This window comes from Peromyscus californicus, unplaced genomic scaffold, assembly GCF_007827085.1.
Source record: "Peromyscus californicus insignis strain IS unplaced genomic scaffold, ASM782708v3 Scaffold_11__1_contigs__length_118956290, whole genome shotgun sequence".
NCBI lineage: Eukaryota > Metazoa > Chordata > Mammalia > Rodentia > Cricetidae > Peromyscus > Peromyscus californicus.
The window spans coordinates 15,400,709-15,472,797 of record NW_026294402.1 but is presented as its reverse complement, the minus strand read 5'-3'; the positions used below and the strand labels follow the sequence as shown (position 1 = coordinate 15,472,797).

The 72,089-nt window shown below is 40.2% G+C and overlaps 2 protein-coding genes across 5 annotated transcripts; one reads left to right on the top strand and one right to left on the bottom strand.

The window, feature by feature from the left end:
• The first annotated feature begins 22,983 nt into the window (after nucleotides 1–22,983).
• On the top strand, nucleotides 22,984–26,742 carry LOC128103090 (olfactory receptor 7D4-like). The gene has a single exon (XM_052727175.1). It carries the CDS (start codon nucleotides 23,773–23,775, stop codon nucleotides 24,772–24,774), a length of 1,002 nt encoding a protein of 333 aa, XP_052583135.1. The 5' UTR covers nucleotides 22,984–23,772; the 3' UTR covers nucleotides 24,775–26,742.
• Nucleotides 26,743–36,234: 9,492 nt separating this feature from the next.
• On the bottom strand, nucleotides 36,235–62,256 carry Znf317 (zinc finger protein 317). Of its 4 annotated transcripts, none has more exons than XM_052753194.1 (10): nucleotides 62,070–62,256; nucleotides 60,329–60,409; nucleotides 53,656–53,837; nucleotides 48,780–48,840; nucleotides 44,530–44,748; nucleotides 43,594–43,733; nucleotides 42,974–43,100; nucleotides 41,989–42,084; nucleotides 40,608–40,690; nucleotides 36,235–39,220 (listed from the first exon to the last, which is right to left on the bottom strand). In XM_052753194.1, exons 5-10 carry the CDS (start codon nucleotides 44,558–44,560, stop codon nucleotides 37,913–37,915), a joined length of 1,785 nt encoding a protein of 594 aa, XP_052609154.1. In that variant the 5' UTR covers nucleotides 44,561–44,748; nucleotides 48,780–48,840; nucleotides 53,656–53,837; nucleotides 60,329–60,409; nucleotides 62,070–62,256; the 3' UTR covers nucleotides 36,235–37,912. The 4 variants fall into 4 exon arrangements, with proteins under 4 accessions (XP_052609154.1, XP_052609156.1, XP_052609166.1 ...); XM_052753196.1 differs by having other exon boundaries at nucleotides 43,594–43,719; XM_052753206.1 differs by lacking the exons at nucleotides 43,594–43,733; nucleotides 44,530–44,748.
• Nucleotides 62,257–72,089: the final 9,833 nt, after the last annotated feature.

Sequence of the window (72,089 nt, the reverse complement as noted above, 5' to 3'; positions counted from 1 at the left end):
GAGTATAAAAGGCATGATTTTCCCTTTTCTCTTTTCTTTCTTTATCTCATTCATCCTGGCTGTTGCCCAGATCTACAGTTCATATTCCCTGTTGATTTTTCTCAGGCTTTAAAGGGGGGCTCCCTTATGCATCTGTTTTTAAGTTTATTGAGAAAGGATACTAAGACTCTAAATAAGAGAACCTTGTGTTTCCCAGGGTATGGTGGTGCAGAGGCAACAGGCATCCAATAGAAACTTGAGTTTGGATTTTGATAGGGTCTCATAGATACCAAACCATCCCCAAACTGCCTATGTAACCAAGAATGACCTTGAATTTCTGATCTTCCTCCTTATACCTAAAAAATACTGGAATTACAGACATTTACTACTACTATATTCATGTTATGCACTGTTGTGAATCAAGCCTATGGCTTCATGCACACTAAGTAAATACTCTGACAATTCAGGTATAATATTTATTATTTCCTGAGATTAAAAATTAATTCAAAACATTTTTGAGATAATACACAGTAGCCATGAGTACTCACTCCAACTCAGACACACAACTACATTGTAAATAATCAATACTCAATGTTGTGCTGTGTTGCTGAGCCACAATAATTTATAAGTGAAGTTTATTAAATGCATTATTACATTAAAACATTTCCAACACTTAATGAGTTTATCATGTAGATACATACTGTATGTCAAGGGGCATCTGAACAGAGAACCTAGGACAAGCTAAATCTCCCTGATCTGTTCTTCAGCCTCATCAGTGCTGGTATTACAGGGCTCTTCTACCATTCATGACTATCTAATAATCATCTATGAACAGAAGTTCTGATAAGAATTGATAACTAATTCCTTATCATTACAATGCAACAAACATCTTCATATTCTTCCCAAAGTCACCTCAATTCAATCTGATTCAATTATATATGAATTTATTTTTTTATTTAGTGTTTGAAAATGTCATACAGTCACATATTGTATCTTGAACATATCCACCCTTCGTCCCCTCTTCCAAATTCTCTCAGGATCCCTGATCATATCTATCTCCTGACTTCATGTAGGTATATGGACTAACATCTATGGTCACTCAGGGTTTGAAGAATGTGTGTCCAGGTGTTTTTGGATTTCAGAGTCTCCATTGAAAAGTCAGTTATTATTCTAATGGGTCTGTATTACTTGCTGTTTTGTTCTTGTAGCGATTAATACTCTTTCTTTGTTTTGTATGCTTAATATTTTGATTATTGTGTATTTACTTTTCTGGTCCTATTTGGTGTTCTATATACTTCTTGATAGGCACCTCTTTCTTTAGGTTAGGGAAATTTTCCTCTATTACTGTGTTGAAAATATTTTCTGTGCCATTGCCCTGTGTTTCTTCTCTCCTTTCTCTGTTCCTATTATCCCCAGATTTGGTCTTTTCATAGTGTCCAAAATTTCCTGTATATTTTATGCCTGGAATTTTTTAGATTTAACATTTTCTTTGACTGAGTTATTAATTTTTTTCTACCTTGTCTTCAATGCCTGGGATTCTTTCTTCCATGTCTTGTTTTCTGTTGATTTGTCTTCCTTCTGAGGTTTAGAGCCCTCTGAAATTTTTTTGCTATACGAGTCTCCAGATAAAGCAGACCATATAACAGCTAGTTTCCATCAGAAAAAGAAAACAGGTTTCTATTAGTTTTAATTATCAACTTGAAACAACTAGAATCACCTGGAAGTCTCAGTAAGTGGCTAACTAGAACCTAAATCTTGATTCTAGATCATATTGGCCCATGGTGAATTGTCTTTATTGATGTGAGGAGATGCAAACTGAAAATGGGGGGCACCATTTCTTTGTTTGGGACCCTGAATATATATATGAAAAGGTGAACTGACTGCTAAGCAGGCATACATATATATCTTTCAACTCTTGACTATTAGTGCTATGTGATTAGCTGCTTCAAACTCCTGACATTGTAAATCCTTGTAGTAATGAACTATTTATTACCTGGAATTAGGATAAAACAAGGGATTTCTTCCTAAGTTTTCTTTTGTTAGTATATTTTATCACAGTAACAAAACTGAAGCTATGCCAAAGTGACAGAAAGGCTGACTTTAAAAAATAATCTTCTTTTAATTCTAATCTTGACTGCTATCAGTTTTGCCATACTTTTTGACTGGACCTTACCAAGGCTAGGAGGTACCCAACTGGATGGGCTTGATGCAATGGCATGCATGTAGAAGTTAGGATTGTTGGAAACATTTGAAGGCCCCCTGTGGTGGTATTTTACTTGTACTGAAATGTGATTTTAATTGTATGTTAATAAATAAAGTTGTCTGGGGGTCAGAGCTATTAGAGTCATAGCAAGTGCATGGCGGCGGTGGCGCACGCCTTTAAGGACCTGGAGGGCGGTACATTCAGGCAGTGACGAGGCAGTCACATGTTTGGGTTTACAACCAATGAGAAGGCAGAACAGGAAGACTTTAAAGACAGACACACAGGAAGTAGGTCCTTTTCGGAGAGCTCTCTTGGCTGGAGAGGATCCCTGAATCAGGAAGGGTGAGGCTCTTAGCTCTGACCTCTTGGCTTTCTTCTCTGAATTGGCTCTGTGTTTCTTATTTTATAAGACCGTTGGTTACATCTACAGCCCCCACTACAAATGATAACTCTAAAAGAAAATTTGGTTGAAAGCTAATAAGATTCTATAGCTGTTGTTCTTGTTTCTAGCATAATTCATCATAGTAACATGGCTTAACCAAAGTGGCCCAAACAGAAAACATAATATGCAAGTATTATAGAAACTCTAATTTTGCTGTTTTTTCCTGTTCTGCCTTACTGCTCCTGACTGTGTAAACAATGAAGTCCATTTTCTATAGTCAGACTATTTACTGCTGCACATCCAGCTGCAGTTGGTCTGTAGCTACATTCAACACACATTCCCAGAGGCTCCTTATCTTTGTTCAGGAAGAATCAGCTCAATTTACTGCACAGTACATTTCCTCTACATTACTTAGTATAAAAAACAGTTTTTGTTATTATTATTTTTTATTAATTAAAAATTTTCATGTATTTTATATCCTGGTTGCAGTTTCCCCTCCCCTTTTCCCATTCCCTTACTGCACCTTCCCTCTACTCCCCCAACCCATCCCTCCTCTACCCCTGTTAAGAAAGGGGCAGGCCTCCTATGGGTGCCAACAAAGCATGGCATGTCAAGTAGAGGTAGGACTAAGCTCCTCTCCTTGTATTGAGGCTGGGCAAGACAAACCAGCTTTAGGAACAGGTTCCCAAATGCCCACCAAAGTGTTAGGGACAGGCTCTGCTCCCACTGCCAGGAGTCCCACAGGTAGATCAAGTCACACAACCACCACATATATACAGAGGTCCTAGGCCAGTCACATGCAGGCTCTCTAGTCATCAGTTCATAGTCTGTGAGCTCCCATGAGCAGGCCAGTTGCTTCTGTGGATCCCCTTGTGATGACCCTTACCCCCTGGCTCATAGAATCCTTCCCTCTCTGCAACAGTATTCCCAGGTTTGGCTCAGTGCTTGGCTGTGGATCTCTGTATCTATTTCCCTCTGTTACTGAATGAAGAGTCTCTAATGACATTTGGTACAGTTACCAATCTGATTACAGGAGATGGCCACTTTAGACTACCTATCCACTATTGCTAGGAGTCTTATCTGGGTACATCCTTGTAGATTTGTGGGAGTTTCCATTGTATCAGGTTTCTACCTAACCCCAAAATGCTCCCCCATCAAGTAATCTCTTCCATTACTCTCACTCTTCATCCACCCTTCAACCCAATTCCTCATGTTCTCATCCCCATGCACCCCCAGTCTACCCAGGAGGTACCTTCTATTTCCCTTTCTAAGGAAAATCCATGTGCCCCACTTTGGAAATCCATGCGTCCACCTTGTTACCTATTATCTCTGGGGCTATGGATTGTAGCATTGTTATCTTTTACTTTACACTTAATATCCATTTATGAGTGAGTACATGCCATGTTTGTCTTTCTGAGTCTGGGTTAATTCATTCAGGATGATTTTTTTTTCTAGCTCCATACATTTGCCTTCAAGTTTCCTGATGTCATTGTTTTTAGCAGCCGAGTAATACTCCATAGTGTAAATATACCACATTTTCTTAACCCATTCTTTGGTTGAGGGACATCTAGGTTGTTTCTAGTTTCTAGCTATTACAAATAACACTGTTATGAATATATTTGAGCAAGTGTCCTTGTGGTATGATTGAACTTCCTTTGGGTATATGCCCAAGTAGTGTAACTAAGTCTTGAGGTAGATCAATTCCCAATTTTCTGAGAATCCACCATATTGATTTCTAAAGTGACTGTATAAGTTTGCACTCCCATCAGTAGTGGAGGAGTGTTCCCCTTGCCACCATAAAAGCTGTTGCTTCTATTTTTTATTTTAGCCATTCTGACTGGTGTAAGATGGAATCTGAGTCATTTTGATTTGCATTTCACTGATGGCTAAGGATGTTAAAAAATTCTTTAAGTGTATTTCGGCTATTTGAGATTCTTCTGTTGAGAATTTTCTGTTTAGGTATATATCACATTTTAAATTTTTATTATTTGGGTTATTTTGATGTCTAGTTTCTTGAGTTCTTTATATACTTTGGAGATCAGCCCTCTGTTCTCATGGTACTGGCATAAAAAGACATGTGGATCAATGGAATCAAACTGAAGAGCCTGGTGTAAATCCACACACCTATGAATACCTGATTTTTGACAAAGAAGTCCAAATTATACAATAGAAAAAGAAAGCATCTTCAAAAATGGTGCTGGCATAACTGGATGTCATCATATAGAAGAATGCCAAAACATTCATGTCTATTACCCTGCACAAAAGTCAAGTCCAAGTGGATCAAAGACCTGATCACCATAAATCCAGTCACACTGAACCTGACAGAAGAGAAAGTGGGAAACAGCCTTGAATGCATTGGTACAGGAGACAACTTCCTAAATATAACACCAATAGCACAGACACTGAGACTGACAATTAATAAATGGGACCTCTTGAAACTGAAATGCCCTGCCTGCAGGGCTTCAACAGGTTCTTGACCACCCTAAGGATGGAATGATAGAGACAGGAGATACAAGGAAATACACCAAGTCTAGATTCTGATCAAGGTGCAACTTTATTTTTCTCCAAGAGGGTTTATATAGTTCCTGCAGGGTGGGGGGAGCAAGAAGCTATCATCTGCATAAGGTAGGACAAGCTATCAGGATGTTTGTATAGGATGTTTACAGGGTGAAAGGGTCAAGGGCTCTGCCTCAATGTCCTGTTGCTAGGCAACCTGACTGTAAGATGATCTAGTTGCCTGTCCTTAGAGATTCTGTCCTTGTCCCTGACATCTCCCCCTTCTTAGTAATAAATCTAAGGGCCAACATAAACCAGGTTCGAATGGTCTAAAAGGAGGGCTCTGAAAGAGGCTTTGCATGGAGGATTACAGAGGCCCTATCCCTCTAAAGGTTGTGATAAAAGGGTCCGAGAGGGAATGTCTCTCCAGACTCAAGCACCACAGGCGTCCCCATAGCACAGGAATCAATGGACCATGCAGTTTTTTGAGGGAGCCGAAATGGGTAAGCGCAAGGCTGCTACTGCACAACCGCTATGCAACAGGGTATATAATCCAGGCTCTTGGGATTTTGGGGTACCATGGTCCCCAGCCTGTGCAGTCCCAGCTGCACTCCAATCATGCCTTGATTGAGCCTTTTTCCCACACACAGGTGCAGCCTCCCCCGAGTGAAGGGGTCTGTGTGGGGCATCTCTCCTCAGCGGAAATTTCAACCCTGGAGTCCTGCATATCAAAGCAGTGGTAATGAACCTGGATCTGCCTGGCTGGCAGGTCTGTTATTTGGCTTCAGATGAACTGAGTGAGCCAGGAAAGTGCCCATGGCCCAAAGGCTAGGACCAGGAGCAGACCTACAACAGGTCCTAGGAGGGAGGGAAGAAGGGTTGTTAGCCAAGGGGAGCTGGCAAACCAATTCTAGAACCACCCAAGCTCTTTTTCTCCTTTTCTTTTTTTCTTTTTCTAGTCCTTTTCTAACCTACCATACTGACTACCCCGGTGTAAAGAAGCAACATTCCTCTTTGAGCCCAGTACAAAGGCCACCCTGTTGTAGAAAGAGGAGATCCAGGCCTCTCCTGTTCTGTAAAACTACCTCAGCTAGGGAGGAAAGGGATGACTCGAGGGCAGAAATTCCCTGTTCAAATTGAGCAATATCCTCATCTATGGACAGTCAAAGCTCAGATTAATGTTGGTTGGACAGGACCAGAGAGGCAATTCCTGTGCCTGTTCCCGTTGCTCCAACCCCCAAAAGGACTGCTAAGGTGATGGCAGTAACAGGCTCCTGTCAAGGCAGTTGTCTCAGTGCGACTTCTCTTCCTAGAGATCTAGGAATTGATCTGAGGAATAATAGGTTAGTCTAGGTGGAAGGGACCTAAGTGCCCTGAGTGGCATCTCTGGTGCTACCCTGTTTGCTGTGCTACCTACCAGCCACAGGCTGTGTCAAGCTGGCCCAACATGGCTATGACCGCCTGTGACACCAAGGCCAGCAGGTCCGACAAAGCCTTTCTGACATCTTGGATGAAAATTCAACACTGCCCTTGGAAACATGACCCCTGCTGTCAGACTGAATTTGTGACAAGCAGTGTCACTGCTCAGCCCAGAACATGATTGACTATGGGACTTGTATACTGTGTGAAAGGTCTCAAACACAGTTTGCTGTAAAGTTCCCACTGTCCCCCCACAGGAACTCTGAGCAGAGTGATAACAGAGCTAAAAGGCTGGTGGGGGTTGCTGTGGGTGAGGACAACAGCCTGGAGGGCTTGCTGGAGGGACAGCATTTGAAACAGAAGAAGTTTCCTCAGGAGAGGGGCTATCTCTCCTGGGCAGATCAGGAATATTTACAGCTCCAACCAGGCGTTCTGGTAACCATCTGGGAGCAGAGTGTATCTGGTCAAGAATACAGGCCAAACCTCGTCCCCAAATAAGGACCAGGTTGGGGCCCTTCCAACGCCCCGTGAGGGGATCTCGCCACATGGCTAGTGGCCGGGTGGCATCTGGAGAAGGGTGCCAGTGCCTGTCAGAGGCAGAGTGCCCTGCAGCATCTAAGGTGAGGAAGTTGAGAACAAACAGAGCATGGCTCAATTGATCTCTGGGGGAGGTAAAATGAAGGTTAGAAGATTTGAGGAGAGCCAACCAGGTCTTTAGGGTCTGGTGGGCTCGTTCTATTATGCCCTGTCCCTGGGGATTGTAAGGTATCCCTGTGGTATGAATAATTTGTAGACTATCACAAAATTTTTTGAAGCCTATGCTGGTATAAGCAGGGCCATTGTCTGTCTTATCTTAGCTGGTTTTCCCAAGGCAGAAAAGGCAAGAATCAGGTGAGAAAGAACATCCTTTGTGGCTTCCCCAGCATGAGGAGAGGCAAAGATAAAGCCACTAAAGGTATCTATAGAAACATGGATAAATTTTTGTCTGCTGAATTCAGGGCAATGAGTAATATCTGTCTGCCAGATTTGGTTGGGAAGGAGGCCTCGAGGGTTGACTCCCAAGTGTGGGGCAGGGTGAGAAACAACACAAGAGGGACATTGTTTGACAATTTCTCGGGCCTGTTGTTTAGAGATCTTAAAAAGAAGACGGAGGGTCTGAGAATTTAAATGGTGGATCTTATGGGCAGTTTGGGCCTGTAGGACTGAGCCGACCATGACAGGGAAAGTTAGCCTGGTGGCGGCATCTGCCTGTGCATTGCCATCGGTTAACGGTCCAGGAAGATCACTATGGGCTCTAATATGGCCTATAAAAAATGGGTGTTGGCCAGTCAGGACAAGCTGTTGAATCTGGGAGAAAAGTGGGGTGGCGTTGGAGGTAGGCCTTATGGCTGGAGAGGTTTCTAACAAGGGGATGGAAAAGGCAATATAGGCACTATCTGTATAGATATTAATAGGTTGATCAGAATAGGTCTGAAAAACTTTTAAAATTGCTGAAAATTCAACCAACTGCGCTGACCGGAAAGGCGTTAGGAAGGAGGTAGGGCCACAAAGGCTGCAACACCATTAGCGGAACCATCGGTAAAGACTGTAAGTGCACGAGAAATGGGACCAGTTTTTGTAATTTTTGGAAAGATGAAGGGATGTAGCCGGGCAAAATGGAGCAAGGGGTCATCTGGGAGGTGATTATCCAAGGTCCCTGTAAACCCTGCCAAGGCAACACCCCACTTATCTAAGGTTTGGAACAAAAACTGGGTTTGATCCTTGGAATAGGGTGTGAGTATGATATCAGGGTCCTTACCAAATATTGGCAAGAGGTCTGTCGTCCTTTCATAATGAGTGAGGCCACCTGTTCGGGGTAGACGGAAATGACTCTTGAAAGGGCATGTGGACCCAGAGGAGTATCTTGCCTTTAAGTTTTGTTTCTTGAGCATGTTGCCAAAAGACTCCTGTGGGTGTGTGTGGTGTGGGCAGAACTATAAAATATAGAGGTATGGCATAGGAAATCTGAAAACAAGACTGTTGGTTAATGGCAATGGCTATCTGAATCAAAGCCTTGTTGGCTGCAGGGGAAAGCACACAGGGTGATGTGGGGTCAGGGTCGCCCCGGAGGATCTCGTAGAGGGGAAGGAGAGAATCCATAGGAAGTTTAAGATGAGGCCTAAGCCATTGGATATGGCCGAGCAATTGTTGGAAATCATTTAGGGTATGGAGATGGTCAGTGCGTAACTGGAAGTGAGGAACGAGGACCTGGTTTGAATGGAGTTCCAACCCCAGGTAATTGAAAGGGTCCTGGGTTTGGACCTTATCTGGAGCAATCTGTAGTCCCAATCCATTAAGGGCTCTACTGAGTTCTGAAAAACATTGCTCAAGGGAGATGGGGTCAGGTGCAGCGAGGAGAAGGTCATCCATGTAATGTAAGATATATATCTGGGGCCAATTAAGTCTGACAGGGTCCACAGCCTGAGCCACGAATTTCTGGCAGAGAGTAGGACTGTTGGCCATGCCCTGGGGTAATACCTTCCATTGGTAGCGAAGCATGGGTCCCTGAAAATTGGGGCGGGGAAGGCTGAATGCAAAGTAGGCTCTGTCCTCGGGGTGCAAGAGAATAGTAAAGAAACAATCTTTAAGGTCAATGACCATCTTGTAAAATTTAGCAGGAATTTTACACAGGCGAAGGCAATCCAGGCTGAAGTGCCCCCATAGGCCTCATTACTTTATTTACTGCCCTTAAGTCTTGAAGGAGCCTCCATTTTCCTGACTTCTTTTTGATAACAAATATAGGTGTATTCCAAGGGGAGTTGGAAGGCTCAATGTGGCCAGCCATAAGCTGCTCCTGTACAAGCAGAGTGGCGGCCTGTAGCTTTTCTTGAGTAAGGGGCCACTGATCCACCCAGACAGGGGTCTGGGTCATCCAGGTAATTTTGTCTGCATGGGGTACAGGAGGGTCAGTGGCCGCTACTAAAAACCCGAATATCCCAGTCCATGTCTATCCTCCTTGGGAACGGGCTGAATTGGTTGGACTCTCCCCTGAGCTGCCTTGCCCAAGCCTGTGCCAGGGATATAATTCATCCATAGCATTTGTTGTGTGATTGTAGAGTTTGGGCTATATAAGATTACTTGCATTTGTGAAAGTATGTCCCTTCCCCAAAGATTAACAGGCAGGCCTGGAACCACAAAAGGAGTGACAGTCCCCTGGTTTCCTTCCTCGTCCTTCCAGGAAAGTGTTCTCAAACTAATTAAAGGATTATTAGACTGACCAATTCCTTTTAAATCAGTGAGGGATGGAACCAGTGGCCAAGCGGATGGCCAGTGAGACTGTGAAATGACTGTGGTGTCTGTCCCTGTATCCAAGATACCCTGAAACTTCTTTCCCTCTATAGTAAGGGTGAGAATAGGGCGATCCTGAGTAACAGGCTGGACCCAGTAGGCGTCCCAGGAGCCCAATTCAGCTGACCCCCGAGGGGTGTTTGTAATTGAGGGATTATCACAGACAGAGGAGGGTAGAGGAACTAGGTGTGCCAGGCGCGTACCTTGAGGAATCATGACCATGCCATTTACAGCAGTGGCCAGAATCTTAATTTCACCTGTGAAATCACTATCTATTATGCCAGGGTAGACCTGGACCCCTCGGAGGGCCGCAGAAGCAGGGCCAAGGACAAGCGCGCAAACATTAGGAGATAAGGGCCCTGTCACCCCTGTAGGGATGACCTGAGCCCCTTCAAGGGAGTTTAATACTGTTTCGGCGGCGGCACACAAGTCCAATCCGGCACTGCCTGGAGTTGCTCTCCAGAGGGAGGAGAATAGAACTGGGGCGGGAGAATTTGTTGAGGCTGGGGAGGCAGGAGGTGAGCGGACCTCAAGGTCCCAGGGTGCGCTCTTGGAGGCATTGGGGCCAGGGGTTGGCCCCTTTGGAAGTTTCCCAGCACCCTCGGAGGAAGGGGCTGACCGAGATAATTGTCTTTTGACCTGCATTCTGTCGCCCAATGACGGCCCTTGTTGCAGTGGGGGCAGAGAGTGGAAGGCAGGGGCCTCATAGAGGTGGCCTCCTGAGCCGGCTGGGCTAAGGGCGTGAGGCTGTGACCTTTCTGGGGACATTCCCTAGCGAAATGTCCGGGTTGTTTACAGAAATAGCAGGTGCGGGCTCCAGGCTGTTGTGAAGCCCTGAGGGCAGCACCTATAGCTGATCCCATGGCATGGGCGGCACCAACACCTGAACAGAGTCTCACATATTCAGACAGGTCCGCTCTGTTTTTATGAGGGCGGAGGACTTCCTGGCAGGCAGGGTTTGCATTTTCAAAGGCCAAGTGTTTAACAAAGGTGCTTTCATGTTCATTCCGCCCAAAAAGTCTCTCAGCTGCATCATTTAAGCGAGAGACAAATTCACTAACAGGTTCATCAGGGCCCTGACGAATCTTTGCTAATGAGGTGGTAGCCGAACCCTTTGGGGGCAGGCGTTTCCAGGCCCGGACCCCCGCGTTTTGAATCTGGGCCAGGAGGCCAGGAGGGAATTTTTGCCTGTGCTGCATTTATATCATAAGGGGGGTTGCCGAGGAGTTTCTTTAGTGTCCAAGTTTTTGAGGACGGCTGTTCAATTATTTTTTTTTGAGCAACTTCTCGACAATTTTCTGTAAATTCTGTTTTCCAGAGGACAAAGTCACCCCCAGAAAGTGCAGCATGCGCGGGCAAGAAAATACCAGTCATTAGGGGTCAACCAATGTTAGCTCTGGTTTTCCACCAAGGCTAATGTAAAAGGAGCCGTAGGACCATACTGAGCACAGGCGGATTTCAGCTTTTCAACTAGGCGGAAATTTAATTTGTGATAAGTCTGTTCTGGTGGGGGGTCCTCTGGTGACGGCTCCTCCTCCTCCCCCTGTCCCCCCTCCTCATTTTGATCTTCCAAACCCCCTGAGGGGCCGCTCTGGGCGGCCGCCTCACCTCGGATGAGTCCCCAGAGGTCTGGCTCCTGGTAACAGGAAATGCCAGGACAGGCTGAGGCTTACTCTTGATTTACTAGATTTTTGAGATGGTTTTAGCGGACTGGGAGCCACCACTTCAAGGGCAAGATCTTTAAGTTCTTTGTCAAGAGCTTTCAATTCCCTTAAAAGCTCAACATGTTCCCTGCGAGCCTGGAGGGCCTGTTGCAGTGAACCGAGATCTGGGACAGGGGGAGCCAACTCATCAAGAATAGGCCCGCAAAAGTGGGAAGACGGAGAAACATAAGGAGGGGACATTGCGGAAGGGGGAACTGCCGGAGATTTTTGAGGTGGTATAAAAGGGCCCAAGGACTCCTGTGTTAAGGGGAGATTTTTGCAGGGGGGGGGCAGTCTGGATTATGGTAACAGGCCGCCCCTTTCTCTAGGGAAGCCTCCTTGGTGGGGTCTAGAGGGAAGTTAGAGTTCAAATTATTAACAGAGGAATGAGGATGGGCAAAAGCGGACTCCTGGGGATTGTTAGGTTTAAAAGTCGTGAGCATCCCCTCTTCCATAGAGCGCAGGTCGTGAACTGAGGGACAGACTGAAGGCGGACCAGAAAGCGCTGCGGGGGGGGGGGGGGGTGTCTTTGGGCAGGTAGAGGGGGAGCGAAAGGCTTCTTTGAAGATTTTTTCTCCTATACTAATAAGCTCTTGTATGTCAGGGGAATGTTTATAGACCCTAAAAATATCAATAATCAACAAAGGCTTTAAGGTCTTTTTTCTTTACCCTAGTTCCTTGTATCTGGCTCATTTAGGCCAGAAATAAATAAATCTCGTGACGAAGTTGCCTGTCCCATGGTTCGTCACTTTCTTACCTGCGTCGTCTCTGCCCTCCTCTGGGATCACGTCCTGAACCGGGAAAATTCAGGGGGATCCAACAACTTCACCAAGGCCTTGGTCTTCCTCTGGGAGACGACGTTCCGAATCCTCAAGAGGTGGTTTCATCCATGTTGGAAGCCAGTTTGCCCCGCCTTCAGGGCTACAACGGGTTCTCGACCACCCTAAGGACGGAATGATAGGGACAGGAGATACAAAGGAAATACACCAAGTCTTGATTCTGATCAAGGTGCAACTTTATTTTTCTCCAAGAGGGTTTATATAGTTCCTGCAGGGTGGGGGGAGCAAGAAGCTGTCATCTGCATAAGGTGGGGCAAGCTAACAGGATGTTTGTATAGGATGTTTACAGGGTGAAAGGGTCAAGGGCTCTGCCTCAATGTCCTGTTGCTAGGCAACCTGACTGTAAGATGATCTAGTTGCCTGTCCTTAGAGATTCTGTCCTTGTTCCTGACACTGAAAAGCTTCAGGAAGGCAAATGACACTGTCCATAAGACAAAATGGCAGGCTATAGAATGGGAAAAGATCTTCACCAACCCCATGTCTAAAAACAGTTTTAAATGCAATTGTTTATTATTTAATGGCAGAGATATGTTCTGACAAATGTTCCTTCATACGATTTCATCTTATGTGATGAGTGTAACATCATATATTTACAACATATGTAAATATAATAAAGTATACCCTGAAAAGTTAAGATAGATATAGTACTGGGAATTGCCATAGATGTGATTTTATTATTAACCTAAACATCATTTTTTAACACATGATTCAATGTGCTTTTTGTAAATCTATGTTTTTACTAGTCAATAAAGTAATTTACTTGGGAAACATGGCCCTTGGTAGTCATTGTGTCCAGACCATGTGACCTTCCTGGGTAAAGAAAACAGAAATTAATTCATTATTAACTGCTATGAAGAAACTGGGGAATATACCAAAATACATTTTCTGGATAAATGGCAGAATATTATTATTATGGGGACAGATGATTAAATGGCAGATATTAATATTAGTTTATCCAAACTTCTTAAATGCCATTATTCAGTGAAACTACAAACTAAATACTAAAAGCAAATTGCCTGTGTTTAATTTAAAATGCTGTATTATTTTTATTAGTGCTTTGAAAATATGAGCTAGTATTGATTTCTTTCAATAGATTGAGAAAAATTCTGGAGCTTAAAAAGTGAATTATATAGTCAATTAGCTAATACATTCCCTTATATCCTTAAATATCTTTTTGGAAACATACTTTTAGACTTAGTAATTTTGTGATGTTGTGATGTGTGAACTTAAGTATAATTATAATCCAGCATTTTGTTTTTTTGTTTTTTTTTTTTGAGACAGGGTTTCTCTGTGTAGTTTTGGTACCTGTCCTGGATCTCACTCTGTAGACCAGGCTGGCCTCAAACTCAGAGATTCATCTGGCTCTGCCTCCCGAGTGCTGGGATTAAAGGCGTGCGCCACCACTGCCTGGCCTGCATTTTTATAAATAATTTTTTCTTTAAGTATCTGGTATTCCAGGAATGTGGAATTTAGATGTTGAAGCCAAAGTTAGTAGACATAGAAATTATTGTAACAAACAAATTTACTGTTTTTAATATATAAAAATAATGACTATGATAATGTAACTAAATATTAAAATTTTGGAAGGAGTTGCTTAAAATTTTCATTTTAAAATATTTTTGAGAATATAAATATATCATTCTCTCTTCCTGTACTCTCTCCAAATTCTCCTCTTTATCTCTTCTTGCTCTCTTTGAAATTCATGTCCTCTTCAAGTTTAATTGTTGTTATATGCATATATGTCTGTGTACATACATGTCTATTCCTAAATATAACATGATCAGCCTGAATAGTGTTACTTTATGTATGTTTTCAGGGATGACCACTTACTGGATAACCATTTGATGTGCTCTTTTCTAGGGAACACTATTTCTCTGTATCTCAGTATTAATTGCCTGTAGGTATTTATGGAGGGCTGAGGCCTCCTAGGCTTCCCTCCACTCACATTAGAATGTCTATTGTTATACTTGTTCAACTCATATTTGTGAGATTATATGTATATAGCTTCTGGCATTACTAGGAGACATACTCTCACAGCAAGTTCCTGATCCTCTGGTTCTTAAAATCTTTTGGCCCCTTTAATTTTCCCTGAGCCTTACCTATGAGGGTGCTTTGCAAATGTATTCATTGAGACTGGGCTTCAAAATTCTGTTTTGTTTGGTTCTGTTTTTCTGTAATGGTGTCTATCTTCTGCAAAGAGAAGTTTCCTTGAAGAGAGTGGAAACTACACCTATCTGTGGGTACAGGACATATGTTTAGATGGTTAGGGATTATGGTGGTTTAGTAAAGTGTTCATTGTAGGACCTCAAAGTTCTAGGACTTCACTAGTGTTGAGACATTGGCAATAGAAACAGGCTGAAAGTTTTTGGTCTCTTGAACAACGCTGACAACTGATGCCTGATTTTGGGGACTTTCTCAGGTGGTTTTTGGTTCTTTAAGGGAACATTTTCAGCCCAGGTGAGAAATTTTCATTTAAATTATATAAGTATGTTTATACACAGAATTATGTGTATTATTATTTTTTTTCAAGACAAAGTTTCTCTGTGTAGCTTTGGAGCCTGTCCTAGATCTCAGTTTGTAGACCAGTCTGGACTCAAACTCACAGAAATCTGCCTGGCTCTGCCTCCCGAGTGCTAGGATTAAAGGTGTGCACCACCACCGCCCAGTGTGTATTATTTTTTAATTAATTAGGTAATAGTGTGTTTTTATGAATTTTTCTGATATCCTTTCTGCTATTTTACCCTCCGCTCTTCATCTTCTGCATTTACCTTGATTATCTCTCCCTAAAGAGATGTCCCACATTTCCCTTTTTCCTGATCAGATCACTTGTTCCCTGTTATTCCATTCTCTATTACTACCCAACACACCTACACTGGTAATAGTCCCAGTTATTTTACTAGTTTCTGCAGTTTCTCCAGGATATGTACTCAAATCTGAGTATCTGGAGCTACGAGCCTCAGATGAAAGAGAATAAGCAGAGATTGTCTTTCTGGGTCTGGGTTACTTCATTCAACATGATCTTTTCTTGTTCTATCCATTTCCCTGCAAAGTTTATGATTTTATTTTTCTTTATAGATGAAAATAGTATTACATAGTGTATATGCACCAAACTTTCATTATCCATGAATCAACTGAAAGATATTTAGATTAATTCTCTTCCCTAGCTATTGTGAATAAGGTAGCAATGAGCATAGCTTAGCAAGTATATGTGAACTAAGATGTTAGGTCCTTTGGGAATATGCCCAGAAGTGGTAGAACGAGGCCATACGGCAGATTATTTTTTAGCTTTTTGAGAATTTTTCACACTGATTGCAACGTTTGTGGGACCAGTTTTTAATCTGACCAATGGTAGGTGATGGTCCTCACCCACACTCCCTCCAGCATTTGTTGTTGGTTGTTTTGTTTATCTTTGCCAATCTGACTGGAGTCAGGTGAAACTTCAATATTTGCATTTCCACAATTACATATTTTTTGAGATATTCTTAGCCATTTTTTCTCTTTTGTTGAGAACTCTCTGTTCAGGATTTTTTCACTGTCCTATTGCTGTGAAGAAACACCATGATCACAGCAACTCTTACAAAGGAAAGCAATTAAATGGGGCTTATTTATAGTTTCAGAGGTTTAGTCCATTGTCATCATGGTGGGAAGCAAGGCAACATGCAGGCAGACATGATGCTAGAGAAGTAGCTTCAGAGTTCCACATTCAGATCCATAGGCAGCAGGAAGAGAAAGTGACACTGTGCTTGCTTTGAGCATTTGAAACCTTAAAGTGCACCTCTAGTGACACACTTCCTTCATTGAGGCCACATCTCCTAATCTTTCTCAAGTAGCATCACTCCCTAATGACCAAGCATTCAAATATATGAGCCTATATCAATCCACCACAAGGTTCCAGGACCATTTTTCAAATGGGTCATTTGTTTTTTAACTCTTTATATTTTTGTTTATTATAAATTTTGGATATTAACCATCCATCAGATATATAGCTGGCAAAAATTCCCATTTTGTAGCTTTCTCTTCACCTCATTGATATATTTTTAGCTGTTCAGAGCTTTTTATTTTTATGAAGTCCCACTTCTAAATTGTTGGCCTTATTCATTGGCAAATGGAATTCTATTCAGAAAGTCAGTTCCTACATCTATATCATCTTGGGCATTGGCTGTTTTTTTCTTCTAGCAGTTTTGTGTTTCAGGTCTGAGACTTTGATCAATATGAAGTTATTTTTTTTGGGGGGGGGTCCATGTGATTAGATACAGGTCTATTTTCATTCTTCTGTGTGTGGACTTCCAGTTTTCCCATCACCATTTGTTGAAGGTGCTTTATTTTCTCCAGCTTACGATTTTGGCATCTTTGCCAACTATTCTGGCATAAGATACATGCATTCATGTTTGTTTCTTTGATTTTGTGCCAATATCATACTTTATTACTATGGCTCGGTAATATATCCTAGGATATGGAATAGCTACAAAACAGAGAACCAAATAGATTACGTATAGAGTAAGGAACTAGTTATAAGGGATAGATTTCCCTAGGAAGGGGAAATTGAATAGATAGTTATGGGGTTGAGGCCTGGAATAGGAGGATCAAATCAGGAGGGAGAAGAAAGTAATGAAGAAGGTAATGTGACAAGGGAAATCTAAAATTAAGGGCCATTTGAGGGATAGTTTGGTAACCTACCTAATGCAGTAGGAGCTTCCTAAAATGTACACATATGTAAGGGCAATATAAGTAAAATCACCAAATAATGGAGGAGAAAGAGCCCCAACTGTCCATCTCATCTCTAAATGAAGTTTCCAGTACTGGAAATGGGTTATAACTAATTAAGTTGTTTCCCAAATGGACCCTGTGGGGTACCCCAAGCTATCCAGGCTTTTGTCAAGGCTAAAGGTTGTTCTCAACAAACTGAAAGCAAGGCTCTATTTCTGAAGACAATACCTACATAACTCATTAAATAGGGGTAAGTAGAGCTGCTACCTTCCTAGAGCCTTTACCCCTATGGGATAATGTTCTTAGTACTGAAAACTACTCTGCAGGTCACTAAAGGAGAAAGGTAAACACCAACACGATTACAAACTCTTTGACCTACAATGGTGTCCTGTTTGCAAGGTATGCTAGTGAAATGGTGACACAAAGCTTTTCAGCGTAAGCAATCAATGTCTGATTTGATATAAAGCCTACTCCATGAGATGGAATCCATATCTGATGCTGCTTAGGTGACCAAGAATCTGAGACTAGATAGTTTAGTGCCCTAGAGGAAAATTAAATACTACTGTTCTACTGAACTACTACATTCCTTTAGTAATCAAATGACTCTTAGTGGCATTCTGCTATACTTATAGATCAGTACCTGGCTAAACCATCATTAGAAAATCTTCCTCCAGCAGTGTATATGAAAAAATACAGACCCACATCCAATATGAAGAGAGTGAGAGACCTAGGAACATTTTCTCTTAATAGGATGTCTTCATCAAATCCCTCTCCTCAGGGCTTAGTGAACTCTTCAGAAGAGGCAGAAAGAGTTAGAAATCCAGAATAATGGGGAACACCAATGAAACAAGACCTTCTAAACCCAGTAGAACTGATGCACATAGGACCTTTAAGAGACAGTGGCAATTTGCACTGGGCTAGCACAAATCTGTACACCTGGGGTCCTAGAGCTGGAAGGAGAAGTGAATACATGTCCCCACTCTAATCCAGAAGTATCTCCAATTGACAACTTACAAATGAAAAAAAAAAAGTTTCCCCAAGGGAGTTTCACTGGGGAAACAAACTACTCTTAACAGTAGGCCACATGCCGAGGAGTAGATGGCTAAGAAAAAAACAAAGCCATCTGTGCTGCCTAGTTTCGTGTCAACTTGACACGAGCTGGAGTTATCTGAAGGGAGGGACCTCAACTGGGAAAATGCCTCCATAAGATTCTGCTGGGCCCTTCTCCATTGTGGGTGTTGTCATACCTGCACTGGCAGTCCTGGGTTCTATAAGAAAGCAGGGTGAGAAATCCATGGAGAGCAAGCCTGTAAGTAGCATCCCTGCATGGTTTCTGCATCAGCTCTTGCCTCCAGGTTGCTGCCCTCTTTGAGTTCCTGTCTTGACTTCTTTTTTTTTTTTTTTTTTTTTTTTTTTTTTCCAGACAGGGTTTCTCTGTGTAGCTTCGCGCCTTTCCTGGAACTCACTTGGTAGCCCAGGCTGGCCTCGAACTCACAGAGATCCGCCTGACTCTGCCTCTCGAGTGCTGGGATTAAAGGCGTGCACCACCACCGCCTGGCCTATCCTGACTTCTTTCAGTGATAGACTATGATGTGGAAGAGTAAGTCAAATAAACCCTTTCCTCTTCAAATTGCTTTGGTCATGGTGTTTCATCATAGCAATAGAAACCCTAACTAGCATATCTTTGGAGGTTCTTTGTCTCATAACGCTATGTCAAGACTTTTTCTTTTTTTCTGCTTCTCCCCTTCCCCCAGGTCTTTTGTGTATTTATTATGGCTTTCAGTTGTGTTTTTGTGGGATTTTTGTATTTGCAAATGTATGTCTCTGCATCTATATGAGTTTCTTCTGCTTGTTATTTGACCCTTTAATTTCTGTTTGTTTTGTCATAATTGTTTTTGTTTATTTATTGCTGGTTTTGTTATATAAATGTTATTTTACATTATTATACCTTAGTTGGCTGTTTGTTTTATAAAGAAAGACAGAAAGGGGTGGATCTGTATGGGAAGGCAGGTGGGGAGAAACTGGGAGGATTTGGAGTATGGGATACCATAACTAGAATATAGTGCATGAAAAAAATCTTATTTCAATAATTTGTTTTAAATCAGCTGTTTTGCAATGAGACCAATATTGAAAAGTTCAGTCTGTGCTTATAAAAGATAATAGAAGGTGTCCATCTCTGAAATAACATCAACAAAGAGCATGGGGAGTAACAAAATTTTACATTAAGAAGTAGAATTGAGAAATCTATATAGCTTGTATTGTTGTTGTTTGGCTCTTAATTATCATGCAAAGCTTAAGTGGTTAAGGTTTGGACCCCAATTTAATAGTCAGAAGCAGGGCATTGTGGAGGTCACCAGAATGTGAAGATTCTGACCTCATCAATTGGTTCATTCACTGAAATGTGAATAATTAAAGAGAATACTGCTAGTTTGTAGAAACTGTAGAATGTGTAACATGATTGTGGCAAGTGGGCTAATCATCTCCAGGTTCCTTTCTCTATTTTTGGTTCATGAAGTAAACAGCGTTGTTCCTATAAATCTTCCACCATGATTTGGGGCTGCACCGTAGCCTAAAAGCAATTCTGTCTTTTAGCCAAGAGCTGAAACTTCTGAAAGAATTTTATATGCTCCTTCTTCCTTTATTTTGTGATTTCGTCCCAACAAAGAAGCCTAACACTTTTATTTTTATTGTTTATAAAACATTCAGTGTCTATCTTTTATTCTGATTTCACCTTGTAGAACTCTATTATATTTAAGACATATCTGATGGATGTTCATAATAACACAAAATTGTACATTCCTTCTTTTGGGTTTCTTAGAGAATTCTTTAGGATCTGGACACAGACCAAAGCTTGATCCAAAAGGATTTTTTAATGGTTAGCATTGTAGAGATCTAGAGATGGTGTGGATACCAAGTTCCTAAAGGAAGCTAGGTACTTCAGAGGCCACACAAGGAGAAAATTACTGTATGAAGAAAAAGTTTAAATGAACTGGACTGTGCCATGGGAGAAGGTGAATCTTTTATGTGGCTCAAAGTCTGTTCCCACAGGGGAAACATAGAAGGATAAATCACTTCCCTCACTCCCATGAAGGAAACTATAGAAACGCACAATCAAAACAGTAATTTATTTAATGAGAAGTGAGATAAGTAACTCTTCAAGTAATAACTCTGTAACTTCTACCCTAGATAATAGCCCTTGCCAGGTATCAGTTTCACCCAGAGCCTCTTTTAAATCTGCTCTGCTGGGCATATAATGTTATACATTGAGGGAAAGGAATCATAGTAGAACTCTAGTTTTCGGAATTTCTATGGTGGTATCAGAGCTTTGAAAGGAAGATGATGGAGCAGAGGTAAGAAAGTCGCCAAAGCTTCCAAGTGTGCAGTTTCCTGTGGATAGTCAGAAATATTGAGGTAGATAATGTACACTAAAGCCAAATAAACAACAGAGCAAGACTATCCCAGCCTCACTATGCCCTACAGCCCTGTTTCCTCTTTAGATCTCATCTCCTTTCAGTTTCACCTAAGATTCAGAGCTTCCTTTCTGAAGTCCCTTACAAACTCATTTGAATGTGTCCCCAGAGGGGACACTGTTGCATGCATAGCCCTGCATTCTGCAAGGAACAGTTGAAGCCAAATGGTCCCCCCTGTTCATTGAGGGTATCAGTGAAGAACCTAGCATAAGTACAGAAGGAGTACAGGGATATAGCTCTGTGAAGGAGTTCTTGTCCTGGGTTCCATCTCCAGCACTGTAAAAGTAAACAAAAAAAGTGAAAGGATGTAATTTTTGCCGATCATTGAGGACTGCAGGAGAAGACAGTAGGTAAGGTAGGTAAGGACTGAATTATGAAATTACTTAAGATAATCCTGGGATTGTAAAATATTGAGTGGATTTTTGCTTAATCGCTGTATAAAGAACTTTTCTGTGTGGCTTTTGTTCATTTATTTTAGTTGTTTCTAGTCCCCACCTCTCTATTCCTTCATTTCATTTCCTCCTGTTTTCATATTACATGCATTTTATTAACTTCCCCACTCTCTCCCTTAGAAGTCTTTATTTTTACTCTCATAGGTTCCTTTCTAGTTTCCTGGCTGCTACACACATATACTCATACCTAAATACACACAGATACAGATGCACACACATGCACACACAGAGAGAGGAGGGGAAGGAGCTGGATTCACACAGGAGAACAATAGAGAACAAGCAATATCTCCTTTGGGGATTTGCTAACCTAACAATATTTTTCAAACTCCATCTATTTTTATGGTGAATAAAGTTCCATTATACAAATGTACCACATTTTTATTATCCTTCTATCAGCTGAAGAATGCTGAGGCTGTTTCTATGTACTGGATAGTATGACTATGGCAGCAATGAGCACTGATGTACAAAGGTCTCTGTGGTAAAATATAGAGACATTTGGGTATATGTATGAGTAGTAGAGCAGAGCTATATTGTAGTTCTCTATTTAGTTATTTGAGAAACTTCTGAACTGGCTTCCACAGTGAATGCTTCAGATTACATCACCAGTGAATAAGGGTTTTGCTTTTCTCATATCCTTGTCAACATTTGTTTTCTTGATGATAGCCATTTTTACTGGGGAAGAGATAGAATCTCAAACAGTCTAAATTTGCATCTTGATAAAGCTGATACAGTGTTTCTTTATCTTGAGCAGTTACTATTCCTAACATAGTTAATAATCTTATTGCTAAACTGGATCACATGGATCTTGACCAGAGCTACTGGAGGCAGGTCAAAGACTATATTTGTGTCACTCAAAGATCCAGAAAGTCAGGAGGTACCTATGTATCTTCTTTTTGATACAGTGTCTATGCAGATCAGGCTGGCCTTAAACTTCATATTTTCCCATCTTAGCTTCCCAAGTACTGCTTTACAAATGCATGCCATGTGCAGTTTTCTCTTCCCTATCCATAGTCTTATTGTATGGTGAGGCATGCATTGGTAAGTCCACTAATTGTGAGTTAAGGAAAAGATAAGGAGGTAGAGCTGGAAATATACATATCACAAATATCTAAATACTTTCTCAATCAAGATAAATTATCTTCATGGAGGTAGAAACTAAGACCATGCACTCTGCAAAAGGCATTTCAACTTAAAGAAAGAAATCTCTTATGTAACACATGGATAAAAATGAAGACATTTATACTGAAGCTAAGAAATTCCATTATGAGCCAGAAATTAGTATCTAAACACAAATTAAGGCCTTTAAAAGCAGTAAATTGAGATAAAGATATAGTAAGCTTCTATTCGCTTTATGTTCAACTGACACATCTTAATGATAAACGGTGCCTTTCTTTTTGGCTAAAAGGTTGCTCATGTTGGTTCTTCTGTTTCTATAGTGGTAAGGATTGAACTCAAAGTCATATACATGCTGAGTACCCACTACCACTGACCTACATCTCCAGACTTACTAAAGGGTTTTGTGAATAAGGAATTGCCTATAGTCCCACTTGGAGTATTTTTCTAAACTATCTTCCAATGAACAAACATTTATAGAAAAAGGTTTTTTTTATAGTCTTTCCCCTATATCTGCACACAACGAAATTCCTTTTGGATGACTCTAAATCTGTGGCTGTTAAATCCCTTCTATGAAGTGGTACAGCATTTGTGTAGAAGCTCCATATACTTCTGTATGTATTAAATAACTTTTAGGTAATATATTATATACTAATATAATATAAACACTATGGTAGTTTTATTGTGACTTTGAGAAACTGCAAGAAGAAACATATTTTAAATGAAGACATTATTCTAATATATTACTATAACATATTTTATAAATTGTATATATACATATACATTATACATACACAATATATATTATATATACATATATATTTGGGGATTTTTTCTTTTTGTTGGAGATATAGTTTTGCTACATAGCCAAGGCTGCCTCAAATTTGCGACCCTTCTGCTTCATTTACCACATTACTGCAATTAGGGAAATGTATTACCATGCCTGGCATGATTTGCTCTTCTTGTTTTAGTTTTTATTTTTGTTTTATTTTGTGTCTCTCTTCAAATTGCTGAAGATCAAAATTAAAGCCATCTGCACGATAGGCAACTGAAACACTTTGGATATGTCACCTATTAAATCCATAAAGTGTAGGACTCATTGTCCAATACTGTCTGTGGTACAGGAAATGTGGAATGAAAATGAACTAGAAAAGACACAGTTGCTTCAATATAAGGAAATTGAAGAAGAATGTAAACACGCATGGAAAATGTAAATGTATAATGGAGTTCTTGAATTGATCTTTGTGATTAAGAAATATTATGATGGAGCTAGAAGGATGGAGAGGACTCACAATACTCAAGTAACAATAGTGGGATTTCCTACAAAATATTTTCAAACTATCCTTTTGATCAAATAAAACAGGATAGTCTGGGGAAAGTATAAGGATAATAAAATATTGTCAAATTCTACATCCCATAATTGCCTATCTCAACATTTTCCTGGGATTTAAAGAGGCAATTACTACAAGGCAGAGGGAAGATGTCCAGAAAGCAGGTTCCTTCCCAGAAACTTTGTAGAGGAAATCAATTGCTATCAGCCAGGAAAGGTGCAATGGACAAGGCACTGCAGGAAGTGGTGGTGGAAACAGCAGTCTTGGGCAGTAAAGCAAATAAAAACATTGGGATAAGATACAATGCTTCATAAATGATTTTGAAATTCATGGTGTATTCTCATTGTAACTATGCTTGCTTCTTTCCAGGCAAAGACTGTAAATTATATGGAGCCAGAGAACTTAACAGCCACTTCAAAATTCATTCTTTTGGGACTTTCAAAAGAAAATGATATCCAGCCACTTCTATTTTGGCTGTTCCTGTTCATTTACTTGGTCTGCATCATAGGGAATCTGCTTATTATCCTGGCTATTGGCTCTGACTCCCACCTCTGGACTCCAATGTACTTCTTCCTCTCTAACTTATCTTTCACAGACATTTGTTTCATCTCCACCACAGTTCCTAAGATGCTAGTGAACATCCAGGCACAGAATAAATCCATCACCTATGAAGGCTGCGTTACCCAGATGTATTTTTTCATGTTTTTTTCTGGACTGGATAGTTTGTTACTGACCGTAATGGCCTATGACCGGTTTGTGGCCATATGTCACCCCTTGCGCTACATGATTATCATGAACCCTTACCTTTGTGGTCTTCTGCTGCTACTGTCTTGGCTAATCTGCCTGGCCTATTCATTGTTACAAACATTAATGTTTTTGAGGGTGTCTTTCTGCAAGAAAACAGAAATCCCCCACTATTTCTGTGAACTTGCTCAGATGCTCAAGCTTGCCTGCTCAGACACCCATGCCAATGACATCCTGCTGTACTGTGTAACTGGTTTGCTAGGTATTATTCCTCTGTCTGGGATTCTTTTCTCTTATTCTAAAATCATCAACTCCATAGTGGGCATTTCATCTGCTAGAGGGAAGTATAAAGCCTTTTCTACTTGTGGGTCTCATCTTTCCGTGGTCTCATTGTTCTACGGTGCAGGCCTTGGTGTCTACCTCACTTCTCAAACATCCTATAACTCCAGAGAGGGTTCAGTCACCTCAGTGATGTATACTGTGGTTGCTCCCATGCTCAACCCCTTCATCTACAGCCTGAGGAATAGGGATCTGAAGCAGGTTCTTAGAAGACTGTTTCATAGCACAGGAGATAGGTCTCAGTGTGATAATATAAAAAGGGATACATGAATCTAGAGTTTTGATGAATAGTGTATTCCTGCACACATTGCATTTTCCTGTATTCTTAAGACACAGAAAAGAAATACAACTCATGAAATACAAGACTAAAATATTCCAGGACCAAAGATAAACTTGAAACAAGAAACGTGAAACATGGCTAGCCAGTAACTACACCTCTTATGCAAACAATTTCAAGGATATATACTTACAAGTGTGTAGGGGGTCAAGTAGAAAATACAGCAAGTAAAAAGAGAGATAAGACATATACCTACACATCATTGCTCAACTCCTCTAAGTCATTGTTGTTTCCAACATAATGCTTAATGGGCAATGTTTTCTTTGGCCTCTGTCTGGAAAATAATTATACTAAGAATCTCTGTCTGTCTCTGTCTCTGTCTCTCTCTCTCTCACACACACACATTCACATATACTCAAATACACATATATGATATCATTATATATATACAGATATATATCAGCATATTACAATTGATATGAAATTAAAGTACAGAGTGCCTTCTAATCAGAAGGTGGAGGCAGAAAAATTAGGAATTCAAAGTCATCCTGAACTTCACAGTGGTAAATAAAACATAGAAAATAATTTGCTCAATATTGCTCTTGCCTAGACACACTTCTCAAAACTTCACATTTGGCTCCTTTTCAAAAACACGAAATAAAAGTTGAGTTGCACTTATGAACTTACGACAACTATTGTTACCTATGTAAGATCAAGCCAGTCAAAATTCCAGCACGGATGGGGGAGGGACTTGTGAGGCCCCACTTCAAAGTGAAGCGCTATTGGCAGTTTATGGAAAGTGGTAGTGGGGGCAGTCAGTCTTCATCTTTCCTTGGTTGTTTGGGAATTGGTAAGTTGCACATGCCTAGATGGCCCCACACCCATGGGCATGTGTGCAGCACAAGTGAAGGCAAGTGGTTATAAAATGAAACAAAACCTGAATATGTGAGGGGAACACGTAGGGGAGGATTTGGTGATGGGAATAAGAGGAGCTGAGGGTGGTCTAATCAAGATGTAACTTACAAATGTATCAAACTGTCAAATGAATAAAATATTTTAAAAAAGAAATTAAAAGTAGCTCCATACAAGGATTCTCCTGTACCAAACAGCTGATAGGACAAAGCATCTTTTATATATATCTTTAACTTCATAGGGAAATACTCTGGAACTTAGACCCTGTGGTAGTTTGAATGCAATTGGGTCCCATAAGCTCATAGGGAGTTATTAGGAGGGGTGGCTTTGTTGGGAGTAGGTGTGGTCTTGTTGGAGGAAGTGTGTCACTGTGGGGATAGGCTTTAAGGGCTCATATGCTCAAGATACTGTCCAGTGTTACAGTCCACTTCCTGTTGCCTTTTGATCAAGATGTAGCCAACACAACACCATGCTCCCTACCATGATGATAATGAACTGAACCTCTGAACTATAAGCTGCCAACTCATTAAAATGTTTTCTTTTATAAGAGTTGCTGTGGTCATAGTGTCTCTTCACAAGAATATAAACCCTAAGACAGACCCCAAAGCTGAAACCTACCCTGAATTGGCTTGAGGAATGCTGAACCACCCACTTGGTGAGAAGTGGGTATAGACTTGGTCGAATTCAAATGTTTTACTTGTAACTTTACCATTTATTAAAGAAATTCCTGTCTCTCAGCAAAATTATTAGATTGATTAAAGAATCAGTATTATGTGTCTAATACATAGATGCTTGGTAAATGGTAGGCATTTTTGTGAACACGGTGTTTATTTATCCTTCTATCTCATGTCAGTAAGAGGCAGGTCTAATGGCAGACCCTCCACTCCTGCAAGCTGTGCCCTGCTACGATACCCAAGAAGCACCTGAGAGTAAGACATAAACTGACTGGCTCTCAGGAAAACTTTTATTTAGTGCAATAAAATCTTACCTTTCATACACAGATCTCTTGGCATTGGTAACCTGGTCTGAAATTAGGGGTGGAGGTAGGAGCAAAATAATGTTTACTCTCATGAGCATGGATTGTTCACCTTGATTTTTATTTCCTGTTCTAGAAATTATTACTCTTCTATAATGTTTATGAACTAGGACTCTATAGGTATTTGAGGTCAGATCACTTTTCCAACCTGTGGTGCAGCCTTCCCTGAGTATTCTATATTTAGTTGTTTAACCCAGTATATTTTTATGACAATAACAGGGGTTCTCCCATTAAGTCATGGCCATTCACCCAAAATGTCTCTAGAGCACCCTCAGAGCAAAATCCCCTTTGGTAAGAACTACTGATCTATCAATCAGAAGTCAGAAAAAAGGACAAGTAGTAAAGGGATGTCTCAACAACAGAGACCTAAAACAGGGTACACTAAGCTATTGGCCTCTAGTCAGGAATCCTTACCTAGAGAAGGGCTGAGATTTAGAAGCAATGCCGAAGTGTTACAGAATTAATATGCCTTTCCAGAGAAAAATCACTCCAAGAATTTAAGAGATTAAGAAAGGAAAATTTCTTTAACAGTAGCATTTGACTGGTTCTGGCTAAAACATAAAAGGACCTATATGACAAGAACTTTAAGTCCCTGAAAAAAGAAATTGAAGAAGATGTCAGAAAATGGAAAGATCTCCCATGCTCATGGATAGGCAGGATTAACATAGTAAAAATGGCAATCTTACCAAAAGCAATCTACAGATTCAATGCAATCCCCATCAAAATACCAACACAATTCTTCACAGACCTGGAAAGAATAATACTCAACTTCATATGGAAAAACAAAAAACCCAGGATAGCCAAAAGAATCCTGTACAATAAAACAACATCTGGAGGCATCACGATCCTTGACCTCAAGCACTACTATAGAACTACAGTAATAAAAACAGCTTGGTACTGGCATAAAAACTGACATGTGGACCAATGGAATCGAATTGAAGACCCTGACATTAATCTGCAAACCTATGAACACATAATTTTTGACAAAGAAGCCAAAACTGTACAATGGAAAAAAGAAAGCATCTTCAACAAATGGTGCTGGCACAACTGAATATCAACACATAGAAGGCTGCAAATAGATCCATATCTATCACTGTGCACAAAACTTAAGTCCAAGTGGATCAAAGACCTCAACATAAATCCAGCTACTCTGAACCTTCTAGAAGAGAAAGTAGGAAGTAGTCTTGAACGCATTGGCATAGGAGATCACTTCCTAAATATAACACCAGTAGCACAGACACTGAGAGAAACAATCAATCAATGGGACCTCTTAAAACTGAGAAGCTTTTGCCGGGCGGTGGTGGTGCATGCCTTTAATCCCAGCACTCGGGAGGTAGAGCCAGGAGGATCTCTGTGAGTTCGAGGCCAGCCTGGGCTACCAAGTGAGTTCCAGGAAAAGGCACAAAGCTACACAGAGAAACCCTGTCTTGAAAAACAAGAAAAAGAAAAAAAAACTGAGAAGCTTTTGTAGAGCAAAGAATACAGTCAACAAGACAAAGCAACAGCCTACAGAATGGGAAAAGGTCTTCACCAACCCCACATCTGACAGAGGGCTGATATCCAGAATATATAAAGAACTCAAGAAATTAGACATCAAAATACCCAACAGTCCAATTAAGAAATGGGCTATAGAACTAAACAGAGAATTCTCAACAGAGGAAGCTCAAATGACTGAAAGACATTTAAGGAATTGCTCAACATCCCTAATCATCAGGGAAATGCAAATCAAAACGACTCTGAGATACCACCTTACACCTGTCATAATATCTAAGATCAAAAACATTGAAGACAGCTTATGGCGCTTTCTTAGAAAATTGGGAATCAATCTCCCCCAAGACCCAGCTATACCACTCTTGGGCATATACCCAAGGAATGAATGCTCAATCATACCACAAGGGTACTTGCTCAGCTATGTTCATAGCAGCATTGTTTGTAATAGCCAGAAACTGGAAACAACCTAGATGCCCTTCAACTAAAGAATGGATAAATAAAATGTGGTACATATACACAATGGAATACTACTCAGCAGAGAAAAACAATGACATCATGAGGTTTGCAGGCAAATGGATGGATCTAGAAAAAATCATCCTGAGTGAGGTAACCCAGACTCAGAAAGACAAACATGGTATGTACTCACTCATAGGAGGACACTAGATGTAAAACAAAGATGAATATACTGCTACTCACAACTCCAGGGAGGCTACCTACAATACAGGATCCTAAGAAAGACACAGGGATCGCCCAATGACAGAGAAATGGATGAGATCTACATGAACAACCTGGACGTGAGTGGGGGTAATGAAGGGCAAGGTTCAAGGGAAAGAGAGCTTAGGGGAGCGGGAGATCCTAGCTGGATCAAGAACAGAGAGGGAGAACAGGAAATAAGAGACCATGATAAATGAAGACCACATGAGAATAGTAAGAAGCAAAGTGCTAGAGAGGTCCACCGAAAGCCACAAAGATATCTCCACAATAGACTACTGGCAATGGTCGAGAGAAAGCCCGAACTGACCTACTCTGGTGATAGGATGGCCAAACACTCTGTCGTGCTAGAAATCTCATCCAATGACTGAGGAAACAGATGCAGAGATCCACGGCCAGGCCCCAGGTGGAGCTCCAGGAATCCAATTGGCGAGAAAGAGGAGGGTTTGTATGAGCGAGAATTATTGAGACCAAGATTGGAAAAAGCACAGGGACAAATAGCCAAACTAGTGGAAACACATGAACTATGAACCAATAGCTGAGGAGCCCCCAGCTGGATCCAGCTCTCTGGATAAGTGAGACAGTTGATTAGCTTGATCTGTTTGTGAGGCATCCAGGCAGTGGGACCTGGATCTGTCCTCAGTGCATGAGCTGGCTGTTTGGAACCTGGGGCTTATACAGGGACACTTTGCTCAGCCTGGGAGGAGGGGACTGGACCTGCCTAGACTGAATCTACCAGGTTGAGCTGAATCCCCAGGGGAGTCCTTGCCCTGGAGGAGATGGGAATGGGGGGATGGGCTGGGGGGGGAGGCGGGGGGGGGGGACGGACAAGGGAATCCGTGGCTGATATGTAAAATTAAATTAAATTATAAAATAAAAAAATTATAAAAAAAAGGAAACCAGTTTTGAACAGAAAAATTTATCAGCATATATAGGTCTTAAGGTTACATGTTCCATATATGAAATCATCTGTACATCTCTTAGGTCTCAGACCCATGTTTTACTTTGAACAGAGCCGTTTAAATAGAAATAGTGTCTGCTTGGCCAGATGGAACACTTACACAGCAAAGATAGTACATAATTACTTCTGAAGTACACCAGTGCTGTTCTTTTCAAATAGTTGATATCTACAGTCACCCTGCCTTCCTACCTGGCAGAATTATGGTTTTTTTGAACCAGGATATAATGGCAGACCAAGACTTAAATCATCTTGCACTGCCCTCTTAAGCTGTCCCTTGCAGGCATGATCTCTGATTTGGGGACGACTGGAAATCAGACTTGTCTCCTCCTATTCTGATAATGGAGATCCACTGGAGGTCAATGCTAGTGAAAAAACATTAGCTGAGACATTTTCTTAGCAATTCCAAACTTTTCCTACACTTTCTAAAAACCCTGGTGAGTACAATACTTATCTTCCAGTCATATGGAGGCATCTTTTAGTTAAATTCTACTTTTTGTAACAGTATTTGCTAAGCAAGATTTTTTCCTTTATTGAATTTTTTTCATATAATATATTCAGATTACCATTTTGCCTCCCTCTAATTCTCCCAATTCCTCCCCACCTTCCCTCCCGCCTGAATACACCCACTTTGTGTCTCACATTAGAAAGCAGGCTTCTAAGCAATGATGATATAATAATATAAAAATTGTGGAATAGGACAAAACAAATAAACAGAAAGAAAAGAGTCCAAGAAAAAGGCACAAGAAACAGATACAGATTCAGAGATCCACTCATTATACACTCAGGAATCCCATAAAAATACAAAACCGGACCGGAAGTGATATATATATACACGACTTTTAACTTTACAGGTATACATATATGCATACCTGTAAAGTTAAAAGAGAGAGAGAGAGAGAGAGAGAGAGAGAGAGAGAGAGAGAGAGAGAGAGAGAGAGAGAGAAAATACAATTAAAAAATAAGGAAGAAGAAAAAGCCCTGACAGGATATTGTGAGACAAAGAACTTCCAAATGTGTAGCTGTTTTCTCTTTCAAAAGTATCACTCAGACAGTACTTGGGGCTTGTCAATTTATTTTGCTCCAGAAGTAAAGATAAATCAATAAATCAAGAACATTTACTAAAGATCTTCTGTGATCTTTCAGGCATGAACTGGTTAATGTGAGGATCTCAATGGCTTTACCAAGAATTTCATCTTATAAAAAAAGGGGCCCTGGTCTCCTAGACAATTCTATCTACCTGCTTAGAATCATAAGCCAAGTTTCCTTCCACTATAAACTGTTTCCTTCGCATTTCTAGGATGATCTATGTGGCAGTCTCCAAATTCTGGACTCTAATTAAGTGTTTGTGCAGATCTGTTCATCCTGCCTGTGAGCTACACCAGAGCATCATGTGAATCTACTGGAGGAAATTAAAAAAGGATAGAAAAGAAAACCAGTATGCTGAAATTTGCCTTTGAGTCCTCACAGAAAAACATGGTCTGAGGTATTTCATAACAAAAGCCACAAAGAAGCATGATCTGCTTGTACTCAAGCAAATGATTGGTTGGCTAGGGAACAATGGGGAGGGAAAATAGGCAAATCACAAAATGTTTTTGAGACTATCCTGATGATAGTGATGGTTTTATGGGCATAGAGACCTTAAAACTTAACAAATTATACACTTTAAATATATGCAATCTCTTATATGCCAAAGGCATCTCAGTAAAACTATTCACTCTCACTCGGATTTTCATAATGTAAACAAGATGGTTTGTGGTACACTGCACAAAGAAGAGCTACCACAGGGCTGGGGATAGTGCTTCCTTCACGCTTGAAACTGGGTTAGATCTCTAGCACTGTGTGATTGGGCATAGTGACACGGGCTGGTAAACCTAGCTCTTAGGAGGTAGAAGCAGAAGGATCAGAAATTCAAAAACATCCTCTCCTCCTCAGCTACAGTTTGATGCCAGCCAGGGTTACAAGAGATCTTGTTACAAGAAAAAAAAAATTCTCTGTATCCACACCTCTTCTAATAAACTGAGCAGGTTCCATCCTGGGGTCAGTCATGTGAGTGGAAGACTCTAATGTGGTGTGAACAAAAGGACAGAGCAGACATCTGAAGGGCAGTGTAGCACGTGATCTTCTGTAGCCCTCCACCAAAACACTAAACAACCTGAGGCTGCATTAGCACAATGATACAGTATGCAAGCTGTCCACCTTCCTCCAGCTTTACTATAAAGTCCCTCACTCCCTATTTACTTCAATAATGTGATTTCTTTAAAGCCTTCCTGTATCTCTGCATTCAGGGTTGATATACTTACTGAATTCTATTACTGGTTGGCTTCCCCCACCAGTACTGGTGACTGAACCCAGGGCCTCATGCCCTCTAGGCGAGTGCTTTATTCATGTATTCACCAGCTGTTTCTCTTTACTTTTAATAAGCCTTCAACACACAATGTTTGCCTCCCTTCTCCATGTGTCTGACATCCTGAAGTTCAACATCCCCTCTTTGGGTATCCTTAACTTCCTATAGTTAACTACTTTATAGCTTTGTTCCTAGCCTTTCACTCAGTTAAGGATAAGGCAATGCTTTATTGACCTTTCCTTCCCCAAAGCTAAGTGCCAAGAATTTAATTGATATTCAATGTATGTTCATACTGAAGTCCCAAGAGAGAAAAAGTTCAACTTGATCAGGAGTTTGACTAATGTTACACAAGACAGATGGGTCATGCTGGAGAAGTCTCAGGAATAAAAAATACACACCATGACTAGATTAGCCTTCAATTAGAAGATCCCCTCAGAGGGAACATGTAAGGTACTTTGTTTTGAGAATTGGCAGGGAAGGGCAATGAGATGCAAGAGCCCTGGGCCACTTAAGTGCCTATGAGAATTCATTAGCTCTGTCTGCCCTAGCTGATGTGAGGAAGGGAGGAATTGGGCACTAGGGAGAGGTAGCACTGCACTCCCAAGCCTCCTAATTAAACAAATGGCTTAGTTTTTCTCAAAGGTGAGAAAGTGTTTTCTTCCCTTAGGTCAAGCCTCTGGGTACATCTTTTTCCTCTAACATTAGGCAAGAACCTGTAAGTGACTGCTATTCTTTCACTAATGAGCTTAGGTAAACTTTTGACTGAGGCCCACTAAAAATCCAGCACTTTAATTCAGTGAGATACAACTGTCTACCCAGCTACATGTACCCAAGAACTGCGGTATTGTTGAGTGGAGAAGAGGGCATAACAGACTCCTAACAAAAGAGAAGACTCAGAGCTGTGTTAAAACACCAGCACACACTAGCTCAAATGCTCCACTAGCTGGAGATGTGAATATCAACTGTGACCACTTGCTGCTCTCTTTCATTTCTATCTAGCTGACTGTTCCTCCATTTCTCCCTCTGTAGGAGGTGAATGACTACCTTGCAGCGATCTGGGATAGAGACCAGATAACGCACAAAAAGAGCTCAAGTTTGCCATTTTTCCCCATGGGTCTAGCGAAGAAAAAAAAAAGATCATGTTAGTGGAGATTGTTATAAAAGTCCAAGGTTAGAATTTGTCTATGGAAGTAATTTAAATATTTTAGATTTTCACTAACTGAATTCATTTCAAAATTGACCTTCATTCTGAAATCAAGACAGTTTGCAATGTGCACTAAAAAGACCCCACATTGCTTAAAGTGAATGATTTTTTTGGGGGAGGGAGGTCAGAAGGGGGCAAAAATTAGATCTGTGAGACCAAAGCAAATAGCAGTGAAAACACGTATGGGTGAAGGTCTGAGCTAGGGTATCACTTGAGAGTACAGTACTTATCCAGTATGCCCACAGCCCTGGATTCCATCTCTAGCACTGGAAAAAGGTAAAGCAAGTACAGATCCAGGTGCTTTTAAAAACAGCAAGGAAAGTCAAGTTTTGACATCGTTACACAACCCTTTTTTAATTCCTGCAACACTAGAATAAAGCAAATGCAGTACTACAAAGACAATTGGAATTGCTGTCATATCGAAATAAATACTTATGCAATTATTCAGCAGGCATGACAAACCTTCTTCCTACTTGCTTTATTCTAAAGGATTAGAAAGCTGAAATGCAGTTATCTCCTAAGGATTTTTGTATAAGATTATTTCTTGAAAAGTCCAGGCAGCCAATAACTACTATCCATAGCAGAGATTTAATATACTAGACCTATCTATGTAAACCTTTACATTGCCTTTCCTCAGAGAACTTATCATTATATAGCTATATACATCAGCTTGTATTATGAATCCAAAAGCTTAGTGTAGATTCATATGTACATGACTTTCATATTACTGCCTAGGAAGGACCTGGGAATGCCTTGACCACCACAGTTATCTGTAGGAGATGGTTCCCCCAAACCCTGTAAATATAAGAATCTATGGATATTCATGTTCGCTATACAAAATGGGTCAGTATCTGTATAAAACAGATGTTACTCTTCCCATATATCTGTCACATGTAGATGATGTATGTTGAGGAAAATTAGCTGGGTTTACATGATTATCATGTGAAAAGTAATTGTTCTCTGAGTGACATAACATAAAGTGATACAGGCAAATACATTATTTGTTATAATATAGTCTCTGAGTAAAAAACAAACAAAATATTGATATCAAATTAAAAATGCTTAGGTTTTCTGCTACAAACACATATAAATACCAGGTGTAGTGGTGCACAGGTATAATTCTAGAACTGGATAAAAGCAGAGGATTTGTTCAGAGTCATCCTCAGTTACATACTGAAGTCTCAAGACTTCAAATACCTCCCCCATCAAAAAAAAAAAAACCATGGAAAACACAGCAGAAAACTGATTGGGAGTTTATAGTCCAATATATTCATATTCAGGCTCACAATACACACCTGACATTCCCCAAGGACTCCTATAAAGGAGAAAGGCAGTATACCACACAGATCCTTTCATATAGATTCCAAATCTCGTACCATGTTAGGATCAATGTATCAAGAGTGCATCTCCTCTGTGTTAACTCTGGTGAAGAACAACATTGGCACCTACTATGTGGTGTGGACAAGGGTGTGAAAACCAAGTGATAAGCCAAGGACCCTCAAAAAGGTACATGTGAATGAAGCACAAGGTAGACACTTGAGTGTTGACAGGACTCGCTGTCTAGTGCAATGACAGAGCACATGCACAAGGCTGCTGAGAAGGTACTATGAGTACCTCCAAACAACCAAACAATAGAAGAAAATCAACTAACACACGACCAAATTCAAAGTCCAGTCCCTGTTCCTGTGATCATCTATCCTGAAAACATACTAAGTCTTGGGATGTGTTCAGATCACTGCTGCTGCTATTCCTTGTAGCAAGGTCAGAGTTAAGTAACAGATTTTACAGAACAGTGTGAACACTCCCATCACAGTGGGCATCTGGTGTCAGCACAGACCTACCTAGCTGCTGACGGGTATCTGGTTTTTTTCGAGACAGGGTTTCTTTTTTTTTTTCTCTCTCCATTTTTCTTTATTAAGAAATTTTCTACTCACTCTACAGACCACCCACAGATCCTCCCTCCTCCATCCTCCCAACCCTCCCTCCCAAGCCACCCCACATCCCCCAAATCAAGGTCTCCCATGGGGAGTCAGCAGAGCCCAGCACACTGAGCCTAGGCAGGTCCAAGCCCCTTCCCACTGCACCAAGGCTGCGCAAGGCATCACACCACAGGCACCGGATTCCCAGAAGCCTGCCCATGCACCAGGGATGGATCCCGATTCCCCTGCTTGGGTGTCCCCAAACAGTTCGAGCCCAACAACCGTCTTCCATATCCAGAGGGCCTAGTCCAGTCCCACGGGGGCTCCATGGCCACTAGTCTACAGTTCATGGGCTTCCACTAGTGTGGCTGGTCATTGGGTTTTTCTGTGTTGTTTTGGTGCCTGTTCTGGATCTCATTCTGCAGACCAGGCTGGCCTCAAACTCAACAGAGATCTGCCTGGCTCTGCCACCTGAGTGCTGGGATTAAAGGTGTGTGTCACCACCGCCCGGTTCTATTAAGTTTCTTAAATAGGGTTATTTGGATCAAACTAAATGTCTCAGTCCTAAGAAGTACTACCACAATTAATGTTTGACTGTATGATAGGTTTATGGGGATGCACTCTTGTAGTAACCTGAAGTACATCTATACACAGCTATCAGTACCATAGCACATGAACAACTTGAAAAGTCACATGAATACTTGACTTAAAGTATTTAAAAATCTGTACCTAATAATCCCAAGAATACTCACTAAAACTTTACGTAAAAGTAGCAGTGATTAACTTTCCAGAGAAAGGGGTATGGTTCCTGGACAGCATCCAACAGGATAGGAAACTCACTTCCAACCAATAAAGCAAACAGAAACAAATAACCATCTCATTATAAACTTGTAATCAATTTTATTGTTTTCTCAGGTAATAGAAATTCTAGATGTAATACATTGAGCACCAATGTAAATTCTTTCACAAGTCACAGTATAGACTAGAATCACTGTGAGTTCTCTGGAGTGTCCTCTTTAGAATGGGTTTTCATCTTCAGGGTCATACAATGAATTAAAAAAATCAGACTTTTTTTTCAAGAGCTTTTTCTCAGAAAGCCACACAAAGACCTCTGTTTATCAGTCAATGGCCAGGGTCATGGCATGTAGACAATACTAGTTACATGAAAAACTGCAAAAGATTTCTTAATGTAGCACCATTTGCTAATCATATAAAACCATAATTCTTCTGCTGTAGGAGTTTAAAATGCATACTGGGGAAGCAACTAGAGATCTCTGTTATTGTTTTGGGCAGAAAGCCATTAGCAACCAAAGGATCTACATTAGGAAGCTTCATGCTTTGACCACAACAAATCTGATACATACTAAAAATACTCACATTACCCAGTGCATAGCATCACACAATTCTAAATATGCCACTGGTTAGGTTAAGTTTCCCAAAGGGAAATTAAGATAGGAACAAAGCTATATACATATTGTTCGTGATGGGGCTAAGAGTTATTCAGAGGACCATGACCTTAAAAATAAAAAGATCAAGAAAACTAAAGAGCTGGACTCTGTTGTCATATGAAAGACTTGTAATTACAACCCTACATTCATACACTGTGGCTAAAGCATTTTCACAAAGAGTTAGCATCAGTGTAAGTCCTCATACATTTCCAGAAAGAACTGCAAATTGCATTTTTTTTCTTTTAAAAAGCTGTAAAAATTTTCTCCTAATGTGAGTGTTCATAGGGATCATAATAACCGAGGAATGAGTAGTATTATTCTCAAACTCAGCACTATTACAGTAGTATATATAATTGTTTGACATGGATGACTTCTGTGTATTGTAGGATATTTTGGTAGCATCTCTGATGTCATCTCTCTATATGCCTGTAGCACCTCCCTCCCCATTCTCAAAATCAAATCTTTCCCGACATCAACAAATGCCCTGAAGAGCAAAACTTCCCCAGGTTGAGAACCAATGCTGCCTGACCTGAAAAGATTTTCACGAACAGCATGTATGTCAGAATTTGAGTGCCACACAGCATTTCTGCCAGATGCTTTTTCTCTTTAAAAAGAACAAGCATCTTGGCTTATGAGCCAACAATAATAAACAGCTGGCCAGTTTGCTCACCTCTTTTTATGGACTTTTCCATGTTTCTTACGTCTGTGACTTTTCTCTTTACTCTGATTTCTGCCCTGAGGAACAAATGTGAGGTGAGGAAGCTTCCCCTAGTCACTGTATTGATAAAGAATCACTCTAGTGTGCCCACAAACTGTTGCTGACTTTAACACCAAATGCCCAAGCTGAAGATTCTCTCCTTAAGTTCTTATGTGTTTGAGAGCATAAAGTATGCTGAAAGTTTTTTGATACTCAATACAAAATTTTTCCCATTCCCTGTTTTCTCTCTGAGACCCCAAGTGCTGAACACCAACTCAGGTCTTCTCAATCTTTACACAAACTGGATTTTTCCTAATTTCCATGTGCTCCCTTGTGTTCTGTATGTAGAGAGTTCATCAGGCATTTGTGACTTCTTAAACTTGCCAGGTTTCCTGTGTATCTGAGCACTCATTGAAGCCTTTTCCACATGGATGGGGCAAAGAGCTTCTCTCCCTGGTGGGTTTTCACATGACTCCTAAGTGATGAATGGTCGCTGAAGGCTTTTCCACAAACAAGGCATTCATAGGGCTTTTCCCCAGTGTGGATTCTCCGGTGTACATTAAGGTTGGAACCTATGCTGAAGGCTTTTCCACAATGGTCACACTCATATGGCTTCTCACCTGTGTGGCTTCTCATGTGTGTCTTCAGGGTGGACTGGTTCCTGAAGGCTTTTCCACATTGCCGACAGTCCACACGCTTCTTGACAAGATGGATGCTCATGTGCCTCCTTTGGGACAGGTAATCACCAAAGACCTTCCCACAGGAAGTGCATTCATAGCGTCTCTCTTGAGTGTGTATCTTTTTGTGTGCAGTGAGGTTGGAACTGGCACTGAAGGCTTTCCCACAGAGATCACAGCCATAAGGTTTCTCCCCAGTATGAGAGTTCATATGTGTCTTCAGGACAGACTGGTTTCGGAAAGTTTTCCCACACTGGCGACACTCAACGGGTTTCTTTACAATATGAATCCTCATGTGTTTCCTCCTTGATAGGAGGTCACTGAAGGACTTCCCACATTCTTTGCACTCATATGTTTTCTCCACCATGTGGTTCTTCTTATGCAAATTGAAGTTGGACTTCCATCGGAAGGCTTTGCCACACTGTGTACACTCATAAGGCTTTTCCCCAGTATGGTTCCGAACATGCTCCTTCAGGTGGGAGGGGTGCTGGAAGGCTTTTCCACAGTCCTGACACTCATAGGGCCTCTCTCCAGTGTGTGTCCGCTTGTGGGCTATGAGGTGGCAGCTCCTGCCATAGGCTTTGCCACATTCATCACATTTGTAGGGTCTTTCACCGGTGTGAACTCGCATGTGAATCTTCAGAGCAGAGAGGGTCCGGAAGGCGTTACCACACTGACTACAGTCAAAGGGCTTCTCTCTCAGGTGAGTTCTTGCATGGCTCCTTAGAGCTGAGGGGTCATTGAAGGCTTTGCCACAGTTGCTGCACTCATAAGGCTTCTCCCCAGTGTGAATCCTACGATGCCTTGTAAGAGAGGCACTGGTAGTGAAGGCTTGCTGGCACTGGTGACATTCATGCATTTTTCTCCCAATGTGCTGAGTCAGGTTAGTTCTGTTCTTGAAAGCAACTCCACAGCTGTGGCGGTGATAGGGCCTCTTGCTTGTGGACCTTCCTACTGGCTGAGTAAGGTGAGGGCTAATACTGAAGATTTCAAACAAATGGGTGAATTCAGAAGATTTCTCCAAAAGATGAGATTTTTCCTGTTGGTTAAGAGACGAGAGCTGACTCTAGCATTTATAACAGCCCTTATTTCATTTAATGTTTTTGGTGCTGATGGTTGCATCAAAGGCCTACCTAGTAAATACACAGCATGGGCTTAAGCATTAGTCTATAGGCCCAGCCTCTTTAAATATTATCTCTGAATAAAGTAGCACCAATAGAAATACATTACTATGACTGTGTTGAATAGTTCTATGTCAACTTGACACAAGCTAACACCATCAGAGAGGAGAGAACATCAGTTAAGAAAATACTTCATTAATATGGTGCTATAGGCAAGCATGTAGTGCATTTTCTTAATTAGTGATCAATGAGGGGAGAGCCCAGCCTGCATGGGTGGTGCTATCCCTGGGCGGGTGCAAGCCTTGGGGAGCAAGGCAGTAAGCAGCACCCCTCCATGGCTTCTGCCATCAGTTCCTGCCTCCAGGTTCCCTGTTTGAGTTCCTCTCTTGACTTCCTTCATTGATGGACTGTGGATGTGAAAGTTTAACTCAAACAAACCCTTTCCTCTACAAACTGCTTTTGGTCATGGTGTTTTATCACAGCAATTGTACCCAAACAAAGAGAATGACCAACAATGTCATTGTTCTTGTTTCATTTGAGCTTTATCAAAGATAAAAAGCAGCTTGAAGTGGGGGTGGCACTCACTCGTAATCCCAATTCAGCAGGCTAAAGCAGAAGAATTTCGAATACCAGGCTAGTCAAGATCTTGTCTTATTAAAATAAATAAAAGCAGAAAACGTGGCTGCTGTGCCATTAAGCTCCATGTGTACTATACTATAATGCTTTTTTTTGTATGCAATCTTTGTTCACTGTTTAAAATAAAATTGTTTCATCACACATTATAGAAATATTTACTTATCTGAACTCTAAAAGAGAAAGTCTGGGGCTAGATTTGGGATCCTGCCTAAACTGACAATATAGTGAGTCTCATTTTAATATCAATGGGTTGAATATCAAGATTTCAGCAATCCCAGTCCTAAACCATTTAAAGACAAAAATAACTATATTAATACTGAACATATAATAATAAAGTTATTTACATGTTTTACATATCACAATGTATTGGGTATCATAGGCAATATAACAATAATGTAGAGCATATAGCAAGATATGTACAGGTTCTATGCAGTTAATGAAAAGTGACATTTTATACAAAGAAACTAAGCACTTTTAGAGCTTGGTATCCACAGTAAGTTCACTGGAATCAGCTCACTGGAACTCAGGTACTAAGTTACAACTGTAACTTAGCACTATGGAACTCCTGTTTCCTCTAGAGTAGGTCACTTGACTAGTTCTTGAGTGAGCTGACTAGTGGCTGCCTTGACTTCTCCAGAAAGACAAAAATATATCCTAGGAAAATCTTACCAATGTCACTCCATCAGATGTTTCTTCTCCAAAAATATCTTCCATAACAATGGACCACTTTATTTTAGCTGGAGTTCCCCAATCTGAAAGGCAAAAATTGGAAAATTTGACTCATTCAAAAAGAAAGTGAGATGATAATAATGAAAAGTAGACTTCTTTGTAAATTCTAATGATATACAAGGAAAAGTGAAGCAAAAGGGAAGAACATACAAATGAATAAAATGATATAAATGTCAAATTCAAAGCTAAAGGAACACAGAGACAAGTCTACACATCAAAAGGTTTATGAAAGAACAGATAGATAATAAGACAAAGAACACTTCCTTACTTCCTAGTTATCAAATGTGCTTCCATATTAATGTTTTGAATGTATTTGTTCAAGGGTCCATGTGGTAAAGAGTTGGCCTTGGTATAGTGACACTGACATGTCAGAACCTTTAAATGGGTGGGGCCAATTGTGAGGTAATTAGGTCACTGATTACACTGTTCTTAGATGGAATCAATGCTGGTCTTAGAAGGTTAATTACCTCCTGTAAGAGAAGGCTGTCTCATAAAGGCAGATATGATAACCCATGCATATGACTCCAACATTGAGGAGGGCTGGGCAAGAGAATCATGAGTTCAAGGCCAACTTGGGCTACAGTGAGACCCTATCTGGAAAAAAAAAAAAAAGAAACAAATAGTGGGCAGTTATATAACACCAGCACCGGTCTCCCTAGCTTTCTTGCTTCCTATTTCACAATGTGATATTAGTTTTGAATATGGTTATGCTACCATGCTGTCATGGATAATCTTATTATTAACTTGCCTAGATTTGGTCTGACCATGGAAACATACTCTGGGTGTGACTATGAGAGTGATTCTAAAACAATTTTAACTGAAGAGGGGGAAGATCCATCCTAAATGTTGTTTGTAGCATCCTACCAGACAGGTGGAGGTGGAGGTAAGGACAAAAAGGACAAAATGAGCTGAGTACAGCATTTGCCTCTCTCTCCTCTCTGTCTCTGTCTCTCTGTCTCTGTCTCTCTGTCTCTGTCTCTCTCTCTCTCCTCTCCATTTCTGGGAGACAAATACTAATGATCAGTCACTTCACCTTCCTGTTGCCAGGTCATTCCTGCCATGATGGACTGAACTTTGAAACTGTGACCAAATAAACTCTTTCTCCCTTAAGTCACTTTGTGCCTACTATACAAATGCAGGCTGTCTGGTTATGTCATAGCTGGCACCAGGATAAGGGCACCATGTTCCTGAATTGATACAAATGTGAGCTAAATAATCCTCCAGGTTATTTTGTAACAGACACAGGAAAGCAACAATGTATTCCCTCCACTCCAATCCCGGAAAAGAGCTGACAGCCAAAATCACATCTGTGTTTACTCACCTGGAGAAGTACCCCATTGAATGTCCCTCTCCTCCATCCTCAGCTCCTCTTCTTGCTCCAGGTGTGAGATGAGGCTGGGTTTGCCAACCTGATACCCTACTCACAGAGAAAGATTCATGTTGAAGGAGGACTTTGCAGAGGACAACCCTTCCATTAGACTGGGGTCAACAATTTGGTCTTCAGGGTTTTCTGAAGGTGGACAAGGCTGATTTAGGAGCAGCAAATGATCATGTCACATTTCTAAGGAACACAGTAAAAATCTTCCATAAAAAACAAATGCACACATACTCATACATTTTGCCATCCAAAAGAATGTGGATTTTATTTGTTTTAAGTGCTGGGAATAAAAACCAAGGCCTTACATAATCTATAAAACCACTCTACCAGTGAGCTATACCTCAGACAAGAATAGAAACTTTTAAAAATAAATTTTTGTAATTTTAAATTTTATTAATTTTAATAAATTAATTTTTGTGTGTGTGTACTTGCCCATGTTCAGAGGCCACACGAGGTCATTGGGCATCCTGATCTATCACTCTACTTCACTCCCTAGAGAAAAGGTGTCTCACTGAACTTGAAACTAGGCTATTGTCCAATAATTTCCAGCAATTATCTTGTCTCCACCTTCTATATCTGTGGAATTTCCAGATGTTATCTGCAACGACATCCAGCTTTGTATGTACTGCTAAGAATTTAAACTCAGGTCGTAATACTATACAGTAAATCATCTTACTCACTGGCCATTCTCCATCAACAAGAATGGGGACCTCTTACTTTAGAAAGTTATGGTTAAGCTCAGTCACATACTTGAAAATCTCCAAGCTCAATGTAATGAACAGGTCCTACTACCAGGGAACCTATGAGGGGGGTACCAGTTCTGCTTGTTCTTAGCTTTGTTACAAACCCCATTTATGTCTTGGGTCAAAACAAGTACTAGATAAAACATCTTATCCCTAAACAGGTAAGGGAACGATGGTAGCCTTACCCACTGAAGTCAGGTTGCTATAATTCTCCAGCATTACATCTTTGTATAGTTTTCTCTGGGAAGAATCTAGCAGGGGCCACTCTTTCTCAGTAAAATCCACGGCAATATCTTGGAATGTCACAGAGTCCTGGAATACCATACACATTTGGGTTCAGTGAGAAACCAGCTCATAAGAAGACAACAGAGGCAGAACATGACCATGAGAGATCTGATGTGTGACTTTAAGATATGGTCTGCTGAAGGTTTCTGTATATGTGTTAGAAGAATATTCCCACAATGTCTCTTCCCTTTGAGGAGCTCTTAATCTGTTTTACAGCTACAAAGACAACTCTGACAAGAAGAAAATTGCTTTCATCTTCTAGGGCAGCTGAGAGCTTGTAGCTTTACTACCTTTCTGACTTACAGTTGATTCTGAGCACTCTGCAAACATAAGAAAACCATTTGTCACCCCCTCTAACTTCCCTAGTGGTGATTACAGCCACTTAACTTTCCTTGTTGTCCTGGTCCTTGACTAGGCATTCACTGGATGACTATCTAAAAGAGTTCCAACATGGAATGGTGGTGGTGAGGGTGTCCTAAAATGTCCTTGTCCCACCCTTGGGACTTGAAATCTTATGTACCTGAGAAGAAACCCGAGTTGGTGTATCAGGCTTTGGAGCACAGCAAGCAAACAAACCCAAATTCTGCTGACAGGAATGGTATTTTGAAGGAAGAGGAAGTTCTGATTCCTGGCTACCGGGAGAACCCTGAGAGGACATAGCTAAGATAAGAAAATAAAATCCTTGAGGTTCATCTGTTCTCTGTAAGCATACTCAAAACTCTCTCTCTCTCTCTTTCTCTCTCTCTCTCTCTCTCTCTCTCTCTCTCTCACACACACACACACACACACACACACACACACACACACACAACCCAACCCACCCCATACACCCCTCTGCTTATTCACAAACAAGGACAGAAAAGAGGATGTTGGTGATGTACAACCATGAGCAGCAATGTATCCTGCACATGACTTGCTAGGCCCATGTATGACTTCAGGTATTTTTTTTAAGTTTTGACATCTTTGCATAAATATAATGACATGTCTTCAGGATGAGAGACTCATGTATAAAGATTCATTTATGCTTTACAGTTATACACATAGCTGAAGATCATTTTAGGTACTTTTCCAACACAGCTATTTTGACTACAACCTGTCATTTGAGGTAAGATATAGAATTTTCCTTAAGTGGCATCATAGCTATCCTCACAAAGTTTCAGAATTGGGATTTTCAGATTAGGGATGCTCAATCTCTGCACAGTCCCATTTTCTCAGTGAGAAACTGAAGTCCTAAGACATAAAGCCTTTACGTCACCTTTACCTTCTTCACTACATATGTCAACCATACACATATTCTTCTTTGTCCCAAACCCACACATGCCCATAGTCAGTCATATGAACTACCATCGTTCAGTTCACCCATCCTCAACAGCTTACATAGACATGTCTCCTCTATCTTAGGCATGGCCAGAGACATATGTGCTCATTCACTGAGGGCAAGAACAAAAGAACTCACCAAACGTGGGAGACAGACCCAGGGTAGCCATCCTTTGGGGGCACAGGCAACCTTAGCTGAATGTAGGGGTACGTGACAAGGCACTGCTTTTCACAGCTGACAACTGGCACAAGGGCACTTCAAAAGCTGTCTCTCTTACTCAGTGAGGAGAACTCTGAGTTTTGTTTCTTGTCATTTCCTTTTGACCCATAAGCTGTCTGATAATGGGCCAACATCAACCTAAATAAAGAGAAACTCAAAGCATTTCCACTAACATCAGGAACAAGACAAGATTGCCCACTCTCTCCATACCTATTCAATACAGGACTTGAAGTCTTAGCTAGAACAATAAGACAACTGGAGATTAAGGAATACAAACAGTAAAGGGAGTTAAAGGATTTTTTAAACACAGATGATATGATTGTATATATATGTGTGACCCTAAAAATTCCACCAGGAAATTCCGACAGCTGATAAGCACTTTCAGTAAAGTTGTAGGATATGAAATTACTACACAAAAATTAGTTGCCTACCTATGCACAAATACAAATGGACTGTGAAAAAAATCAGGGAAGCAATACCTTTAACAATAGCATATATATCCTATATATAATATATATGTATATATGTTGGATTATGAATATAAAATATCCTGAATAATAAAAGAATTGCTGGAGGTACAACCATCCTCAATTCTCAAATTGTACTATAGAACTATGATAATAAAAACAGCATGGTTTGCCATAAAAAGATACACTGATAAATGGAATCATATTTAACACTCAGACAAGTCCACACACCAATGAACACATGATTTTTGATTTTTTAAAAAAATTGAAATACACTTTGGGAAAAAAGACAGCATCTTTAATAAATGGTGCTGGTCAAACTAGATGGCTGCATGTAGAAGAATTCAAACAGAACCATACTTTCCACCTGCACAAAACTTAACTCTAAATGGATCAAAGACCTCAACATAAGGCCAGATATACTGAATCTGATAGAAGAGAACATAGGAAATAGTTTTGAACTCACTGGCACAGGAGACTTTCCAAACAGAACAACAACAGCAGAAGCAGTAAGAACAATTAATAAATGGAACCTCATGAAACTGAAAAGCTTATGTATGGCAAAGGACACCATCACTTGGAGAAAAGATTTTTACCAACTACACTTCTAACAGACAGCTAATATCTAAAATATATAAAGAACTAAAAAAAAAAAACCAAAAAAAAACCAAAAACAAACCTGGACATCAAGAAAACAAAAAATGAGGTACCGATGTACACAGAGTATGTATTCTTAAAAGAGGACACACAAATGGCTGAGGAGCCCTTAAAGAATGTTCAACATTATTAATCATCAGGGAAATGCAAACAACTTTGAGATTTCATCATACACCAGTCAGAATGGCCAAAATCACTATAACAAATGACTGCTCATGCTGGTGAGGATGTGGAGTAAGGGAGACACTCATCCATTTTGCTGGTGGAAATGCAAGCTTATACAACTATAATGGAAATCAATATAGCTCCCCAGGAAGCTGGGAATATATCTACCTTGAGATCCATTTATACCACTCTTGGGCATATACCCAAAGGATGCTTCATCCTATCATAGAGACACATGTTCAACCACTCAAAATAGCCAGAAATTGAAACAGCCTAGATGCCCCTCAATAGAAGAAATGACAAAGAAAGCATGGTATAGTTACACTATGGAATACTACTCAGCTGTTAAAAAACCAATGCAATTTCCAAGTATATGGGTAGAGCTAGAACAAGTCATCCTGAGTAAGGTAACCTAGACCCAAAAAAGACAATTTTGGTCTGTATTCACTTATATGTGGATATTAGCTGTTAAATCTTCATAAGCAGGCAACAATCCACTTAAGCACTACAAGGGGAGGAATGGATCTCCCCAAGTAGAAAAAATAGAAAAGATGGTCATGGATGGATTGGGGGTAGGTCTAGAATAGGAGGATCAAATGGGGAGGGGGAGGGAAGAAGGGTAAAGGAAGAAATATGAGGGGGGACAGTCAGAACTAAGGGCCATTTGAAGGGTCATGTCATAACCCAATAAAGTAGAAGTTTTCTAAAATATATACATGTATGAAAGTGATCTAAAAGGGATCACCAAATAATGGGAGATAGAACCTCAACCTGACATCTCTCGTCACCAAGTCAAGCTTCTAGTTCTGGGAATGGGTTACATATAATTGAGTGTTTGGCTAAAGAGGCCCCATGGAAATATCTAAGCAATCCTGGCTGTTTCCAAGGCTATTGATTGCTCTTTACAAACTGATGTTAAGGCTCTATTACTGAGGACAACACCTAAGTAACTCATTAAACAGGGAGAAGTTGAGTGAGTGCCCAACTAGAGCCTTAACTCCGACTGACTAGTGTTCATGGTACTGAACATACTCAGACTGCTACCAAACAAGACAGATAAACACCAACTTAGTTACAAATCTTAATGGTGTCCCGTGTGCAAGCTGTGCTAGCACAATAGTGGCACAAAACTAGTGTGAGTAACCAACCAATAAATGACTGGAACTAAAACTCACTCCATGAGAGGAATATATCCCTGATGTTGCTCGAGTGGCCAAAAACCTGAAATTACACAGGCAGGGACATAGTGGAACAGCAAATACTATTCTTCTTCTGATGGAATGCAACAATAAAATGACTTCTAATGACATTCTGTTATACTCATAGACCACTGTCTTTATAGTCATCATCAGAGAAGCTTCTTCCTCTTGTGGACAGGAACAAATACAGACACCCTCAATGAGCAGAAAGTGGGAGACTTTGGAACATTCAATCCTAAATGGGATACCTCCATCAATTCCCTCCCATCAGGATTGAGGGAATCCTGTGGAAGAGGAGGTGAAAAGACTGTACCAGCCAGAGGGGCTGGAAGACACCAATGCACGTAAGAACCCAGAGACTGTGGTAGCATTCATAGGGCCTATATGGGTCTGGGCTTGATGGGGTCTCAGCACTGAGAGGGAAAATGGACACAAGCTCCATCCGTAACCCAGAAGCGATCTCTAATTGGCAACTGCTTGCATAAGAAATATTAGTTTTCTCCAATGGAGTCTCACTGGAGAAACAAATCACTCTTTTTTTTTTTTTTTTTTTTTCCGGAGCTGAGGACCGAATCGAGGGCCCTTGCGCTCTACCACTGAGCTAAATCCCCAACCCGAAACAAATCACTCTTAAGGGTAGGCCTCAGGGCCAGCAGTAGATAACCAACAGAAAATGGAACAAAAGAGGTGGGGGGAAGAAATAATAAATACGATTTAAAAAAAAAACTGCAAAAAATTCATAACAATGTTAAACGTAGGGAAACTTAGAAGACTCAAAATAATGGTCTTTAACAACATGAAAAATGACTAAAGTATACCCAGAAAAGTCAAAGGAACAGAAGAGAGCTAGAAAGAAATTTGGCATGTATAGACAAATAATCTTTCTTTTCTTTTCTTTTCTTATCTCTTTTTTCTTTTCTCTCTCTCTCTTCCTTCCTTCCTTCCTTCCTTCCTTCCTTCCTTCCTTCCTTCCTTTATTCCTTTTGCTTTTTCAAGATAAGGTTTTGTTTGTGGAAGAGTCCTGGCTGTCCTGGAACTCACTCTGTAGCCCAGGCTGTCTCAAACTCACAGAGATCTGCCTGCCTCTGCCTCCCAAGTGCTAGGATTAAAGACATGTGTCACCACTCCCAGCAACAAACAATTTTTCACTAAGAGCACAAAGCAATTCAATACCAAAGGACCTTTATGATCACTGTTTAGAAGATTTATTCATTTCATTATTTGAAAAAGTAAGGTGACCTTTATTTTCATTACAGACACAAAAATGGTTCTGAGTTAAAAAACAAAAAACCTTTTTAGTGATTAATTATGCACCAACTATACAACACCAAGAATACAATCAGAAAGATTATCTTCCAATAAAGATTATCTTCAATAGCTTGAAGGGTTTAGGTAACTGCATGTGTAGTCCCAGATACTAAGGAGGTGGAGGCAGGAGGAGAGAGAGAAAGCAAGTAAGATGGGGAAGGAGAGACAGAGGAAGGGAAGGGATAGAGGAAAACAGAGGAAGAAGAAAACAATTTAAAGGAGTATGCGACAGGTGTGGATAAGGAAAGGTGTGAAATATTAACCAGTCCTCAAAGGAATGAAGTTCTGATACATGCTCCAACACATGGAAGTAGGCAATTGTGCTAAAAGACATTAGTAAGGCAAAGAAGGGTAGATGTGTGATTTCACTTACATGAGGTTCACGGAGTCAGATTCACTCATGAAGGGAAAAAGCAGAGTGTTTTTGCCAGGGGCTGTGGAGAAAGCAAGGGGGGAGTTACTGTTTACTGGATTCCCAGTTTCAATTTCAAATGATAGAAAAGTTCAAAAGTTACATTGGGTAATGTAGTCCCTTGTGAATGTATGGACCACCACTGAACTGAACAATAAGGGCTAAGTTTTGTTTTATTTCATCTCAAAAAAAAAACCAAAAAAACCCAAAAAAAACCAAAAACCTGACTGATTTCTATGTGTATGAGTGTTTTCCCTGCATGTATGTATGTGCCATGTGTTCCTGGTGCCTGTAAAGATAAAAACAAAACAAAACAAAACAAAAAACCAGTGTCATATCTCCTGGAACTGGAGGAATGGTTCTGAGTTGCCACAGGGTGTTGGGAACCAAACAAAAGTCCTCTGTAATACCAAGTGCTCTTACCTGCTTAGCTAGACCTCCTATCACTTATTTTATCTCAATACTTAAAGTGTTAAAAACTATTGCACAGGATAACTAGAGATAGCAATAAAAAAATTACACATTTCAAAACCTAGAAGAAAATGTTTTAGACATTTTTGCAATTATTACAAATGTTTAAAGAAATATTTATTTCAACTTAAATATTAATTCCCTTCATGATATATATCATTGTTACCCTGACGATATGTACAATTTTAACTGAATATGAGAATTTAAAATTAATTTTTTGAAGTTACAATGTAATTACATTATTTCCCCCTCCTTCCAATCCCTCCTGCATAAAACTGCATTCTTCTTTCAAATTTATGTGATGCTTTATAGGTAAAAAAATGTAATAAACCACATAAATTGACTTAAAGACAAAAATCACATGATCATCTCAGTAGATAGAGAACAAGTATTTGGAAAAAATCCTCCATTATAAAAGTCCCAGAGAATTTAGTCCCAGAGAATTACCTCCCACAATAAAAACTACTTATGAGAAACCAATGCCCAACATCATCCCAAGTGCAGCAAAGCTTGAGGCAATTCTACTGAAGCCAGGAACCAGACAGGGATATCCACTGTTCCCACCCCTTTTCAAGATATGCTCACAGTACCTGAGGAATAGGCAAGAAAAAGAAATTAAAGGGACACAAATAGTGAAGGAAGAAGTCACACTATCCCTATTTGTGGATGATATGATACTACAGATTAGAGATCCCCAAAATTCTACCAGAAAATTTCTAGGAAAAAAAAAAAACCAAAAACGAATTCAGCAATATGGTAGGATATAGAATCAAGCTGAACACATTAATACCTTTCTATACACCATCAACAAACATACAGAGAAGGAGATCATGGACACACTCCCATTCATAAGAGCCTCAAAGAAAATGAAGTATCTAGGAATAAACCTAAACTTTAAACCTCTGAAGAAAGAGATAAAGACACTAGAAAATGGATTAGTTGAGTTAACATTATGAAACTGACCATTATATCAAAAGCTATTTACAGAGTCAATACAATCCCAACCAAAAGCCTTCCACTATTCTTCAAAGAAATAAAAATATTATATAATTCATATGGAACCACAAAAGGATAGCCAAAACAAAATGACTAAAAGGAACAAATGTTAGAAAGATTGCAATTGCAAATCTTACATATTAGAGAGCCATAGTAATGGCACCAAAACTGATGTGTAAACCAATGGAATACTACCAAAGACACAAACATGAGCACACATGACTTCAGCCACTTAATAGTTGACAAGTAGTCCAAAAGCATATGCTGAAGAAAGCTTCTTCAGAAACTTGTGCTGTGAATATGGATGTCCACATGCAAATGCCTCTCACCTTGCACAAAAACTAACTCCAAATGGACCGAAGGCCTAGGTATGAAATACGAAACTCTTAAACTGCTAGACGCAAACACAGGCAGTATCTCATAGGATAGGTGTAGAAAAGGACTTTCTGAATAGGATTCAATTTGCCTAAGAATTAAGGCCAACAATTGACAAGTGGGACCTTATGAAACCAAAAATCTTCTGCACAGCTAAAGAGATAATCAATCAGGTGAAGAGAAAGCCCACAGAATGAGAGAATCTTTGCCAGCTACAAATCTGACAGAGGATTAATATCCAGAATATACAAAGAACTCAAAAAGTCAAAAACAAAAAGATTCATTTGAAAAGTGGGAACCAAATAAAGTTCTCATCAGAAGAAAAGACAATAGCTAAGAAATATCTCAAAAACTGCTCACTGTCCCTAGTGATTAGAGACGGAAATGAAAATCAAATAAACTTTGAGATTTCATCTCACCACAGTCAGAATGGCAACTGACAACAAATGTTGGAGTGTGAGGAAAAAAGGATCATCATCCACTGATGGTGGGACTCCAAACTGGTGCAGTCACTATAGAAATTAACGAGAAGTCTCAAAAAGCTAAAAATATATTCATCATATGATCAGCCTTTGCACTCCTTGGCATATGCCCAAAAGATTTGACATCCAACTCCACAGCTATTTTTCAGCCATGTTTGATGTTGCTTTATTCACAATTGCTTGGAAATGGAAACAACCTAGATGTCCTACAACTGATGAATGTATAATTGGTACATATCTACTGTAGAATTCTATTTAGCAAAGAAAAATGAAATCATGAACATTGCAAGTAAATGGATGGAACTTGAAAATATTATACTGAATTAAAGGAAACCCAGACTCAGAAAGACAAACAGCATGTTCTCTCTCATTGGACATTCCTAACTCAAAATCTTCAAATGTGAGTATATACCCTACAGTAACTATAGGAACCTGGAAAGTAAAACCAGGTCATTGCCAAGAAAGGGATTTGGGGAGCAATAGGGAGGTGAACAGCAGTGTAAAAATGACCTAATCGGGGAAATAGCAAAGGGAGGGCTCCTTAGGGAGGGCAAGGAAGTAAAGACAGAAGAGGTAGGCAGGGGGCAGAGGGGAATAGCAGAATACAAGTGATCTGATAGGTAGAATGAGAAAAGGGGGAATTTTAAGAAGCAGAGAGGGAGGTAAATACAGAAGATGAGGGAGCAGGGTAAAATAACAATAATGATGTCTTAAAAAGCCACAAAAAAATCATACTATTAACTTTTTTCCTTAAAAAAAAGATAGTCCACATAATCTGTGTATAAATATACACAGATATTTTTAGTGAACTTTTCTCATCTGGTCTGTGTGTGCTCCCTCCAAGAGCAAAAACCATCTAACTGTTGTTAGGTCACAAAACAGCACCCCCCAATGGCAGTACTAATGACAATGATTCAATTCCAACCTGAGCTGGTTCTGCCAGGAAACCTTAAAGGCTGGCTGAGTGCTCCTGACTACAACTCTCAGTACCACCACTGTCTGACAGGTTCCCCAGGCTACCCACCTGGCTGTCCTACCTTTCAAGGTCCCCCTCATCTACCCTTATAAAACCTAACAAGCTTTTGCAGCTGGGTGCTGTCCTACACTGTCTGAGGCAGTCCAGCAAGTTTTGTTTTTTAAAAGCAGTTTAATGCTGCACCATTTACACTAACCAAAACCCAATACCAGACAAGGGGAACCCTCTTTTTGGTTGCTAACCACGGCTGTCCAAGAGACTCCCCAAATATACAGAGTACTGCTATTGCCCTTAGTCACCCTGCAAAGGTGCAAGGTAGGAGCTCATTGCTGAAGGTACCAAGCACTTGAGACACAGGGTCCAGAGGCCCCTGAGCTGGAACTGACCTGAATGCCTTCCTAAGGACAGCTTTCATTGTACAGGATTATGGTGTGGTAAGCTTCCTCCTTTACTGTAGGAGAGAAGCAACCTACAGTTTTACTCAGATATAACACATGATCCACAAGACCAGAATGGTATGATAACCCTAAAGGGGCAGTAGTTGCACACATACCTTGGCAGTAACCAATAGCTTTCTAAATGAATTTAAGACTTGCTCCAATAAAGGGAAACCATGGCTAGTACTGGAAACCTAACTAACTTCTCAGTGTTAGTCATGGATGGATCTTGGAGGAGAACCTATAACCCACACTTCACTAAAAAAGCAAAATCTCTAACTACATTCTAAACATTTATTCTTATACCTACAGATAAGTGTAGTCCTCATCTGTCATCAAGAAAACTTCTCTTTGCAACAGAGACTACTACAGAAAACTACAACTAATAAAAATGAGTTGTAGAGTCCAGACTCAAAAGACTCCTGCACCTAAGGCTCAGAGATCATTTAGGAAAGTTGGGCAGAAAAATTGTAATAGCCAGAAGGTCAGGGAGCTTCTTAGGAGATTTGTGTTTCCTATTGGTTCCCTTCCCCCCTCCCCCCAACAAAGTCTCACAATTATGACTGCTCAAATGTGAGCTGAACAAGAATGGCACCAATGCACCACCAAAGTGGATGGGGAAAAGTCCATAAAGCCTCAACTCTACAAACTACAGGCAACCGAGGAAAGCTGGGAACAGGAGGGGTGGCCCTCCCCAGGGAAGAGCAAACCAGCTGGTTGTCCAGTGCCAGATGGTCAGCCTTGAAACTATACATACCAGTAACATTATGTGTACTGAGCAGGCTATGCTTAGGACTAATATGTACATACATATATGCATGCAATAATAATTAATGAAAAAATAGGCCATGATTTGAAGGAGAGTGGGGAGGGATGTATAGAAAAGTTTAGAAGGAGAAATGAAAAAGACTGTTTCTATATGCTGGTAACTTTGTAAGATTTGCATGGTTGAAAAGCCAAGAAGAAACCAGGCAGCAAGTCCTTGGAAAAATACAGCACAGTACCTCAGGATATAGACCAAAGGACGAGAATTCTGTGAGGATGCTCCTGACCACCAGTCTCCCTAGGACTACAACATCCCATTTGCTACCAGAACCTACTGTGGGCCTCATCATCTGTGGCCTTTGTGGAGGATCTTCTGGTATTTCAACTGGTACCCTGGCACAGAAACCCTCCATGGCCAACTGCACAACTGCTTCTTTTCCTTTTCCTAGGAACTCCTGTTTCCAGCATCCATAGGCAACTTTGCAGAATGCTGGTCTCAACGGGATTCCAATCTTGTCTGAAAGACAACAGAACAGCACAAATCCATAACTATGACTCAAACTTCCCTTCTCAGCCTAACACAATGAGAATAAAATATGAAAATAAAAAAAATTATATAAATTTCTGTGAAGTTTGAATGTAATTGGTCTCCATAATCTAATAGGGAGTGAGTGGCACTATTTGAAGGTGTGGCTTTGTTGGAGGGGATATGGCCTTGTTGGAGGAAATGTGCCACTGTGGGGTCAGGCTTTGAGGTTTCCTATACTCAGGATACTGCCCAGTCTGTAAGTCAACTTCCTGTTGCCTGCAAGATGTAAGAATCTCAGCTATTTCTCCAGCACCACATCTGCCTGCATGCCACCATGTTCCCTGCCATAATGATAATGGACTGAACTTCTGAAACTGTAGTGAGCCACCCCAATTAAATGTTTTCCTTATAAGAATTGCCATGGTCATGGTGTCTCTTCATAACAATGAAAACCCTAAGACAAATACATTATACATATTTTGTATACAAAATATACATTCATGTATATTTTATTGAAAATGGAATTTAGAATCAACTAAAGTATTTGTAAAATAAAACATCCTTGATGGTTCTCAGTTTTAATAATATTTAATTAATTCTTTGAGAATTTCATAGTGATCATACTCCCCACACTACCCCACAGCTCCTTCTCCCCACCCACCTCTAATTCACATCATAATTTTTATAAAGAATACACTATCTTGAAGCAAATATCCTCATCTCAGGCTTTTTGTCTTTCATGGCGATGCCAAGTGTCTTGGAGCTGCTGCCTGACAGAGATCACAGCGCTTGGACAACGTGGACTGACCCTTCACTGCCCTCGGTGGAATCTGCTGCACAACTCTTGCCTGTGTCTTTGGCATGTTTAATGTTTGAATTCCTTGCTGTTAAGGGCCCCTCACCGAAGGCTACAACTGGGACAATGTAAAAATTCTTATAAAAGCTGATGTTGAGTAAAAGTTATGTGCTATGGAATGTCATTCTGTATGCTGTGAATGTGTGTTGCTCTGATTGGTTGATAAACAAAATGCTGATTGGCCGTAGCCAGGCAGGAAGTATTGGTGGGATAAGCAGACAAGGAGAATTCTGGGAAGAGGAAGGCTAAGTCAAGAGTCGCCAGCTAGACACAAGAAGCAAGATGACAAGGCAAAACTGAGAAAAGGTACCAAGCCCCATGGCTAAACATAGATACAAATTATGGGTTAATTTAAGTGTAAGAGCTAGTCAGTAATAAGGCTGGGCTAATGGCCAAGCAGTTATAATTAATATAAGTCTCTGTGTGTTTACTTGGGGGATGTGAGTGGGAGAAATCTGTCCCGACCGCTGACTGGCCAGGACACAGGAAAACTTCCAGCTACACTTATGGTGATTCCCTGGGAGAATTAGTTATGAAAAAAAATGAGTATTCTATAGAACTTATTACTTAAGTGGTATTAATAAGCATGAGACATAGGATCTGGAACAAATTATTTAAGAAGAAAAACTTAGGGAAATTTTAGAAGCTGACAAACTATAACTGAATTATTAGATTCTCATGCTTTGCCTCAGAACTGTCTTCTCCAACCATTCCTAAGCCTTAGGAGCAGGGGTTTACATGTTACTCTACTAAATGCTCTGTGTTCTATGTTTAAATATTTAGAATGTTTCTAATTTTTCACAAATGGAAAAACTACACCTACAATAAATCTGTGAAGCTAAAATTGTATATCTCTTTCCCCCTTAGAATGAATATCTAGATGACAAAATGCTTGAGCAGTATTTATGAATATGTTTAAGCCTTTTGTTATGTGTTGGAAAATTATCTTCTGAAATGGTTTCATTTGCAGCCCCTTTAGCTGTGTACATATTACTTACACATGAGGGAAAACACCTGACTTGCCAAGCTGATGAATTAGTTTTGGAATCATTAAAACTGGGCAAGAGATACAAAGTAATAGCTAAAAACAGAACAGAATTTTATAGCTAGCCTGTTAACTAAGTTATAACAGGCTATATTTTACTACAAATAGATAAATCTGGACACGAATAATCAATAATGTAGAATTTAGAGCTGGTAATACAGTTTAATGACAGAATGTTTACCTAGCAAGCATGAAGCTTTGGGTTTGAACCCAGAATAAAGAAACCCACAAAAATTTGAGCACAATAAAGAAAGGTAAGGAGGGATGGAGGGATGGAGGGAAGGATGAAACAAGGTCTTGTAAGTCTTGCTGTGATCATCCCCAGAGAAATGAAGATATTCTAAAGGGTCCCTGATACTCTCCCTTTTATTATTGACTCAGAGGTTAAGAGCACTGGCCGCTTGTCTACAGGACGTAGGTTCAATTCCCAGGACTCATATGGCAGCTCAAGACTGTAACTCCAGTTCCAGGGCTTCCGAAAAGACACACACAGGCAAAATATCAATGCACATAAAATAGAAATAAATTTTACAAATATATAATACAAATATATACATACATACATACACACACACATACACACACACACACACACACACACACACACACACACACACACACACATATATACATAAAATGAGGTTTCTGACAATTTATTAGATCACCTTGAAGGAAACACCATACATTCACTGGAACTGTTAATTATGTGTACTTTGCCCACTCTGCTTAAGCTGAAACCTCATGTCAGCACCAGTAGATGGACTTCCGGAGTCAATGCAACATTTTCTTTTTCCACTGTAGACTCAGTGAATGAATATCCCCTTCCCACTTTTTACTAGTATCTTTTCAAATGTCTTATTGAGAATGTTGACCAAGTCTAGTCTGCTAAAACTGGTAGGATCCAGGCTCTGACACTAACTCCAGCAATACTGCAAGTTCAAGCTGCCACAGTAGTGAACACTCTGAGTTGCCCAGGAATATCTTTTGGTTTCTGAATCAGTAAAGCCTCTCACCATTTTGAGCCTGTACAGGCAGAAGGTAGCACTGGGGGAACTGTTCGTTCTTTCTTCTAGGCTTTTGCCTACAAATGCTTACAGAAAACTGATCAGAGTTAGGCTATTGCTCCTGCTATCTCCAAAGATCCACAGAAAATGGCCAGGAGGCATTGCTTCCTACAATGGCTGGTTTAAAATGCCATCTTTACACAACTAATAATCACCTGGGAGAGAGCCTCGAGTGAAGAATTCACTGGACCAGGCTGGCCTGTGGTCATGCAGGAAGGAAACTAGCTTGACTATTAGTTCACACAGCCCACTATGGTAGCACTATTTCATGGGCTGTGTAAAGGTCTAAGAAGCTAGCTGAGTACTAGGAATCAGGTAGGCAGGCAGCATGGATGCATTCATTTTACTCTGCCCTTGGCTGCGGATATAATATGGCCAACTGCCTTGCACCGCTACCTCTGCAACTTCCCTGCAAAGACTGACTTGGAAGTGTAAACCAAATAAAGTCTTTCCTCCTTTATGTTGTTTTTTGTTAGAGTACTTGTCACAGCAAGAGAAACAAAACTAGGATGCCATACTTCTAACATGCTACACAGTTTACTTGGTTAGTTCTTTCTCTATATTTCCAAACAGGCAATACGCTCCAAGTTAAGTTTTTACTTCTCTTCCTCGTTCACTGTCCTGGAGCTGCAGTGAAAACTCCTAACATAAAAGTAAAGAGTCAATAAAAAATGGGTGGAAATTGATCCTCATTTACTTGCATAGCAAGATAGCTTCTATGAGGCAAGTGGCTTGCAAGGATTACAAAAAACAAAACAAAAACAAAAACAAACAACAACAACAACAACAAAAAAAAGGTATATAAAGAATCTGAAGGATTGGGAATAGTTTCAAAGGTCCTGTGATATGAACAGTAACCATGGTGCTAAGGCAGACTTACAGTTTAGCATAGCACCTTGAGCCTCATCTACTTCATGGAGCAAATTGGCCAGGTGGCTCAAACTGAGACAATGCCCCAACGTTCAAGCTAGACCTGTGGAATACGTCCAATGTTCTACAGTAATGCAAACTCAAGAGGCCAACAGAGAGACTATTGGTGCAGAATAAAGGTCACAAACAAGAGATCTCGAATACAGTTGCAGCAGAAGATAGGCTGGGTGAAGGGCATATCTAGAAATAGGTACAGTGACTATTAACCCAGAAGTTTTCTGCAAGATACATAGAACAAGACAGTGGTAATCAGAATGACAGCATCATGGATGAAGTGGGATGCAGAGTTTTCAGAGACACCAAATTTTAGATTCTATGGTACCTGCTTTTGTAACACAGTGAATATTATCCCCCTGGTTATTGTTTATTCAATTCTACTATTCAGATACATTTTTCTCTTCATTATGAACTAGGAGAAAATGGGGCTAACTAGGAGTGGGTGCCACTATCCCAGCTGGAATGCACAGGATAAGCAAGATGTTACATTGAACTACCTTTGGTTCCTTTCACTATAGTACTTAACCCAAACAAATACTTTAAGTATCAGGTATTGGCCGCGAGGAAGGACTTCACCTGGTACTTAGCAGAACCTTACTCTTGTCCATGCCTTCCTTCTCACAATGACAGCAGCTATACCTCATTTGCCAAATTTATGATCCAAAATTGATTTTGGGATTCCAAACTGTACATTATAAATTCCTTTTTTGGTGGCTGCAATTCTTCCAATGTTCAATTTTATTTCCATATATGACTTTATAAAACAGTGTCAGGGCATTCGTATTTAATTGCAACTATTACATACAGAACAGCACTTTTACTGAGGTTTGCCCTTATTGGGCCTATTTCAATCAGTGCTATCCAGGCATGCAAACATACACAAAGCAATGAAGAACACCACATGTTCTTGTTTCTTCAATTCCACTACTACTCAAATTAATTTTCTCTCCATTAAGACCTAGACTAGGAAAAAACAATACAAGTTGTATTCTCAATAGATCAATAATATATCAATATATCCACTGTGATCTAGACCATGTCCCAGGGGCTAAAAGGGAAGAGTGTTGGCAGATGTTCTTTCTTACCCACCAGTTCCCAAATAACCAACACAGAGACTTAATATTAATTACAAATGCTAGGCCAATAGCTCAGACTTATTACTAACCAGCTCTTACATTTTAAGTTAACCTATACTCCTTATTTACGTTCTTGCCACATGGAGGTACTTTTATTAGTACAGCACATTCATCTGCTCCCTCTGTGTCTGGTTGGTAACTCTAGACTCCACCCTTCTTTATCCCAGCATCCTTAGTTTGGTTGTCCTGTCTACACTTCCTGCCTGGCTACTGGCCAATCATTTTTTTATTAACAATGAGAACAACATATTTCAGTGTACAGGATTATTCCACAGCATTTCTCCCTTTTTGTCTAATTAAAATGGAAAGTTTTAATATAAACATAGTAAAACCATATATAACAAAATATTACTGAGAAGTAGTTATAATATCCACTCCATTTGTACATGGCAAAATTAGAGAAAATACTCTATTATCTATCTTATCTTGGTGAGTTTACATTTTTACATTTAATTTACCTAACTAGTGAAAACTATAACAATACAGTCTTCAATTCCATCAAAGGCACCAGAAGGATATATTACCTAACGGCAGAGATGTCTGGCTGCCTAGACAGTCACCCTGTTTCCTCTGTAACGTTGGGGCATCAATCCTTGGCTTACAGGCCTAGAATATCTGACAGAGACTTTTCTGAAAAGCAGGGAATTTTCAAGGACTGTCTTACTTGTCTTGGCAACGTTCGGCAGTCACTTTTTATTTGCGTCCTGCTGGTCTAGTTTTGACAATATATTGTCAGCAATAGTTTTTTGCACAAATAGTGTGAGATATGTTTCCAACAAAATGTCAAGAAATGAAATTCAAAAGAAACTGCTACATTAATCCATATATCAAAGGATTCATAATATATGATAATCATATTTAGAAATTTTATATATATACACATATATATATATATGTATATGTATGTATGAAACAAACTATACCAAGCATGGTGATGGATATCTTTAATTGCAGCATGGGGGAGGGAAAGACAGGTAGATATCTTTGAGTTTGAGGCCAACCTGATTTATACAGAGTTCTAGGTCTTCCAGGGTTGCATAATAAGACGTTGTCTAAAAACAACAAAAAAATGTATGAAACACAAAACCCCAAAACAGTATTTCCATTTTGGAAGATGTCACAGTAATCTAGCCTAAGTCAGGAAAAGAATAGTGTTACAAAAGTTAAATGAAGAAAGTAATGAAGAAGCCAGAGCAGGTCTATAATCTCAGCAACTGAGAGGTGGAGGCAGAAGCATCAGGAGAGCTCAAAGTTATCCTCAGCTATCTGAGAAGTTCAGGGCCAGCTTGGGCTGCAAAGACCCTATCCCTGCCACACAAAATTAGATAAAAAGCCAGAAACCTATGAAACAGAAATTACGTTTAATAAATTGGATTGTCTAAGTCAAGTAAAGTTCTAATGTTTTTGTTTAAAATAAAATAAATAAGTATCTAAACAGGAGTGGTACACACCTGTATAATCCCAGCATAGAAGGAAGTTGAAATATGAAGATTATAAGTTTGAGAAGCCAGTCTGGACTACATTGTGGGAGCCTGTTTAAATTAAAAAAAAAAGATTAATTATAAATATTAGGAATATGTAGAACACAATAAAATATAAGTGATTGTGAACAAACTTTGATTACATAACTTAAACATTATGTGGAAATAAAAACTTCCTAAAGAAGTTATTGTAACAAAATAGAAAACAGGGATGCAACATAGTCTTCCAGAAACTCAAGTACAGCTTTAAATAAAGTTTTCCCGAGCTGGGTGTGATGGCAAAACCTCTTACAGAACTCAGGCCTCTGAAGCAGGAAGATTGTACCTTTAAGACAAAAAAGTGCGTGTAAGTCCAGCCAAACCAGAATATAGCAAGTGTGTATAATTCAAAGGAAGCATGCATATTTACTTATTTTATTCAGGTGATAAAACTACCTATGAATAACATCCAAAATATTATACTAAATTAGTAGAAATTTTTTATCAAGAATGTTGACCTCAAATTCAGTGAGTACAATTTGAAGAAAATGTAATTGGACACCAGAGTCAAAGTTCTTAGTTATAAATAGTAACAGATTAACTATAAAACTCAATGGCATAAAAATGCCAATATTCTAAAGACTTATAAACAGATTCAACAAACTTTGGAAATAGAAATCCCATGTCTGGATTTTATAATTGAAAATATAAGGTATGACATTGCTGAAAAATGATGACTACCTCTTGAATACAAGATACTTAGAAATCTCTAAATCACAAGAATGACATACTTGTATCATTACAAACAACACGATTTTATGAAAATACATAATAGTGCAATATGTATTTGGGGAACAGTAAAATCCATAGTTAATTATAGGAAAGAGAGAAATATGCACTATAAGAAGAGCATACAAGCTTTTAAGGTTTAATTATTTCCATCATAGTCTAGCTTGTAAATTTGCTTAATGGTTACCTTTTTTAATTTTTCATAATATAAAAATAACCATTTTATTTCAATTTAAGTGTACAATTCACTGGCACCTAGTACCTCCATCATTGTGTAACCATAATCACTGATCTCTATAATCATGCTAATTATTTACAGATACTATTGTCATCTGCTAGACTGCAAACAAAAATTTGGTCTCTGCAGAGAATATACCTGTTGTTGTATTTTTAATTATAATTTTGAGTATGAAAGTTATGACCTTTTTTGCATGTCTATTGTAAAAGGATAAAGGATAGAGATAACAGGAAAAATTCAAGATAAAACATTAGCGAATACAGTATTAAATGAACTAACTTTCGAGTTAAATTGGCAGTATGTAAAACTGACAACTATTTTTACAAGTGATTTATTTGCCTGAGGACTGTCAGCTAACAAACGCATAAAGTAACCGAAGATTTAACTTAAAATATAAAAGGTATTATGCAAGCTTAACAGTAACAAAAACAGTTGTGCTCATATCAACGACGGTTTTAGAAAGAAAACCCACGCTAAGAACAGTTCCTGTCATCCGGTCACCCATGAACACCCTGCTGTACGAAATTTTAAAACCAGGTCGGCAGAACCTCCCTTTGTCACCTATGAAGTGTTCTAACCCCACTTCTCCTTGGTCGCCAGCTATGGGGACCAAAAGGCACGCCTCCTGCGGTTTCTGGTGTCCTCATCCCTGACAACTACTGCCCTCTGCTTCCTAAAGGGTTAAGGGATGAAACCCCTGCTTACCGGACTGAGGGTGGAATCCAGGAAGCGGAAGTCTCCGCAGCTAAGACCGAAGGACTATAAATTCATGTGAAAGGTCCCCAACACTTGGGCGAACAAAAGGGTCGGGACAGACATAGGGGAGAAACCCCTAAACATTGTTTCACACATGTGTGTTACTGCAATCGCCTTCTTAAGCTAATGGCTTCAATTTCACTTCCGTCTCAGAAATCTCGCGGAACTTCATTGGCCATTTATAACGGGGAACATTCACGGTGTGCATTTTGGGAAATGAAGTTTGACAGCTTTGATGAACCCTGTAGTCTTGAGGAACTGAGAAATCTGGCGGAAACCAATCAACTGCTTCTAAAAAGAATGACAATCGAAATGGTTCATGGGAAATGTAGTTCTTAAGTTTGACAGCCTTGAAAAGGACGCTTAAGTCTAGGGTGTATATCAGGCATATTTTCCCAAGTTCTAATTGCCCCACAGCATCATGTGCGCTGTACTCAGCTTGTTCTTCTTTCTACAATCATCAACCTGTTAGCAGTGAGTCTTTCCACTTTAAATATTCTATACGCAATCACTAAGTTCAAATTTTCACTCAAAATCCGTACCTCTACCCCCCAAAAGCCAGATTACTTTAGTTAGAAGATATTTTATAAACATGTTAAAATACTGAAAATAGATGCCCAACATAAAATAATAGCAACTCTATCCATTTGTCTATTTCAAAATCAGTGTCAACACAAAATAGCTCTTGCCTCAGATAAATTTGTTCTGAACCAAATACCAGTGACCATGACCTAGAAACGCCAATTGAGGATATCACAAAAGGCATGTTTCACCACAGAACTGCACACATGAGATTTCATGAGTTTCAGAATGAAGAAAGTGGAACATCAAGAAGTTGCTGGTTGGGGGTGCATAGATTAATATCTGCAGAAAAGTGGAGGAAACTGCTATACGTCTGGGCTGCTATCTGATAGCATTCTTAGTTTTTTGGATTGGTTGAAAATATTCATCCAATAATAATACACACTTAAGAATTTTATGAAAGGTTGTTCAACCAAACACAGGGGTGGGCAATGAAACAAAATGAGAATATTGAAAGTTGCCCAAAGCATTTTAGTTTTTAATCAATATTCTAACTCCACATAAATTATGAAACTCTTATGACCCTAGTACTCTTCATTTTCAACATATCCTCCTGGCATGGACCATGACACCCAGCTGAAAATCATGAAGTCATTCAAGTTTGAAAAATCTGCAAAGTAGGTATACATTTGAATTATTTCTCTCTTTTTGTCAGTAGGGAACCTTCATTTATGACAGTCAGCATTTTTTCATAATTTTACCTGTCTACTTGCATTCAATAATACACAAAACATCACTCATTTTACCTTGAATATGTATATTGACCATTAGCATCTTAGACACCGGAAGCTAAAAGTGTCACCAGGTAGCATCTGAAGCCTGCAATAGTTATTTCCTGGCCCTTGCTAGAACCCTGCCACTGTTTGAATGTGGAATAACAGCCATAAGCTCACATGGTTGAACAATACAGGAAGACTGTGTAATCTTTGGGAAGTGGAACTTTGATAGTCACTGGAGTGAGTGGGGCTTGAGGTTTGATAGTCTAATTCCAATTCTGTTTGTTCTCTGTTTTGTTTTTTTTTTTTTTTTCCAAAAACAGGTTTTCTCTATGTAGCCCTGGCTGTGCTGGAATTTGCTCTGTAGATCACGCTAGCGTTGAACTCACAGAGATCCACCTGCCTATGCCTTCCGAGTGCTGGGATTGAAGGTCTGCATCACCATCTCCCAGATGTTCACTACTTCTTTAGTGCAGATGCAAATTAGATCACCCTGCTGCCGGGATTTCTGTATCCTCTCAAATTGTAAGCCAAATAACTCTTCAACTCTAAGTTACTTCTTGTTCCTTATGTTGTTACAACAAGGAAAGTTACTAATAGAACTGTGTAAAAATGACCAGCCTATCAAAAGAAAACTAAAGATTCAGTGCAATTATTATCAAAATTCGGACACAATTCTTCACAAAACTTAAAAGGACAATTTTCAGATTCATATGAAAACAAAAAGTCCAGTATAACTAAAACAATCCTGAGCAATGAAAGAACTTCTGGTAGTATCATGCTCACTGATCTCAAATTGTCCTATTGAGCTATATTAACACAAACAGCATGAAACTGGCACAAAAATAGAGACACTGGTGAATGAAATCCATTTGAAGATGATACATAAGTCCACATGATTATGGACAACTAATTTTTTTTTACAAAGCAGATAAAAACACATATTGGAAAAAAAGACAGTACCTTAAACAAATGGTTCTGTTCAAACAGTATGGCTGCATATGGAAGAATCCAAATTTATTCATACTTATAACTCTGCATGAAATTCAACTCCAAATGGAAAAAAGACCTCAACATAAGGCCAGATATACCAAATCTGATAGGAGAGAATGTGGAGAATATTCTTGAACTCACTGTAACTGCAAAAACTTTCTGAGCAGAACAGCAATAGCATAAGCAATAAGAACAATTAATAAATGGACCTCATGAAACTGAAATGCTTGTGTATGGCAAAGGAACTATCATTTGGACATTTGGAGAAAGTAGCAGGCTACTGAGTGGGAATTTTTTTTTAACCAACTAAACATCCAATAGAGAGCTAATAAATAAAATATATAAATACTTAAAAAAATCTGTACATCAAGAAAACAACCTATATACCTAATTAAAAGTAGGATTGTCTTAGTTAGGGTTTCTATTTCTGTGAAGAGACACCATGACCATGGGAACTCTTATAAAGGAAAACTTTTAATTAAGGTGGCTCACTTATAGTTCAGAGGCTCGGCCCATTATCATCATGGTGGGACATGGTGGTGTATGCCGGAGACATGGTGCTGGAGAAGTAGCTGTGAGTCCTACATCTTGGAGGCATCAGGTAATGGTCTGTCTCACTGGGAGTAGCTTGAGCATAGGAGACCTCAAAGTCCACTCTAACAATAACACACTTCCTCCAACAAGGCTGCACCTACTCCAAAAAAGCCACACCTCCTAATAGTGCCACTCCCTTTAAGGGCATTTTCTTTCAAACCATCACAGGGGTATAGATCTAAACAGAATTTAGAACAGAGGTAAAAACAAATGCCTGAGTGTTGGGCCCTGACCCCCATTCCTTGAGTAGCTGTTGCCTTGCTTGCTGACCTTGATCAGATGTCCTCCCTATGCTAATTCCTGTAGCTAGAGTTTTCCTGCCTGACCCACAGTCAGGACAAATCTCTCTCACCCGCCAGTCCCACAGCCACTCAGACCCGACCAAGTAAACACAGAGACTCATATTGGTTACAAACTGTATGGCCGTGGCAGACTTCTTGCTAATTGTTCTTACAGCTTAAATTAATCCATTTCCATTAATCTATACCTTGCCACATGGCTTGTGGCTTACCGGCATCTTCACATGCGGCTTGTCATCATGGCGGCTGGCAGTGTCTCCCTCATCCAGCTTCCTGTTCTCTCAATTCTCCTCTCTGTTAGTCCCGCCTATACTTTCTGCCTGGCCACTGACCAATCAGTGATTTATTCATTGACCAATCAGCAACACATTTGACATACAGACCATCCCACAGCAAATTCCCTGCCGGTTTCCTTGTTCCTGAACAGCTTACTGGAGGTTCCTTGTTTGTGTATCCTGCATATTTGGTGTAAACAGCTAGGATGCAAGTATGTAAACATCTGTAGTGAACTTCTGCCCTCTGGGGTTCTCCCACTCTGCTGTAAGCCTGTATTTAAGGCCTCTTCCCTTCTTCAATAAATGGCATTCGGCATTCTACTGAGACGAATGACCTGCTATCTTATTTCTGTTTTTAATCCTCAGCCCCTCGCTCGGACATGGTGAACGAGTGGTAGTGTGGGCGCTACACCTGAGAAAAACTTAAACAAATGTTCAGCATCCTTAGTCATTAAAGAAATGCAAACCAAACTACTTTGAGATTTCATTTTACACCTGCGAGAATGTCTCAAAACAAATGATAGCTCATGCTGGATAGAACATTCTTCTATTGCAGGTGGGAGTACAAACTTGTACAGTCTCTATGGAAATTAGCATACCAGTTCCTCAGGAAGATGGGAATTATCTATCTCAAGACTTAGCTATACCATTCTTGTGCATACACCTAAAAGACACTCATCCTACTACAGAGACAATTACTCAAACATGTTCATTGCTGCTGTATTCATAATATCCAGAAACTGGAAACAGTCTAGATATCCCCCAACAGAACAATAGATAAAGAAAATGTGGCACATTTACACTATGGAATATTACTCAGCTGTTAAAAATATGAAATTTGCAGGTAAATGGATGGAGCTGGAACAAATTTTCCTGACTGAGGTAACCCAGAACCAAAGAGACAAATACAGTACATATTCAATTATGTGGATGTTAGAATATATTCATATAACCAAAGAGATTCGATATAGAGTACGATGTAGTGGGATGGATATCTCGTAAGGAGAAACACAATACAATGTTATAAATGGACATGGAAAGGAGATTCAATCTGGGGAAGGGTGAGTTTGGAAAAACAGAGAGGAACAGCTAAAACTAAGGACCATTAGTGAGTTCATAAGGAACTGTAACACAGTAGAGTCTTCCTAAAACATATACATATATGAAGGCAATGTAAATGAAATAGCCAAATATTGGAGGAGACAGAGCCCCAACTGGATATTTCTCATCAAACAAAGTCTCCAGTTTTGGGTATGGATTATATTTAATGTGACTGTTGGCCATAGGGGCCCCATGGGAATCCTTAAAAAAACCAAGGTTATTGGTTGGTATCTATGAACTAAAGATAAGGCTCTATTGCTTAAGATAATACCTATACAACTCATTGAACATGGAAAAGTCAAGCTGGTACTGAAAGGACCAAGCAGATGCCATAACAGGCTGCTCAGTCTTCTCTCAGAGAGCAGGCCTCAATTTCAGTTTCCTGAGACTTGAGCAAGCAGTTTCTGGGAGGGCCGTGAACAAAAGTCATAGTCCTTGCAGTAGCTCCCTTTCTGCACGTACTCTGACTGCTCAAAGTTCAGCTAGATGTTTACTCTCTGGGGCCCCTCACCAACTTAGAGTTATGTGCAGTACATGCTTGGTCAGCCAGCCCCCATGGTGGCTTAAGGACAAAGCCTGGGACTTGTGCTGGACTGCCCCCAAAGTAATAAATTGTAACCACCAACCAGTAAATTCAAAGGTTACATACCCTCACCCAATTAAAAGAGAACAGAGATAAAAATAAACCAATCCGAGTTGCACCCGTGCAAAACTCCCCCAAACCCCCTGAAGGGCTTGTGGATTTTGCCTTTAAAAAGCTAGCCACACAAAGAAAAAGCAAGTTCCTCCTGGCCTCACGGTTACTACGAGTGAGTGCTTTGGATCGAGCTTCCCTGCCTGCAGCTTGTAAACAGAAATAAACCTTGCTTTTGCATTCTGCACCTAAGGTCTGTGGTGGAATCTTTGGGGTCACAATCTGGGCATAAAAGTACCTACCCAGAACCTTCATCCCTACTGACTAGTGCTCCTGGTACTGGAAAGTACTCTGCATACTATCAAAGGAGAAAGACAAACACCAATCCAGCTATAAATCCTTTGTTGTACAGTGAACACCTGCCTGCAAGATGTGCTAGTGAAGTAATTGCACAAAGCTTGTGGGAGTAACCAATCAATATCCTATTGGATTGAATGCCTGCACCATAAGATGAAATCAGTCTCGACATTGCTTAAGTGACCAAGAACTTGGGGGACAAGATAGGCCAGCGACCTGGGGGAAAACCAAATACTACTGTTCTTTTGAAGGAACAGAGTATAAAATGACTCCTAACGACATTCTGGTATACTTATAGATCAGTGCCTTGCTCAGCCATCATCAGAAAAGCTTCCTCCTGCCGTATATGGGAACAAATACAGTGAACCACAGACAAACAATGAGAACACTCAGTGCTAAATGGTATTACTCTATCAAGTCCTTCCCTTTAGGGCTCACGGAACACCATGGAAGAGGAGACTATAAGAGCCAGAGGTGATGAAAGACACCAAGGAAACAAAGCCTTCTGAACACAGTGGACTGAGGCACATATGAATTCACTGGGACTGTGGGAGTATGTACAGTGTCCACATGGGTCTGGGCCAGACGAGGTCCCAGCACTGAGAGTACAAGTGGACACAAGCCCCAATTTATAACCCAGAAGCTATCTCTTATTGATAATGATTACAAATGAAATCTTAGCTTTCTCCAAGTGATTTTCACCCGAGAGACAAACCACTCTAAAGGGCAGGCCCCAAGTCTGTCAGTAGATGTGCAACACTAAACAAACTCTGTAGTAGTTTTGGAGGTTCTTTGTCCCATAATGCCTTTTCAGGAGAGTTTTTTTAATTCTTATAATTCTTTTGTTTATATGTTATGTTTTCTGGTTCTGTATTTTTTGGGGTTTCTATGTGAGCAAACATGTTTGTCTCTATGTCTATGTGTGTTTCTTTTGCATTTTCTTGGACTCTTTTCCTTCTGATGGCGGTTTTTTCCTATTCTGGTTTATTTGTTTTGTTTTATCTTATTTTATTGGTATTGTTTAGAAGCCTGTTTGTTTTCTAACAAGAGAACCAAAGGGTAGGAATTTGGATGGGAGAGGAGGCACGGAGGATCTGGGAGGAGTTGGAGAGAGAAAACCAGAATATATTTCATGGAAAAAAAAAAAAGAAAAAATATAGTATCACTTTAAAAATCTCATAGTTCTTAAAATTCCAGCACCTAAAAATTCAATGTCTTTTAATATCCAAAGGGCCTAGTCGAGTCCCATGGGGGCTCCGCAGCTATTGGGCCACAGTTCACGGTTTCCACTAGTGTAGCTGGTCGTCTCTGTACAGTTTCCCATCATGATCTCGATGTCCCTTGCTTAGTGTATCCCTGCTCTCTCTCATTGATTGAACTCCTGGAGCTCAGCCTGGTGCCCGGCCATGGACCTCTGTATCTGCTTCTATCAGTAATTGGATGAAGGCTCTATGATGACAGTTAGGGTATTCACTAATCTGGTTACTGGAGTAGACCAGGTCAGGCACCCTCTCAACTATTGCTAGTAGTCTAAGGTGAAGTCATCCTTCATCCCCCACCAGACCCTGTAACCCACAAGCCCCACCTCCCCAAACCCCTCCCTAAGAAGAAATCTTAATGTTGTTTTGATTTGTATCCCCCTAAATGCTAGTTCCAATGAACATTTTTTGAGAATATTTTTAAGCCATTTTTCTTCTTTTCAGAACTCACTATTCGAGTACTAGGCCCATTTTTTTTTGGAATAGGCCATTTGTTTTTTACCAATTCTGTTTTTTAAATTCTTTATATATTCTAGATATGAATACTCTGTTAGATGGCAGAAAAGAGTTTTTCCTATTCTAGGGGCTTTTTCTTCACCCTAATGACTGTTCCTTTATCTGTGCAGAATATTTTCAGTTTTATGGAGTCCCACTTTTCAACTGTCAGACTTCATTCTTGCACAAATGAAATCCTGGTCAAAAAGACGTTTCCTATGCCTATATCATGTAGTGCCTTGCCTTTGTTTTCTTCTAGCATTTTTCATATTTCAGGTTTTGAATTTAGTTTTGTGGTTCAGTTGGAGTTAGTTTTTGTGAAATCTGATAGACACAGGTCTAATTTCATTCTTCTCCGTGTGGACATTTGCTTTACCCTTCACTATCTGTTAAAAAGGAACTCTTTTCTCCAGGTTATGTTTTTGACATATTTGTCAAAAATTAAGTGGATGAATTTAGCATAGTTTTTTTTCAATTTTTATGGAGAATGAGATGAGGATTTTGATCTGATCATCATTGCATTGAATCTATACATAGCTTTTGGTAAAATGGTCATTTTTGCAAGGTTAAGTCTGCCAATCTATGAATATGAAGTATCTTCTCATTTTCTTACGCGTTTCTCTATGTCTTCCTTCAGATATTTAAAGTTTTTGTTGTAGAAGTTCTTTACTTCCTTGGTTAGGTTTATTCCTAGATATTGTATTTTCTTTGAGGGTATTATGAATACAATGTGTCTACAATCATATTCTCTGTGTGTTTATTGGTTGTCTAAGATAAGTTATTGATTTGTGCATGTTGATTCTGTATCCTGCCATGTGGCCAAATTTCTTTATCATTGTTAGAAGTTTTCAGGTAGGATTCTTGGAGTAGCTGATGGATAATACCATATCATCTGTCATTAAAGGTATTTTAAAGTCTTTCTTTCCCATTTTTACCACTTTAGTTTACTTCTTTATGTCTCTACTTTAGCTAGTACTTTGAGCACATTATAGAAAAGGAGTGAGGATAGTGGACATCACCATGTCACTGCTGATCTCAGTAGAATTGCTGCAAGCTTTTCTCTATTTATGACACTGTTGTATTGGGTTTCTCATAAACAGCTCTTATTTATTATGTTTAAGTATGTTCCTTCTAGTCCTACATTCTCTAGGACTTTTATCATGGAGGAATGTCAGAATTTGTGTAATGATCATGTGATTTTGGTCCTCAAGTCCATTTATGTGGTTTATTATATATTTTTACTTTAATTGATTCTTTGTGGATTTCACATCATGCATCTCACTTATCTCCCTGTCCCCTTGCATCCACCCTCTGCTCTTGCAACCCTCCCAAAACAAAAGATTTAGAAGAAAAATGAAAATCCAAACCAACCAAACAAACAAAAACAAAAACAAACAAAAACCACAAAAGGAAAAGAATCTCTGTGGAAGCTGTAGTGTGGCCTGGCGAGTCACATGGTTTACCCTTTAGTCGATATATCTTTACTCGTAAGTGTACACTACTATGAGTCATTGGTCTGGTTCGAGGCCTCTGGCTTCTGCTATGCTGTTGATAATGCGACCTCCCTGGGACTCCTTGGTGGATACCCTGTTGTCCTGTGTTGTAGAGATCCTGCAGTTTTGAATCTGAAGGTTTGTCCCCTTCCATGTTCCAGCAGTTCATGAGGTGGATGTTGAGGTGGGCTAACTCATAGCCCCGGTTGATAGCTGGGTCGGTCAGCCTGCCAGCTTTACTTCATGATCATTTCCCGGGTGAGCTCTCCAGCACTGCCTCGGCTAACTCACCCAATGTCGCCTGCAGTAAGAAGCCAGGCCAGTTCTGCTCTCAGGCCTTTGGGTCCGGCTCACCCGCAGCCACACAGCTGGGACCAGCTCTACTATTTTGCCCAGGCAAGGTGTAAGGTCCTCTTTTCCGGTTGCTGTAGGGGGCATAACAGGGTGGTGGTGGTGGTGGGGGCTGGATCAGCTCTCCTGGTCTTATACTCTTAGGGCTTACTCACCTGCACCCCCGCCAACAGGGTCGGCTCTGGTGTGCTCCCCAGAGACGTGCAGGGCTTGCTCTCCCAAATGTTGCAGCCCCTGAAGGGAATTGTCAGCTCTCCCACTCTCAGGACTTCAGGGCCAGCTCTCCCACCCATCAGAGGCGATGAGGGGTGTGTGTGTGTGTGTTTGTGTGTGTGTGTGTGTGTGTGTGTGTGTGTGTGTGTGTGTGTGTGTGTGTGTGTTGGAGGGGGTATTCCCTCTTCACCCACTACACCGTAAGGTAGAGGAGAGGTGGGACCAAATCTCCCATGCATGTTATCTGGGCCAGATCTCCTATGCCACTCCAGCCTAACCCCCATCAATAGGGGTAAGCCCTGCTGTGCTACCAAGGTGAGGTGCAGGTTCTGTTCTCCCAACTACTGTGGCTGATGAGGGACAGGATCAGCTCTCTCACTCTTGTGACCCTGGGATCATGTTTTCTCATCTACAGTAGGTGGCAAGGGATGAGAGGTGAGGGTGGTATTCACTTCCTCGCTCTTGCCACAGCATGACAGACTGTGGGGCTAGCTCTCCCATTCTCATACCTTCAGGGATGGTTTACTGGTGCTCCTGCCAAAGGGGACAGCTCTACTGTGATGCTCAGGCAGGGTACAGGACCAGTTCTTCATAGTGCCATAGTCAG

Bases quoted from the DNA above. Each gene is read 5' to 3' on its own strand.
- Znf317 (XM_052753194.1), bottom strand. From the start codon at position 44,560: ATGGCTACCCTGGGTCTGTCTCCCACGTTTG. The intron at 42,085-42,973 runs GTAAGGCTACCA...CTCTGTGAGTAG, and splicing joins TAGCAACCTGACTTCAGTGG to GGTATCAGGTTGGCAAACCC. The intron at 40,691-41,988 runs GTGAGTAAACAC...TTTGCCTTTCAG, and splicing joins TCAATGGGGTACTTCTCCAG to ATTGGGGAACTCCAGCTAAA.
- LOC128103090 (XM_052727175.1), top strand. From the start codon at position 23,773: ATGCTTGCTTCTTTCCAGGCAAAGACTGTAAATTATATGGAGCCAGAG.